Raw genomic sequence first — 60,948 nt, forward strand, 5'->3', positions numbered from 1 at the left:
AGTTGTATAATTTACAAAGGTTTGTAATAGTGAAGATTATTCTATTTTAGTCTCTTAGTACAAGACAGATGTTATATAAAATTTATATTTTATACAGCCTTAGTCTAGTTGGATTTTACAGTACAATTTGAACTTACTCATCTCCTATGTAAATATCTGGCCAAACTTCGTTAACATGAGCAAATTTTGCAGTGCCTTTCCAAAAGAGTCGCTCCAGTTCAAATGCCCCTGGAGTAACATAATCATCATCAGGATCCACTTTCACAGCTGCGTAGGCATTTTTCTTCTTCCAGGTCCCTGTACCTCCAGAGGACATGCTGTCACTGTAATGTTCCTGATGGAGCAAACTTCTCAAAGTATCACTGACCTGTGTGTTGGATACAACGAAGTGTTTAGAAATGTTAGAATGATAGACTGAAAATCTGATTTCTTGAAAGGGCCAGCTACCACCAAATGGCATTATTATTTAAAATTATTTCTGTAATTACAGTACTGATTGTAAAGAAGGTTTCTAATAGGATTACACAATTAGTGTATTTATCAATCTCAGGATAGACTTCCTCTGTGTAATAAGGTTAAGGAGAATACATTGAGCGGCATGGTGGCACAGTGGTTAGCACTGCTGCCTCACAGCGCCAGAGACCCGGGTTCAATTCCCGACTCAGGCGACTGACTGTGTGGAGTTTGCACGTTCTCCCCGTGTCTGCGTGGGTTTCCTCCGGGTGCTCCGGTTTCCTCCCACAGTCCAAAGATGTGCAGGTTAGGTGAATTGGCCATACTAAATTGCCCTTAGTGTTAGGTAATAAGGGGTAAATGTAGGGGTATGGGTGGGTTGCGCTTCGGCGGGTCGGTGTGGACTTGTTGGGCCGAAGGGCCTGTTTCCACACTGTAAGTAATCTAATCTAATCTAAAAAAAAATTGAATATTTCCTTATGTAAAGAACACAAGGAGAAACTGACCCTGCAATTCACATCCTGTATTTGTCTTCAAAAGGCTCTTGTTTACATCTTGTTAAACAATCTGTGAATCATTCTCATAATATTCCTTCAAGAAGCACAACAATGTTTAAGTAATATAAACAAGATATAATGTGTTACTCAAACTGTGTTTTATTCATTTAACTCCCTTTACTGTTGTATACACCTCAGAGTTCATTGAGATAGAGAACAAACCTGAAAGCTCTGCTCTCCAACACAAAGTGGGACCAGATGACCAAACTTTTGCCATTGGTCTACTTCAATTGGTCATGAAGACATGTGAGACAGAGTCCTACCGTGACTGCACTTCAAACCAAGCAGAAAAGGGTCAGAGAGTCATTCTTCCATTGATTGGCACTACAGCTGAACTGAGATCACACCACACAAACAGCTGATAGCATCAGCCTTTGCTCACTGTCCACTTTGAGCAGGAACTTGATGGTGTGATCTAGGTTTGCAATTTGCAGTACTGAGGGAGTGCTGAATTGTCAAAAGTACTGCCCTTTTATGTGACAGTGAATCAAAATCCTTTCAAGCTGACAATGAGAGACTCTGAGGCTTATTGATTATTTCAACATCCTTGCCTAAACTGACATCTGTAAACAGTTATCTCAGTGCTCCAGTGGGGTAATTGTGGTGATGTTTCTGTGCTTGCCAATGGAAGTACTTGATGGCTGTAAAGAGTTTTGGGATGTCCCATGTTTGCAATGTCTTTGTTTTGTTTCTTTCTATTCTTCCATTGGATCAGTGCCTCCAAACTAGCTTGCCTTTGCATGATAGGTTGACATGGATTTAAGAAAGGAACATCATAATTAACAAAGGTGTTTGAGTTTTTTGAGGATGTATCTAGCAGAACAGACAAGAGGGAACCAATGGATGTGGTATGCTTAGATTTTCAGAATGCTTTTGATAAAGTCTCACATAAAAAAGTTGGTCAAGAAAATACATGGGATTTGGAAGAATATCCTACCATGGATTGATAAATAGTAATGGACAGAAAAAAAGAGTAGGACTGAACAGGTCATTTTCCAGTGGCATGTTGTGCTGGGTCAAAGGTGAGAGGTTGTCTCATCCAAATTAATAAAGTTCCTGAAAGGATTGACAGCCTAGATGAAGGAAGGATGTTTCATCTGGCAGAAGGTTGGCATCAGAAAGGACACAGCGTCTCAGAATAAGGGACCATTTAGGACTGAGATGAAGAAGAATTTCTTCCGAGGATGGTGAATCTTTGGAGTTCTCGAATGGGCTGGTGAGCCTCAGTCATTGAATATGTTCAAGACCTGGGATCTCAACTGTTTACAGTTTATAATCAATTATTTTGATGAAGGACTTGAAAGTATGATTGCTAAATTTGCTGCTAATAGGTAAGGTAGGAAAGGAAGTTATGAAGAGGATGTGAGAAGGCTCTGATAAAGGAATATAGGAAGTTCAAGTGGAAACAGAATATTTAGAAAATAATCTAGCTTTTAAATCACAAACCATTTTTCAAAATTCAATATTCATCAGTCCTTTGCAGATTGTCACTTCCACTGAAATGTGACTAAAACTGAAAATCCACTTAAAGTTGAGCAATGCAAAGTCAAGCTAGTTGGAAGTACTGATCACCAAATGGAAGAATAGAAAGAAACAAAACAAAGTCCCTGGGACAGCCATTGAGTACTTCCAATGTACAGTCATTGAGGTTGGCAAGCATAGAAGCAACACCACAAACACCCCACTGGAGCGCTGAGATAACTGTTTACAGATGTCAGTTTAGGGAAGGATGTGGAGTAAACCATTATGCCTCAGACTCTCTCATTGTCAGCTGGAAAGGCATTTGGGATTTTGATTTACTGTCACATCTAAAAGGCAGTACTTTTGACAATTCAGCACTCCCTCAGTACTGCAACAAAGTACAAACCTAGATCACGCCATTAAGTTTTTACTCAAAGTGGACAGTGAGTCAAGGCTGATGCTGTTAGCTGTTTATGTGCTGTGATCTCAATTCAGCTAATCCTACCACTATTTTCTAACTATCTGTCATCAAATTTTGTGTTATAGATTCTAGCATTTTCCATGGGAGCTTGTTATGGGAAAAACATGGAGAAAGTGAAGCTTTTTCATTTTACAAAAGATCTAACTGAAGTTTTAAAATAAGGTGAGTTTCAAATTTCAAGCTCTATATTAAAAAGTTTTGTCTTGTCCCTTGACCACTCTTAAGTGACACTGTGTTCTTATTCTGTAACCCATGTCTACATAAAGCAATCAGCATTAATGAAATGTCACTTATGATTTTGAAACATTGAAGCACAATATTTGTTTAAAATTAAATATGAAAAGAATGCACTCAACAGATTTTAGCTAATAGCTAATGATGGCAATTTGATTTCGTTAAAATTTAAAACTGGACAAAATAAGATGAAGAATATGGTTTCAATGAAATATGTGTTAGAAAATAGGCAAAAATAATATCTGTCACAGTTACTTACAGATCGTACACAGTGAGATTAGGCAGACCTGAGGTAAGGCCGAAGACCAATATAGAATCAAAGTTCTTCTCTCCTTCTATCGCTTTCATCCTCTGTTCCTCGATCTCTCTCGCCTCTGTATATTTAGTTTGGGTGTTGCTAACTTTGACCTTCGCCTGAGCCTGGGCTCTAAGCCGAGGCAGGGTCACCATTGCACAGGTGGTTAGCCTATTTTTAACTGGAGCCTGAAATCCTAACCTTGGGCCCACATTCCAGCTCTGAATGCAGGCAGGAAGCCATAGGCTAATCATCCTAGACATGTAGAAGAGTGGTCAATGTGTAATGTAGCCTGAGGAATCACAGGAAATACATAGCGCAAAGGGTAGCCATTCAAACCCCATTCCCATGTTAGCTCTAAAGCCTCAGGGCTCCTCATCATGTGTGGGATGCACAGGTGTATGGCCCAGACTCCAATTCCTGGCACTGAGTGAGGCTCTATGTCCGTCTGATGCTGGCTCTGAATGTCCTAGGATTTTGACGGAACAAGGCCAGATGATATAGTGGGACTTGGGGACGATGGGGGAGTGGAGCCATCTTCTTCCAGGGGCTGTGGACCTAGCAGCCACTCTGAACCCCTGTGCAACTGCTTCTTTCTGAGAAGCAGTGGGTGACCTGCATGGGATCTCTCCGTCGTGTTCCCACAAATGCAACAGGACAGTGACTATGCAAGATCTCCACAATTCATTTCATCCCCACCCCCATGCTGGGATGAGTGCTGCAGCCCGGGCAGTAGGATTCAGGAAGGTAGCTGGCTTCTCCCAGGTGCCATCGACCATAAACAGGTGGCACTTAGAGGGCTAGGCCTTACTGCTGTGGGAATCCAGTAAGTAACAGCATTGTTAATGTACTGGTGCTTCCTGAAGGCGATGTGCCTATTATCCTGACAGCTGCCACAGGTCCTACATCCTGGAGCACTCCTGTGTACCTGATGCATTTGAGAATGAGGATGCCTTACAAGGCTGGTGACTGGATAGCAAGCATTACCCACTGTGACCAGGGCTCATGCTACCCCCTGACTGATAGAGAGCGCAGGTTAATGCTACCGAAGCCTCTACCAGGGCCATGGTGGAGTTGGACAGTAATGCTGCAGAAGATGTGATTGAATGGGTGCAGGGGCTGGGTTATAGTCAGGACAGTGTGCGCACATTGACTGCTGCATCTCCTACGTTGCCACAGTGATTACACTTCAAAAAAGTATGCCATTGGCTGCACAAAGCTCTGAGACTCTTTGGTCATAAAAGGTGCTACAGAAAGCAAGTTTTTGTTTCTTTATTAATTCTCCAAGACATCATAACAAGGATGACAGCCTTGGATGCAATAAACCACTAATTTCTAAACTCTTTATTTCATTCCATCATTGCACAGGAACTATGGTTGAATTCACAGAATCCCGACCATTGTTACTACATTTCCTTTTAGTACACAAGTGATAAAAACAGTGTTCTTTGGTGCCAATAAAGCTGTGTTAACCCATTAAACAACAGACAATCATCTCTCATGTATCCAAGAAGATGCTGAACTAAATTGAAAGCATAAAGTTCATAAAATCCCCATCTACTTTCAGTGTATTATTTTCCATTGAGATATTTTGTAAATGAAGCCTTGTCATGAGGTCACCACGTGTCAAGCATTCAAGGTCCAATCATCCTCTCCTTTCTTTCATTAGGGCTCTGTCAAGTTCTTGGAGTTGGGAGAGGAAACCATTGTTGGGCGAGATATTCCGATGAGCACTCACTGTTTTAATCGCGTCAGCCAGAGTCATCTTTTCACAGATCATTAAATACGCAAGGACTAGGGTGGCTGCTCGGCTGATTCCCATAGCACAATGGACAAACACTTTACCTGCAAAGGAGATAAATACTGGTAACAGCACAGAATGTCCCTAGTTTGCTGTATGTAGGAGTAACTGAGATTACCTATGACTTGAGATTGTTACACCACACTGTCATATAATGATCAATGTTTAGTGGATCCTACTGAAGACTCTCTTTCAATTATTTTTTATAGTGTTAATAGACAAAGGGAATCTGAATGGTACAATGATGCTGATCAGGGTTTGCATCAAGCCCACAATCTTTAATTTTCTCTGTGAATCCTGAATGATGTCAGCTTGTACTGTCTCAATCCAGTTGCAATTTATCATAGGCTCATGTCATTGTCTGGGCAATTAGGGATGGGCATTAAGGGCTAACCTAGTCAGAGATACCCACATCTCATGAACAGATTTAAAACAATACTATGACAGTGAATGGATTACCTCACTCACTGGTCACAGGAAGAGTTGGTCTTAAACATGAAAATGTTCCAGTGATGTAATAATGTATACTTTTAATTTGTGTTGTATTTGCTTTTAGGGTCAGTACACAAATGGAATGAATACAGTGTAGCTGGTCCCAACACCCTTTATCAGATAATGGGGAGGTGATGGTCTAGTGGTTTTATCATTAGAGTATTAATCCAGAGGCTCCTGCAATGTTCTGGGGACCCAGCTTTCTAACTCAGCGTCTCTCGTCAGTGAGTCCATTTTGGATGAAAAGAATGATACAATCATTCCTGAAGAAGGGCTCATGCCCGAAACGTCAATTTTCCTGCTCCTTGGATGCTGCCTGACCTGCTGCGCTTTTCCAGCAACACATTTTCAGCTCTGATCTCCAGCATCTGCAGTCCTCACTTTCTCCTGATACAATCACTCAGTCTACATTTGACAAGATTTCACATTCAAGGATAGATTAACAAATGAATAACCTTTCAGAGAGTCATAGTTACACAGCATGGAAACAGACCCTTCGGTCCAACTTGTCCATGCTGATCAGTTTTCCCAAATTAAACTAGTCCCCTTTGTCTGTGTTTGGCCCATTCCTTTCCATTCAGCCCTAAATGTTTCCTATTCATGTATCTGTCTAAATGTCTTTTCAATGTTGTGACTGTACCTTCATCTACACCTCCTCTGGCAGTTTGTTCCACACATGAACCACCCTCTGTGTGAAAATGTTGCCCCTCAAGTCCCTATTACATCTTTCTCCTCTCACCTTAAAAATATGCCCTCTTGATTTGAACTCCATCATCCTACGGAAAAGACCTTGACTATTCACCTTATAAGGTTACCCCTCAACCTCTTATGCTGCAGGAAAAACTGTCCCAGCCCCTCCAGCCTCTCCTTAAAACTCAAACCATGTAGTCTCTGTAATGGCCTTGTAAATCTTTTCTGCTCCCTTTCAAAAGTAATGGGGTACTTTCTGTAGCAGGGTGACCAAAACTGTACTCCAAAAATGGCCTCAATGTCCTGTACAGCTGTAACGTGACATCCTAACTCCTAGACTCAAGGCTCTGACCATTGAGGCAAGTGTTCCAAATGCCTTCTTCACCACTCTGTCCAGCTATGTACCTAAACCCCTAGATCTCTCTGTTGGACAACACTCCCCAAGGCCCTACCATTAATTGTGTAAGTCCTGCCTTGGTTTGTCGGATCAAAATGCAATACCTCACATTTATCTAAATTAAAAACCATCTGCCACTCCTCAGCCCATTGGCCAAACTGGTCAAGATCCCATTATACTCTGAGATAATCTTCTTCACTGTTCATGGTGCCACCAATTTTGGTGTCATCTGCAAGCTTACTAACCATGCTTCCTACATTCTCATCCCAATCACTATATAAATGACAAACAACAGTGGACCCAGCACCAATCTCTGCAGAACACCCCTGGTCACAGGACTCCAGTCCTAAAAAACAACCCTCTTCCACCACCCTCTGTCTCCTACAATCAAGCCAATGTATCCAGTTGGCTAGCTCTCCCTGGATCCTATGTGATCTAAGTTAAACTAGAATCGATGGGTATCGGGGCAAACTCTCCCACTGGTTGGTTGAAGAGCAGCAGGTCCTGACAAGCCAAACAGATTACCTCAGCAAATTAGATGTATAGGGACCATTGAACTGCCTTCCTGGTCTTTCCCTTACCTATAACATCATTGTGTGTGTGTGTGTGTGTCGGGGAGTATTTTGTAAAGGGATTAGAACTTTCATTAGTAGAGTAATATATCAATGATTCATAACCTGGAGCTAGAAACAATTCATTTGCAATAAATAGTAATTCTTGCTAAGTACTGGTCTGTGCTTCCTATCAACCTGGGTCTAACAGGCAGGTAAGTTGTGAAATTTTGCATACTTTTCTGAAGTCTAACTTCTATGACAATTCTGGGAATTGCTGGCCTCATTTTCTACCTGCTAACACAGTAAGCTGTACCAAATGAAGTTCGTCCTTTTCAGTGGTGCTACATATGCTAATATTCAAGATCTAATGAAGTACAACAGGGTTTTTTTAGATTAGAGTAGATTACTTACAGTGTGGAAACAGGCCCTTCGGCCCAACAAGTCCACACCGCCTCGTCGAAGCGCAACCCACCCATACCCCTACATTTACCCCTTACCTAACACTACGGCCAATTTAGCATGGCCAATTCACCTGACCTACACATCTTTGGACTGTGGGAGGAAACCGGAGCACCCAGAGGAAACCCACGCAGACACGGGGAGAACGTGCAAACTCCACACAGTCAGTCGCCCGAGGCGGGAATTGAACTCGGGTCTCTGGCGCTGTGAGGCAGCAGTGCTAACCACTGTGCTACCGTGCCGCCCAGACACTTATTGGAAAAGGATAACAAATATCATCCAATGGCCTTGGAAACCACACAAATAAACAGTTTAGTTAAAAGTTTCCAAAACATTGGTGCAAGTAGAGGCTATAAGTATAGACATGTATTTATCCAAATTTTTAAAGGAAATCCAACACAAAGGACATTCTGACAAAAGTTTGCCCATGGAGTGTTACGTGGATAATTGTTCTCTTTGGGACAATGTACATTTGACTGGTTGTTGACTATCTGGGCAGGACACCTGGGGTTTGCATTTCCCATTTGATATGGTCTTTAAAAGGACTCTGACACACAGACGATCTGTTTCAGATAAATGCAGCCTTTGTCTGAAGAAGGGTCACTGGACCCAAAATGTTAACTCTGATTTCTCTCCACAGATGCTGCCAGACCTGCTGAGTTTTTCCAGCAATTTCTATTTTTGACTGGGAACAATTGTCTGGATAAGTATTCCAGTGGGAGAAAGTGAGGACTGCAGATGCTGGAGATCAGAGCTGAAAAATGTGTTGCTGGAAAAGCGCAGCAGGTCAGGCAGCATCGAAGGAGCAGGAGAATCGACATTTCAAGCATAAGCCCTTCTTCAGGAATGAGGAGGTGTGCCAAGCAGGCTAAGAGAAAAGATGGGGAGGAGGGACTTGGGGAGATTTCTCCACCTTCCTCTTTTCCCCTCCCCCCACTTTTTCTCAGTCCCAATCTTCGGACTCAGCACCGCCTTCTTGACCTGCAATCTTCTTCCTGACCTCTCCGCCCCCAACCCCTCTCCGGCCTATCATCCTCACCTTAACCTCCTTCCACCTATTGCATTCCCAACGCCCCTCCCCCAAGTCCCTCCTCCCTACCTTTTAGCTTAGCCTGCTTGGCACACCTTCCTCATTCCTGAAGAAGGGCTTATGCTCAAAAAATCGATTCTCCTGCTCCTTTGATGCTGCCTGACCTGCTGCGCTTTTCCAGCAACACATTTTTTAGCTAAGTATTCCAGTGGGCTACATTCACAGCTGCACTAAAGAATCAGGACTTGTGTAACACACCACAAACACAGAGAGCTCTCAGTCTGCTCATACCCAGTAAAATTCCAACTTGGTTCCAGATATGAAAAGGACCACTTCTTCCAAGGGACCTAAAATATTCCCTCTTTTTTTATTTATCCCACTGCATTGGGGCATGGATAGGGTAAATAGGCAAACTCTTTTCCCTGGGGTCAGGGAGTCCAGAACTAGAGGGCATAGATTTAGGGTAAGAGGGGAAAGATATAAAAGAGACCTAAGGGGCAACTTTTTCACGCAGAGGGTGGTACGTGTATGGAATGAGCTGCCAGAGGATGTGGTGGAGGCTGGTACAATTGCAACATTTAAGAGGCATTTGGATAAGTATATGAATAGGAAGGGTTTGGAGGGATATGGGCCGGGTACTGGCAGGTGGGACTAGATTGGGTTGGGATATCTGGTCGGCATGGACAGGTTGGACCGAAGGGTCTGTTTCCATGCTGTACATCTCTATGACTCTATTTGGAAATATGATGAAATCTGTAAGGCAGCTAGGGAAGCAACCACTTGAAACGATAGACGTGACTTTATTTTCAAATTACCTTGGACATTCACTTACCACCAAGTGTGTTTAGTCCAGCTCTGATGAATTTAGCAGCTGGGTAAAAGAAAGGACTAAGATTGAAGTTTGGGTCATCAAATGCCTCTACTCCATAGTAATGTATTCTCATGTCCTTATAATATGTGGCTCCAGTGTTAATATTGTACTTCCCATCAGCAGCATTGAGGACATGTGTAATCCTCAGTCTCCTTAGGGTTCCCTTGTCTCGAGCAGTCCACCTGGAGAACATTAAATAATTATTTAAAGCTGGCTACAGCATCTGGTTATGGCAATGATGATTGGAAATTTCACTGCCCTCACATGCACACAGACATTAACCCAAAATTTGCTGAAACAGGCCACCTCACAGCTCATGTCTCAGTGCAGATCACCAGTTGAGTCTCCACTTCCAGCCCTGATACTGACAGAGGTCTCCGGTAGGGTCTTGATGTTCAGATTCTCATTGTTCATAGTCATGGAGAGCCAATACTAATCACTGCCACCACCCCACACATGCACTGAGAGAACAATGTACTTGCCTTGTCTTCTACTGATAAACTAGTCTACTTTACCACCTTTTTTTAGCAAAGGTCCACACCCATTTAAGGCAGCCCTGAATATTGGGTGAAAGTGAGGACTGCAATTGCTGGAGCTTAGAGTCAAGATTAGAGTGGTTCTGGAAAAGCACAGCAGGTCAGGCAACATCTGAGGAGCAGGAAAATCGATGATTCAGGCAGGAGCCCTTCATCAGGATGGGCTTTTCCAGCACCACTCTAACCTTAGCCCTGAATATTGCCTGAGCCAATACAGTGGTAGATGTGCTTTAAGCCCATAGTTTCTGTAGAACATGGTACCAACTCCATGCACCTGAGCTAAAATGAAGTTATAAAATGAAAATAATATAGAGTCATAGAGATGTACAGCATGGAAACAGACCCTTTGGTCCAACCCGTCCATGCCGACCAGATATCCCAACCCAATCTAGTCCCACCTGCCAGTACCCGGCCCATATGCCTCCAAACGCTTCCTATTCATATACCCATCCAAATGCCTCTTAAATGTTGCAATTGTACCAGCCTCCACCACTTCCTCTGGCAGCTCATTCCATATTCGTAACACTCACTGCGTAAAAATGTTGTCCCGTAGGTCTTTCTCCTCTCACCCTAAATCTATGCCCTCTAGTTCTAGACTCCCCGACCCCAGGGAAAAGAGTTTGCCTATTTACCCTATCCATGACCCTCATAATTTTGTAAACAACTATAAGGTCACCCCTCAGCCTCCGATGCTTCAGGGAAAACAGCCGCAGTCTGTTCAGCCTCTTCCTATAGCTCAAATCCTCCTGCAAGTATCCGTAACATTTCAATGAACATTTATACTATTCTGGAGGGTAGCTAGAGTGAACTGATTGCTTACTTGTCCACGACCACTAACCACGAGTTTCAGTTTTAACAGATGAAGGTTGTGTGGGTGCTTTAATAGATGAAGGTTGTGTGGGTGCTTTAACAGATGAAGGTTGTGTGGGTGCTTTAATAGATGAAGGTTGTGTGGGTGCTTTAACAGATGAAGGTTGTGTGGGTGCTTTAACAGATGAAGGTTGTGTGCGTACTTTAACAGATGAAGGTTGTGTGGGTGCTTTAATAGATGAAGGTTGTGTGGGTGCTTTAACAGATGAAGGTTGTGTGGGTACTTTAATAGATGAAGGTTGTGTGGGTACTTTAACAGATGAAGGTTGTGTGGGTACTTTAACAGATGAAGGTTGTGTGGGTGCTTTAATAGATGAAGGTTGTGTGGGTGCTTTAACAGATGAAGGTTGTGTGGGTACTTTAATAGATGAAGGTTGTGTGGGTACTTTAACAGATGAAGGTTGTGTGGGTACTTTAACAGATGAAGGTTGTGTGGGTACTTTAACAGATGAAGGTTGTGTGGGTACTTTAACAGATGAAGGTTGTGTGGGTGCTTTAATAGATGAAGGTTGTGTGGGTACTTTAATAGATGAAGGTTGTGTGGGTACTTTAACAGATGAAGGTTGTGTGGGTACTTTAACAGATGAAGGTTGTGTGGGTACTTTAATAGATGAAGGTTGTGTGGGTACTTTAATAGATGAAGGTTGTGTGGGTACTTTAACAGATGAAGGTTGTGTGGGTACTTTAACAGATGAAGGTTGTGTGGGTACTTTAATAGATGAAGGTTGTGTGGGTACTTTAATAGATGAAGGTTGTGTGGGTACTTTAACAGATGAAGGTTGTGTGGGTACTTTAATAGATGAAGGTTGTGTGGGTACTTTAATAGATGAAGGTTGTGTGGGTACTTTAACAGATGAAGGTTGTGTGGGTGCTTTAATAGATGAAGGTTGTGTGGGTACTTTAATAGATGAAGGTTGTGTGGGTACTTTAATAGATGAAGGTTGTGTGGGTACTTTAACAGATGAAGGTTGTGTGGGTGCTTTAACAGATGAAGGTTGTGTGGGTACTTTAATAGATGAAGGGTGTGTGGGTACTTTAATAGATGAAGGTTGTGTGGGTACTTTAACAGATGAAGGTTGTGTGGGTACTTTAACAGATGAAGGTTGTGTGGGTACTTTAATAGATGAAGGTTGTGTGGGTACTTTAACAGATGAAGGTTGTGTGGGTACTTTAATAGATGAAGGTTGTGTGGGTGCTTTAACAGATGTAGGTTGTGTGGGTACTTTAACAGATGAAGGTTGTGTGGGTGCTTTAATAGATGAAGGTTGTGTGGGTACTTTAATAGATGAAGGTTGTGTGGGTACTTTAACAGATGAAGGTTGTGTGGGTACTTTAACAGATGAAGGTTGTGTGGGTGCTTTAATAGATGAAGGTTGTGTGGGTGCTTTAACAGATGAAGGTTGTGTGGGTACTTTAACAGATGAAGGTTGTGTGGGTACTTTAATAGATGAAGGTTGTGTGGGTGCTTTAACAGATGAAGGTTGTGTGGGTACTTTAACAGATGAAGGTTGTGTGGGTGCTTTAATAGATGAAGGTTGTGTGGGTGCTTTAACAGATGAAGGTTGTGTGGGTACTTTAACAGATGAAGGTTGTGTGGGTGCTTTAATAGATGAAGGTTGTGTGGGTACATTAATAGATGAAGGTTGTGTGGGTGCTTTAATAGATGAAGGTTGTGTGGGTGCTTTAATAGATGAAGGTTGTGTGGGTACTTTAACAGATGAAGGTTGTGTGGGTGTTTTAACAGATGAAGGTTGTGTGGGTGCTTTAATAGATGAAGGTTTTGTGGGTGCTTTAACAGATGAAGGTTGTGTGGGTACTTTAACAGATGAAGGTTGTGTGGGTACTTTAATAGATGAAGGGTGTGTGGGTACTTTAACAGATGAAGGTTGTGTGGGTACTTTAATAGATGAAGGGTGTGTGGGTACTTTAATAGATGAAGGTTGTGTGGGTACTTTAACAGATGAAGGTTGTGTGGGTACTTTAACAGATGAAGGTTGTGTGGGTGCTTTAATAGATGAAGGTTGTGTGGGTACTTTAACAGATGAAGGTTGTGTGGGTGCTTTAACAGATGAAGGTTGTGTGGGTACTTTAACAGATGAAGGTTGTGTGGGTACTTTAATAGATGAAGGTTGTGTGGGTACTTTAACAGATGAAGGTTGTGTGGGTACTTTAATAGATGAAGGTTGTGTGGGTACTTTAACAGATGAAGGTTGTGTGGGTGCTTTAACAGATGAAGGTTGTGTGGGTACTTTAATAGATGAAGGTTGTGTGGGTACTTTAATAGATGAAGGTTGTGTGGGTGCTTTAATAGATGAAGGTTGTGTGGGTACTTTAATAAATGAAGGTTGTGTGGGTGCTTTAATAAATGAAGGTTGTGTGGGTACTTTAACAGATGAAGGTTGTGTGGGTACTTTAATAAATGAAGGTTGTGTGGGTGCTTTAATAGATGAAGGTTGTGTGGGTACTTTAATAAATGAAGGTTGTGTGGGTGCTTTAATAGATGAAGGTTGTGTGGGTGCTTTAATAGATGAAGGTTGTGTGGGTACTTTAATAGATGAAGGTTGTGTGGGTACTTTAACAGATGAAGGTTGTGTGGGTACTTTAATAGATGAAGGTTGTGTGGGTACTTTAATAGATGAAGGTTGTGTGGGTGCTTTAATAGATGAAGGTTGTGTGGGTACTTTAATAGATGAAGGTTGTGTGGGTGCTTTAATAGATGAAGGTTGTGTGGGTGCTTTAATAGTTGAAGGTTGTGTGGGTGCTTTAATAGTTGAAGGTTGTGTGGGTGCTTTAATAGATGAAGGTTGTGTGGGTGCTTTAATAGATGAAGGTTGTGTGGGTGCTTTAATAGTTGAAGGTTGTGTGGGTGCTTTAATAGTTGAAGGTTGTGTGGGTACTTTAACAGATGAAGGTTGTGTGGGTACTTTAACAGATGAAGGGTGTGTGGGTACTTTAACAGATGAAGGTTGTGTGGGTGCTTTAATAGATGAAGGTTGTGTGGGTACTTTAACAGATGAAGGTTGTGTGGGTACTTTAACAGATGAAGGTTGTGTGGGTGCTTTAACAGATGAAGGTTGTGTGGGTACTTTAATAGATGAAGGTTGTGTGGGTACTTTAACAGATGAAGGTTGTGTGGGTGCTTTAATAGATGAAGGTTGTGTGGGTACTTTAATAGATGAAGGTTGTGTGGGTACTTTAACAGATGAAGGTTGTGTGGGTACTTTAACAGATGAAGGTTGTGTGGGTACTTTAATAGATGAAGGTTGTGTGGGTGCTTTAATAGATGAAGGTTGTGTGGGTACTTTAATAGATGAAGGTTGTGTGGGTACTTTAACAGATGAAGGTTGTGTGGGTACTTTAACAGATGAAGGTTGTGTGGGTACTTTAATAGATGAAGGTTGTGTGGGTACTTTAACAGATGAAGGTTGTGTGGGTACTTTAACAGATGAAGGTTGTGTGGGTACTTTAACAGATGAAGGTTGTGTGGGTGCTTTAACAGATGAAGGTTGTGTGGGTACTTTAACAGATGAAGGTTGTGTGGGTACTTTAACAGATGAAGGTTGTGTGGGTACTTTAATAGATGAAGGTTGTGTGGGTACTTTAACAGATGAAGGTTGTGTGGGTACTTTAACAGATGAAGGTTGTGTGGGTACTTTAATAGATGAAGGTTGTGTGGGTACTTTAATAGATGAAGGTTGTGTGGGTGCTTTAATAGATGAAGGTTGTGTGGGTACTTTAACAGATGAAGGTTGTGTGGGTACTTTAACAGATGAAGGTTGTGTGGGTACTTTAATAGATGAAGGTTGTGTGGGTACTTTAATAGATGAAGGTTGTGTGGGTGCTTTAACAGATGAAGGGTGTGTGGGTGCTTTAACAGATGAAGGTTGTGTGGGTACTTTAATAGATGAAGGTTGTGTGGGTGCTTTAATAGATGAAGGTTGTGTGGGTACTTTAATAGATGAAGGTTGTGTGGGTGCTTTAACAGATGAAGGTTGTGTGGGTGCTTTAATAGATGAAGGTTGTGTGGGTACTTTAATAGATGAAGATTGTGTGGGTACTTTAATAGATGAAGGTTGTGTGGATGCTTTAATAGATGAAGGTTGTGTGGGTGCTTTAACAGATGAAGGGTGTGTGGGTACTTTAAATAGTCACCTAAAGTGTGGTGGAGAAAGGTCAATGTGTTCAAAAGGAAGTTAGACTGTTATTGAAAAGGAACTAAGTGCAGGGTTACAGAGCAAAGGAGAATGACACTAAGTGGGACATTCATTCAAATACAGCACAGTCACAGTGGACCAAATGGCCTCCTTGTGCCCTGTGATAATTCTGTGATTCTGTTAAAGCTAGTGAGAGCTTGATCATTACATTCAGCCTTAACCTGCCACTGGAGACAACAATGACATAAGGCCTCCAGCCTGGGAGGCAGGTTTCAACCCTCCTATATTGGGGCCCGGAGGAGCACAATGCTGACCCTACAGGGAATGACACCTGCCCCAGTCTCCTAACACCCCCAGCTCTCACCTTTCTGTCCGTAGTCCCTGCTATGCAGCAACTACCTACAATCACTGAGAGGCTTGGGCCCCCCCATTAACCCTTGTTGGTAATTTAATGTCAATGAGTCCAAATGGTTGAAATCATCAGACTGTCTGTTGAATAAGAAATAAACTCACTGGAGCCTATTCCCACTGGCTTACTGCTCTTTTTTAAAACCCACCCTCCATTTTACAATGCAACAAAGGCTGTTAGTTGAGTAATTTTTTTCAGGCAGTGTTCTTACGCATCTCCCAGGTGTAGGTTTGGCCAAACATGATTCACATGGCCACTTCCTCCTGGTTTGGTCCACAGAAGCCGGTTGAGCTCTGATATAGTCGGAGGCTCATACTCCTCCTTCCTCCGTGTTAAACCAGACCGTGATACAAGTGTGTCCATTTCTGAAACGCAAGGTTTATTATGATTATTCTTTTTAGAAGTTGTACATATGTGTTGCTATCAACTCTTCTTTTCACTGTTTTTAAAGCATAATGATTGTATTCAGGCTAGAAACTGATTGAGTCAGTTGAGTCAGTTTGAGAGAACTCGTATTTTTAACTTACTATAATTTGTTTTAAATTTGCTGTGCAAATTCTGCGACAGATGTGTCACTGCAGAATCAGACTCTCAGTTTTCTTATTGATGCATCCCCTTGATTAAGGCTAAATAGTCAGGGTGTTAAATATTTTGGGCTAAAGTTTTGGGAGTCCTTTGCTGACAGTCTGTGGATATTTACCATTCATCCTTTGGATATCCCACACTGTGTGAACATTGTAAAACCCAGGGATATAAGGGGCTGGATTTTAAAATCTCAAAATCTGCTGGTGAGTTTGAAGGCATGAGTGGGAAGTGGCTTACTAAATGCAGCATATGGCCTGCCCAAAAGTAGAAATCGCTGGAGAAACTCATCAGGTCTGGCCGCATTTGTGGAGAGAAAAATTAGAGTTAATATTTCGAGTTCAGTGATTCTTCTTCAGAACTGGGTCTGCTCACTCTGACATCTTCCCTTTTACTGAGGGGTGGAGGCACTGAGATCCTCCCTGGAGCTTAAGAGACCCTGAAGTCGAAAATTACTGGCCTTGAGCCAACTTCCTCTATTATTTTATCTGCCTAGTGGGATAGCCTGACAGATTTTACTGGTTGAAAGAAGAACAGGGAGTAGGGCCTTCCTCTGGTAGGTTGTCTGCTTCCATTGAAGTCAAACTCCCCACCCCCAACGCCCAGTGTTTCTTATCTATTAGCTTCAGTGTAACTTCCATAACGTCCACCTCGTTGGGATCTGGCTGTAATCCTAGCAGTGACCACCGTACTGTTAGGGCACTACCAACTATGGCAAAGGTAATTCCTATTCCACTGCGTGCTAGTGTTGTGTGACCAGAGTAACACTCATCCTGGTTTTGAATTGACTTTGTTAATTAGCAAGCAGTAATTAGTAAAACATTTTATTTGCCCTTTTCTAAGTTCACAATTGTGCACCAATTCTGCTTTATCAATTCTCCGACCCTATCAGGTCTGGCTTCTGTCATAAGACAGAACATAAAGACAAGAGTTAGCCATTGAGCTGGTTTTGCCACTTCCTAATATAAACAGCTGACCTACACCTAATCTCTATTCCCACATCTTTGTTTCGTAACCTTTGATTCCTGTATCTAACATATATCCACCAATCTTGGTCTTGGAAATTCAGTTCACTCAGCATCCTTCCTCGCCTTTTGGGGGACAGAGTTCCAGATTTCCATTGCTTTTTGTATCAAAAATACTTTTCCTAATATCAGTCCACAGTGACCTTGATTTTATTTTGAGATCGTGTCATCTTAGTCTGTGGCAGGAGCTATAGTTGTGCTGTACCCAACTGGTCGGTGGCTCAAGTATTAGCACTGCTGCCTCACAGCACCAGGGATCTGGGTTCAATTCCACCCTCAGGCGACAGTGTGGAGTTTGCACATTCTCCCTGTATCTGTGTGGGTTTCCTCCAGGTGCTCTGTTTTCCTCCCACAGTCCAAAGATGTGCAGGCTAGCAGAATTGGCCATGCTAAATTGCCCATAGTGTCCAGGGGTGTGAAGGTGGGGTGGATCAGCTGTGATAAATGCAGGGTTATGGAGATAGGATCAGGAGCTGAGTCTGGGTGGAATGCTCTTCAGACAGTCGGTGTGGACTCAATGGGCCGAATGGCCTGTTTCCACACTGTAGGGATTCTAAGATTCTACCCTAAAACGCTCTCACCACACAGAGGCTTCTCTCTCCACTGGAGCAAGTCTTGACCCAAAGGATTTTTCACATCTTTTAATACCTTACTGCCTTATTTATATGGACAATGATCCAGCTTCTGACATAGTATTTGATTCATGCAGGCCAGCAGAAAAGTCTGCATCAAGTTCCTTTATTTCAGCCTGAGCTCTATTTCTTTCATGTTTTTCCTCTTTCTCAGTCATTCACACCCACAAATGGAAAAAAGAGACAAGCTGGGATACAAGGTATTCCATCATGTCTGCCATTGTTGCCCTACTATTGGGTAGCAGTAATGGTAATTAAAGCATAATGAGGTCAAATCCATTTGTCTTGACCTTTCACTACCTTGAAGATCAATGAGGACATGAACCTATAGCCTTATGTTTAGATCCTTTGTGTGAACAAGGTTCCCCAGTTCTTAATGAACTAAACTATCAATATCAGATTATTTAGTTCATGCAACGTTTGTTATTAAAGTACATTCATTATTGTGGAAACCGTTGAACAGAACTTTAACAAGAAAAATCAAAGAACTGCAGATGTTGGAAGTCAGAAACAAAAACAAAAATTGTTGGAAAAACTCAGCAGGTCAGCAGTTTTAACATTTCGGCTCCAGGTCCTGAAGAAGGGTCACTGGACCCGAAACATTAACTCAGCTTTCTCTCCACAGATGTGGCCAGACCTGCTGGGTTTTTGTTTTTGAACAGACATTTAATGTTGTTTGGCGGCATGGTGGCTCAGTGGTTAGCACTGCTGCCTCACAGCACCAGGATCCCAGGTTTGATTCCAGCCTCGGGTGACCGTGTGGAGTTTGCACGTTCTCCCCGTGTCTGCGTGGGTTTCCTCCGGGTCCTCCGGTTTCCTCCCACAGTCAGGTCAGGTGAATTGGCCATGCTAAATTGCCCATAGTGTTAGGTGCATTAGTCAGGGGGAAATAGGACTGGGTGGTTTACTCTTCAGAGGGTCGGTGTGGACTTGTTGGACCGAAGGGTCTGTTTCCACACTGTAGGGAATCTAATCTTGTTCTCCCAGAAGCATCTCTTGCTGGATATGGTACCCTAATAGTTGAGGAGAAAGTGAGGTCTGCAGATGCTGGAGATCAAAGTTGAAACTTTATTGCTGGAACAGCACAGCAGGTCAGGCAGCATCCAGGGAACAGGAGATTCGACGTTTCGGGCACAGGCCCTTCTTCAGGAATGAGCAGAGAGTGTTCAGCAGGAGAAGATAAAAGGTAGGGAGGAGGGACTTGGAGGAGGGGAGTTGGAAATGTGATAGGTGGAAAGAGGTCAAGGTGAGGGTGATAGGTCGGAGTAGGGTGGAGGCGGAGAGGTCAAGAAGAAGACTGCAGGTCAGGAAGGCGGTGCCGGGCTGGAAGGATCCGGCTGAGACAAGGTGGGGGGAGGGGGGATGAAGAAACTGGTGAAGTCCAAGTTCATCCCCTGCGGTTGGAGAGTTCCCAGTCGGAAGATAAGACGCTCCTCCTCCGACCGTCGGGTTGTTGTGGTTTGGCGGTGGATGAGTCCAATGACCTGCATATCCTCGGTGGAGTGGGAGGGGGAGTTGAAATGCTGTGCCACAGGTTGGTTGGGTTGGTTCGTCCGGGTGGCCCAGAGGTGCTCCCTGAATCGCTCCGCAAGTAGGCGGCCTGTCTCCCCAATATAGAGGAGGCCACACCGGCTGCAGCGGATGCAGTAGATGATGTGGGTGGAGGTGCAGGTGAATCTGTGGCGGATATGGAAGTTTCCCCTGGGGCCTTGGAGAGAAGTGAGGGGGGAGGTGTGGGCGCAAGTGTTGCACCTCCTGCGGTTGCAAGGGAAGGTGCCGGGAGTGGTGGTTGGGTCGGTGGGGGGTGTGGATCTGACAAGGGAGTCGCGGAGGGAGTGGTCTCTACGGAAAGCTGATAGGGGAGGGGAGGGAAATATATCCTTGGTGCTGGGGTCTGTTTGGAGGTGGCGGAAGTGACGGCGGATGATGCGCTGTACATGGAGATTGGTGGGGTGGTAGGTGAGGACCAGTGGGGTTCTGTCCTGGTGGCGGTTGGAGGGGCGGGGCTCAAGGGCGGAGGAGCGGGAAGTGGAGGAGATGCGGTGGAGGGCACCGTCGACCACGTCGGGGGGGAAATTGCGGTCCTTGAAGAAGGAGGCCATCTGATTCACCTGCACCTCCACCCACATCATCTACTGCATCCGCTGCAGCCGGTGTGGCCTCCTCTATATTGGGGAGACAGGCCGCCTACTTGCGGAGCGATTCAGGGAGCACCTCTGGGCCACCCGGACGAACCAACCCAACCAACCTGTGGCACAGCATTTCAACTCCCCCTCCCACTCCACCGAGGATATGCAGGTCATTGGACTCATCCACCGCCAAACCACAACAACCCGACGGTCGGAGGAGGAGCGTCTTATCTTCCGACTGGGAACCCTCCAACCGCAGGGGATGAACTTGGACTTCACCAGTTTCTTCATCCCCCCTCCCCCCACCTTGTCTCAGCCGGATCCTTCCAGCCCGGCACCGCCTTCCTGACCTGCAGTCTTCTTCTTGACCTCTCCGCCTCCACCCTACTCCGACCTATCACCCTCACCTTGACCTCTTTCCACCTATCACATTTCCAACTCCCCTCCTCCAAGTCCCTCCTCCCTACCTTTTATCTTCTCCTGCTGAACACTCTCTGCTCATTCCTGAAGAAGGGCCTGTGCCCGAAACGTCGAATCTCCTGTTCCCTGGATGCTGCCTGACCTGCTGTGCTGTTCCAGCAATAAAGTTTCAACCCTAATAGTTGAGTTGCTCTGTCTGCAAATATGAATCCTCTTGATGGAACACCTTCATTGAAAGCTGGGCAGGTACTTGTCAGAACAGAACATCTAGGAGAAAGTGAGGACTGCAGATGCTGGAGATCAGAGCCTGAAGAAGGGCTTATGCCCGAAACATCAATTCTCCTGCTCCTTTGGTGCTGCCTGACCGCTGCGCTTTTCCAGCAACACATTTTTAAGAACAGAACATCTACCCATCATCAGAGAAGACCAAGAGTGTAACTTCAGAGATGCATCCTCAAACTACATTGCAAAATTTCTTAACTACAACTGGCTTCTATTTACTGCGTGTTCAACTTTTCAAGCCAATACATGTAACTGTAGTCAGTTGCAGCAATCCCCATCCTTACTTTATTCCACACGTATAAAATAAACCCACCACTAGGAATCAATGCTCATTTTTCCAGGCCTTTCCATTGAGTAAAGTTTGAGCAATATTAAAATGTATCAAAGGAGAATTTGTGGAAACCTTACCAGTTATCTGTCTATTAATAAAGTTTACCAAACTGACTACTTGATTATATCAGTCATTTTCTTTAAACTCTATCATTAAACAGCTAATAAAATTACTGAAATATTGGAGTTACTTTCTTCTCTGCCTGCAGATATGTTCTGTGTTTATTTGGTTGAATATGCAGACATTAACTTTTATATTACTTCTTGTCCAGTGAACTATCATCCGTTGATGGCCCAATTATGTCTAGACGTCCACGAGATAGAAATTTGTATTCTAATGCCTTGTGATAGCCCATCATTACATTAAACCATGCACCACTCAGCGTTTACTAACTTACTTTCTTTTTTTTGTAGTGCCACACGTTAACTGCCAGATTTGACCATTTAGCAACAATGACTGTCTATCAAAAGATAATTTAACTCATTGCCTGTTAAGAGCAATAACAAGGAGCAGCCTTTGGCCAAACTTGGAAAAGATGAACTGTACTTAGATTCCTAGCTGCAGACTATCAAACGTTTGTTCGAGTAAATATAACTGTCAGCTTCTGAACCATTCCTCTGAGCCAACAAAAACTGTTAAGCTGATATGAGCATTGTCTCTCTCCCCATTATGCAGTTTGTGGAACTTACCGTCTTAAATTCTTACTGTGAATTTGTTTCACGGCTCTTCCTTCCTGTCCCTACTCCATTCCCCAGTTACTAAGCGATGCTCTGTGCCCTTCTCCCCTATCAGCAAAACATATGACTCGGTGTCTGTGTGCAATGTCACCTCCTAAACCGCGCAACTTCTCAGATTGCTGCCAGATGTCAGCCTGGGTTACTGCCAGAAAGGGTGGCCAATGGCTGATTACCCCAGGCTGGCAAGTACTGGGGAGATTTAACAATTCCCTCCCATTGCATTTCTTCAAAGTTCCATTATGTTAGAAGATGGGGAGAAAAAAAGTGTTAGAAAAACTTTCTTCATGGATCACACAGAGGCAGAAGAGATACCTCATTTTCATAATAAAGGCACAACAAACAACTGACAGAATGATATTCTTTATTCTGTTATGTTGTGAGTTACAAACAATTTTTCAGTCTTAAATATTATGGAAGAGTTAGAATTAGAGAAAGTATTGTGATGTAAAATCACAAACTATTCTTCAGACAGATTTTCTTAATAAACAATATGTCCATTCACTTGGATTAATGGTAGCTGCTATCCAAATAGTGCAATTATTCCCTCATTTCTGACCCTTTCTTTAATATTGTGGTGTCACTACACACAGAATAATTGACAATAAATTGGATTTCAATTTTGATTGTTTAAAAAAAACACAACCATCTCTTAACCCTTTGCCCCAAATGGATATTACGGGGTGGTTCTGAAGTCCAGTAGTGAAGAAGAAACAATCAGACAAGTTACTGCAGTCAATTGTCACTTTGAATTGAAGAAAGCCTGAAATCAGGATCCAAATGTTGTCTAGTTAGTTGTAGAGCTGTGTATCATTTCCTGGTGGACTCTGTCCGGTGTCAGGGAATAAGAAATAAGAGCTGCTAGCATTGTGGATCAATGCATATTTCAAAAGGAAAGTTTTGCAAAGATGTTGCCAGGGTTGGAGGATTTGAGCTATGGGAGAGGTTGAATAGGCTGAGGCTGTTTTCCCTGGACCATGGGATGCTGAGGGGTGACTTTATAGAGGTTTATAAAATCATGAAGGGCATGGATAGGATAAATAGACAAAGTCTTTTCCCTGGGGTGGGGGAGTCCAGAACTGGAGGGCATAGGTTTAGGATGAGAGGGGAAAGATAAAAAAGAGACCTACGGGGCAACATTTTCAAGCAGTGGGTGGTGTGTGTGTGGAATGAGCTGCCAGAGGAAGTGGTGGGGGATAGTACAATTGCAACATTTAAAAGAAGTTTGGAGGGGTATATGAATAGGAAGGGTTAAGATGGATATGGGCCTGGTGCTGGCAAGTGGGACAAGATTGGGTTGGGATATCTGGCCGGCATGGACAAGTTGGACCGAAGGATCTGTTTCTGTGCTGTACATCTCTATGACTCAATGATAGGTCAGAGGGACCATATGATCTCTTTATTGTAGGCAACCTCATTCACAGTGCAAAGGAATGCAAATAATATTGTTGGAGTAAGCTATTGCATTACTTCAGTCTGTAAACTGCCTGAAAGGATTGAAGTATCCCTCCACTGATAAGAAACATTTCAAACTTTGACCAAGACGCAGCAACTGATTGACCCTCAGCAAAATGTGGCATCTTTGGTCAGCTGTAGTTTCTTCTCTTCATTTAGCTTTATATCCAATTTGCGTAATTGTTCCAGAAATCCCCAGTTGGGTGAAACAGGCCTGTATAAAATGAGTCGGTTTACTGCATCGAGCAGTGAGCGGTTGTGATAAATCATAAGGTAGGCCAGTACCAGGGAGGCTGATCTGCTCATCCCAAGAATGCAATGCACCAGGAGTTTTGCTGTGGAGAAAAAGAGAACAGTTGAGTGTTTGGATCGTGAGTGACAGCCAGTCACATAGTTGTTGCATTCTAAATTCCAAATGTGGAAAAAGAGGACTCCCCAGTGACTGTGTGAATAAGAGACTGGAACTGAGCTAGAGTCAATTGTTAAGGTCCAACTCATGCAGCGTTGGTTAAGGTGGTCAAGATGTTAATGTTTTCCCATATTACACCAGGGCTTTAGAAGGGAAAGATCGGTGGGGGTTCTTAACCTCAGTTACTATCCAAAGTCTCATAGTAGCAGATTGATATGTGTTGACATGATGTGGGAACTAGGTTTTGGCTGAAGTAGATCAACCTCCTAGTGGGTCAATCCACTAGGATTGGACCTTCCCGTGAACCAAACATCCAATGAGTGGCTGAAGGTACAGAAAACTGTTGACATCAGGGGGCAATGCCTTCGTGCCAGAAAACTGAGGAAAAGAGAGAGACTAAACATTCTATCGAAATGACATCGTGAATTTCCTATTATTCACTTTTTATCAAATAGTTTTGTTCAAAACAGATGACATCACCATTGAATTATCTTCAGGGAATTAGAATCATAGAATTTTACAGTATCAGAGGAGGCCATTTGACCCATCATGTCTGTACTGACTCCTGAAAGAGCTAGCAAGCTAGTCCCATTCTCCAGCCCTCTAAGTACATCACTTTCGAATACATTACCAGCTCTTTTTATGAAACCTTCTTTGGAGTCTGCTTCCATCATTCTCTCAGGCAGCACATTCCAAATCCTAACAAATCTGAGTAAAGACGTTTCTCCTCATCTCACTCCAAACTCTCTTGCTAACAAACTTGAAATTGTGACCCCCTACTTAACTGACATACCAGCTTGTGGAAACAGAATATCCTTCTTTACCCTGTCAAAATTGCTCATAATTTTGAGCACCTCACTAATGTCACCTCTTACTCCAAGGAAAGTAAGTCCAATTTCTCTAATCTGTCCTTGCATTTAAAATTCCTCATTCCTGTATCATTCTTGTGAATCTCCTTTGCATTCTCTCCAAGGCTTAAGTATCCTTCCTTTTTGTTTATATATATATTTATTGAAAAAAACATTTTGTTTACAAAAAAACACAAACCGAAAGAAAAAAAGCAAAACAAAGTTATAAAAGTACAAAAGTACAGAAAAGTAGGAATAATATCGCACTATTATGTTATATTACAATAATGTTAACGATAAACTGCCTACTACTCTCCAGATTGTAGTCGACTCTTATTTACTTAACTTAATCCAAACTAGCACAAACTCAAATTAAATAAGATAACATTAAATTAAATTACAATACAACAGAATTAAATTACACTACGCTGTACTATATTACATTACTCCACTCACCGCACTTCCATATGGCTCCCGTCTCTGCGGGCAACAGTGATTATATCCGTACTTACTAGGCCTCCCCCCCTCCACCTCCTCCTCAGGGTCCCAGCATTTTTCCTGAAAGTTTGAGTTATTAGCTAGAGTAATTAAAATGCCTATGACTCGATCTACATTAACTCATTAAAAATCACACTACACCAGGTTATTGTCCAACAGGTTTATTTGGGAGTACATGCTTTCGGAGCGCTGCTCCTTCATCAGGTAGCTAGTGAGGCAGGATCATAGGACACGGAATTTATAGCAAAAGATCAAAGTGTTATACAACTGATGCCATGTATTGAACAAACTTAGATTGCTGTTAAATCTCTCATAACTTAGAATGGGTTGCAGATTTCGATTCATTAATATGTAAATCTCAGAACTTCTTTCAAGTCACATTCCCAAGATAACTTAAGGTTTTATTTAAAATAAGGTGACATCTCAGTTCAGACAATGCATTAAAGGTGTGAGGTTATAGTCTGTGTGTATTCCAACCTTGATTCAGACTGGTTCTATTTCCAAAGTAAGATTTTATAACATGTCACATGGACTGACTGCCGACAGATCATATGCTTTTTGATTGTGTGAATTTGCATTTGCAGATTTGTATTTGCAGATACATTCTATCTTGTTTAAAAAGCACACGCTCTGTCGGCAGTCAGTTTACAGGGATACCAAAATCTGGCTTTTTATTTGTCTTTGGCCTTTATTGATTATGAAATCTTGATCCCAATAAGAAAGAAATAAGCAACAGCCACATTAGGGTGGCCTCTTGTGGCACAGTGGTAGTGTCCATAACTCTGATGTAGAAAATCTCAGTTTCAATCCCAGCAGCACCTGACATGTTACTTTATGTCTGAGTGGGGTTGCTTAAAAAATTAATAATTGACTTAGGCAGCTGCTGGTGGGCTGTGGTTAGTAGTTGTAACATATTTGATTGTTTTAATTAGTTAATTTGGTGGTGAGTCTGCAAAAAAAATGATGTGGAAATTCCAGTAGAGAGTGTGTCTGGTGCAGATGCCAGTTAATACAAAATGCTGTGCACTTTGGCCTCTCAATTTTTTCTATATGTGTTTCTGGTCAGCTTAATTTATTTGTGCGCAGGCGATAACTTTGTAAGTGGCCTGTGTGGAAATTTGCAGGCTGAATGGTCACACAACACAGTGCGGAGCACTGACGCTAAGCTAAGAATTCTGTGAATATTTTTGTAATGTTTATTCTTTCACGTGTCACTGGCAAACTGTCGCCTGTCTGTGATTGCCCTTGAACTGAGCAGCTTACTAGGCTTAATCAGAGGTTATTTAACAGTCAAGCACTGTGGGTCTGTAGTCATGTGTAGGCCAGATCAAGTTAGGTTGACCGATTTCCTTCTCTAAAGAACATTAGTGCACCACATAGGCCTTTGCAACAGTCAGCAATAATTTCATGGTCAGCAACCATTAAGAGTTGCTGTTAATTTCAGATTTATTACTTGAATTTAAATCCCAGCAACTGCCATGTCCTCAAAGCATTAGTCTGTGTCTCTGGATTACTAAAACAGTGACAATACAACTGCCATTATCTGCCTTACATTAAAGTATCATTCATTAATAATTATCCATGTTGCGCTTCCAACCTAATTACTGTCGGTTTAGTGAACAATTTGTGGTTTTAATCTTTAGCATGTGTGGGTACTGTCTATGTGCACAAGAATGAAGCTTACAATACCTTGTGCTTCTGCTGGACCCTAGAATTAATTCACTGCATGAAGGGTGATTACTGACCTCACTAAATGTTGTCATGTTTCAATCCATTGCTGTAGCTGATTGTGAATAGATGTACAATTTTGTTAAGGAAGAGGCTGAAGGGTTATCTGGCTCGGTAGGAAGGTGGATTCGGGGTTTACAATCAGGTCAGACAACCTTACTGAATGGTAGAGCAGGCTCAAGGGGCTGAATTGCCTACTCTAGCTCCACCTGATGAAGGAGCGGCACTCCGAAAGCTAGTGTTTCCAATTAAACCTGTTGGACTATAACCTAGTGTTGTGTGATTTTTAATTGTAACTGAACATTTCACCTTTTCTTGGTCCCACCCCTTTGAAATCAGAAGCTTTGGATGCAGACACAGGGTCTCCCTGTCACTCTATGCTCATCCCTGATTTGCCAATGGAATGCACCATGTGACTGTCCCTTTTCAGCAGAGTAATGTGGTGACTAATACGATGAAAGGGTCAACATCTTATAAAATCCTCCTCGTCTACTCTAATTGAGTATTTCCATACAATGACATTGTCCAGTTAGCACATTCAAATATAATGAATGCTAAAACATGCCTTACCATTCGGAGTGTTCAGTGTTTGATGTATCTGTTCAGCTGCAGTGTAGAAATATGCACTCAGATCAAATTCTGGGGAATCATCAGCTGCTATACCATAGTAATTTATTTTCTTGCCGTAGAAGATTTGATCTCCCACACTGCCCCATTTGGAATGTGCAGCATTTAACACATGAGTGATCCCCATCTTCCTTAATTGTTTCTTGTCATGGGCTATCACCCTATAATGAGAACAGAATGATCATGTAAGACAACAGTGTGATGTTGCACTATTTACTGTAAAGATTAGGAGAGCCTGTGGCACAATCTCTATTGTGCATTGAGTTAGTCAATAGCTCAGTCAGTGATACGTCTGCAGGGCTCCATACTTGGTAGCTTGATATATTATGGAATATACCATTGGTTTGGACCTATACGTCAGGAGGTAAATTGAGAAGTTTGCAGGCAATACAATATTGACTGTGTGGTTGATAATGAAGAAACAAGAATTAGACTGCAGGAAAATATCAATAGACAGTGGCAAATAGAGTTCAATCCAAGCTAACAAGGTAAAGGAACACCCAAAAGCATACTGATGAAGTGTAGAAAAACAGAGAAATCATCGACTAATGGTCCACAGATCCTCAAAGGTGACTAGATCAGAAGATAAAGTATTTTTATTTATTCATTTGTGCAGTGTGGGTATCACTGCTGGCCAGCATTTATTGCCTATCCCTAATTGCCCTTGAGAAGATGGTGTTATGCTGCCTCCTTGAATTGCTGCAGTCCACCTGCTGTGGGTTGAACTACAATTCCATTAGGGAGGATTTTGACCCAACGACAGTAAGCAATGGCGATATATTTCCAAGCCAGGATGGTGAGTGGCTTCAAGTGGAAATTGAAAATGGTGGGTTCCCTTGTATATGCTGCCCTTGTCCTTCCAGATGGAACGGTTGTGGATTTGGAAGGTGCTGTCCAAGGATCTTCAGTGAATTTCTGCAGTGTATCTTGTAGATAGCATACCTTGCTATCAACTGAACATTGGTTGTGGAGGGAGCGGATGCTTGCGGATGTAATGCCAATCAAATGGGCTGTTTTGCCCTGGATAGTGTAAAGCTTTGTGAGTGTTCTTGGAGCTGCATTCATCCAGGCAAGTGGGATATTTACCCTTACTAGCTTCATTAGCTGGAGTATAAGAGCTTGGAATTTAATAGCATACAAGGGTTAGGCCACACCCAGACTACAGCATGAATTTCTGGTCACCATTCGATGGAAAGCTGTGTTTGCAGCAGAGAGACAGAACAAAAGAAGTGTATGAGGGCGTTGCCTGGACATGAGAACTTTAGTGAGGAGGAACATTGGATAGACTGAGGTCTAAGTGTCTCACTTTCTGTATGAGCTACTGGTTGTTCAATGAGTTACTGAAGAATTGCCTGCTTGTTGATCTTCCAGGTATGGAGGGTCAAAAATGGAGTAAACATGTCATATTTTTAGCATCAAATGTATATGTTTATGTTCCAAATTGTTGGTAATTCAGCAAATGGAAGCACCTGTTTGAATTTCAACTGAGTGACCACAAGAGTGACACAGAGGCAAGTCCAGTCATGGCTGAGAGTATCTCACTGTTGAAGCAATTATGATGAATATATTGGGAGTTATTCTCTCATCTCACCTCAGACAGTGACCTCTAATCTGACTGAATGATTGGTCAAGCTCCCCAGGCAGCATGGGCACCTCCTGTTCCTATGTTTCTGATACACAATTGAGGATTCAAGTACTTGCATTCATAGATTTAGCGAACACCATGGGAGAGCTGTGATGGTTCTCATCTATTGAGTTGAATAGAATTTATTGTCATGTGTATTGAGGCACAGTGAAAAGTTTTGTCTTGTGACCAATACAGGCAGATCACAGAGTTAAGTAGCATAGATAGTAAATAATAGGTAACAGCGACAAAAGCAAAAACATAGGTACAGACGAATATTAAGAGTTTGTGAGTCCATTCTGTATTCAAACAACAGTAGGGTAGAAACTGTTTCTGTAGGATAGAACCGTGTAGGCCACTTGATAGATCATTACTTAAGAGTGCCTTATTATTCCACAATGAATAAGACATTAATCAAAAACCTCACTGTCCTCACGCGAAGCAGGCCACTGTGTAAGCACCCTCCCTTCAGGTTCCTATTAATTATTGGAAAAAAAAGTAAAAACATATTTTCCTCTCCTTTTAGCACAGATCACGCATTTTGGAAATACTGGACGCACAATTATATAAATTTGAGAAGTTATTTCTAGGACAGACTGCAGTCATAGGATCCCTACAGTGTGGGAGCAGGCCATTCAGTCCACACTGCCCCTCCAAAGAGCATCCCAGCTAATCCCCATGAGCCCATATTTTCCATGGCTAATCCAGCTAGCCTACACATTCCTAAACACTATGGGCAATTTAGCACAGCCGTTCCACCTATCCTGCACATCTTTGGACTGTGGGAGAAAACCAGAGCACCCAAGGGAAACCTACACAGACACGGGGAGAACGTGCAAACTCCTCTCAGGCAGTTGCTTGAGGCTGGAGTTGAACCTGGGTCCCTGGCACTATGAGGCAGCAGAGCTAACCACTGAACCACCAGGCCACCCTTGTATGACCTATGGGAGATTTAGAAGTTTTTCTTAATTTGTTTTGTTTTAAGCCTAGACAGAGCTACCACCAATTGTTTCCTCCACAGTAATAAACCAAGTTTAATTTGTGCCAATTTTCAGTGCCAATTAATATATTTAAAAACATAAATCTGTAGTGAGTTACTCATCCTAAGTGGTGTTTGCTATAAGTGTACTATCTCTGTGACATGTGTGAGTACTTACAAATCCCCAATGTAGAGGTTAGGCCACACTTCGTCGATATGGTTTAGCTGGGCTTTGCTGCTCTCCAGGGTCATCTCCAGTTCTGTAACAGAAGGTGATTTTGGATCATGGATTGTGTTGTCAGTGGAAGGATCAGGACCATCTCCCGATAGAGATTCTGTTGCTGACATGGGGACAGTTTCTCTGGAAGTATTGCTTTTGAAGTCTCACCAGCCCTTCCCAATATTCTCTGTTGAAATGATTCTGACTGCAAATGAAACAGTGTTGATCTCCCTCTGACAATTGCAAACAGCTGTGATTCCCTTCTCCATTTCATGCCATTTTATATGTGTATATATATATATATATATATATAAAATAACAACAGACTCCATTTTATGCAGAACAGCTTTTAAATTTAGCTTTTAAACACAGCGCATAATACAGGAGACATAAATTCAGTTCATTATTGTATAATTTAGAACTGGTGGGATGATGTTAACTGCATGCTGTATGACTGTGAAAGTTTGCGTGTTGCAGTAATAGTGACACTGCCTCTGAGGCAAGGAGGCCTTGGTTCAAATCCCATCTGCTCCAAAGGTGTGTAATCATATCTCAGAAACTATCCGCAACTGATCATCCTGAATAGGACCAGCCCCAATAGAGGATGCAGCTTTCACCTGTTTCTTCCTAACTCAACACAAATATTTTGCCCATTTACATCCATGATTCTTCTGATGCTTTAAGTCACTTTCGGATTTTCCAGTTTGTGGGCTCCAGCTGCCTCCTCTTCAGTATGGATGTGCAATCCCTTTGCACGTCCATTCCCCATCAGGATGATTTCCGGGGACTTTGCTTATTCCTGGGAAAATGGCCTGAACCAGCCCCATTCTCCCCCAACCTCCTCCACTGGCCGAGCCCATCCTCACTTTGAACAACTTCCCCTTTAACTCCTTCCACTTTCTTCAGGTCAGAAGTGTGATCATGGGTACCCACATGGGCCCCAGTTATACCTGTCTCTTTGTGGGGTACGTGGAACATTCTTTGTTCCAGTCCTACTCTGGCCCCCACTCACTGCTCTTTCACCAATATTTCGATTACATAATTGGCGCTGCTTCCCTCAGTTTGAATCATAGAGCTGTACAGCATGGAAACAGACCCTCTGGTCCAACTCATCCATGCCGTCCAGATATCCTAAATTAATCTAGTCCCATTTGCCAGCATTTGGTCCATATCCCTCTAAACCCTTCCAATCATATACACATCCAGATGCCTTTTAAATGTTGTAACTGTACCAGCCTCTATTGCTTCCTCTGACAGCTCATTCCATACACGCACCACCTTCTGCGTGAAAACGCTTCCAATTTCCACCCTGCTCTCACCTTCACCTGATCTATCTCTGACTCTTCCCTTCCTCCACATCTCTCTTTGCATTTCCGGGGGTTAGGCTGGCCATCAATATACAATACAAATGCGCCAACTCCTACAGTTACCTAGACTGCACATCCTCACTCCTTACATCCTTGACTTTTATATCTTTGACATGCTGTCGATGGGTATTGATTTCCAAACATCGCAAATTCCATTGTATACTCTCCAGTTTTTGAGCATCCATGTCTATACTTACTTTAACAGTCTTCAGTTGTAGTTTGCTGGATTCTCCTACTTACCAGCACCTCTCAACCTGACTACAGTCTCTGCTTTGTCGTTCAGCTTTCATCCAGTATTGGATAGGCAGAAATTTCTTGCAATTAAAAGTTGGGAAAACCAAAATATTTGGGTGACGTTTCATCCTCCCTAGAGGTGATGGGGATGCTGAGGGATTGAGTGTGGAGGGGTGGTGGGTGGTTGATGATTGAGAAAGGAAAATAATTGGGCAGGATGGCATTGGTGAGATTCTTGCCCCCTCAGCACTTAGGTTCTGGGCAAAATGGTTCATTGGAGGGTGTGTGAAGTGGAAGTGCCAGTGATCTCATGACATTGTCAACTGCATTCTGTCCTGCGAGTAAAGCCAGTGTGTGTATGTGTGTGTGTGTTTGCAACATAATCCACATTGCATTGTGTTCCTTGACACTGTGTGGATGAGAACATGAGGCAAAATACAAGATATCAGGTATATCTGTGATTGAATATGGGTGTACCTTGATTGACAGGGGATACCTGCAATCTTTTAATTAATTATTATTACTTATCATTTACATTTTAAGGTTTTATATTAAATGATTTGCTTTGATGTAATAGGTCTACTCTTCTCACGAATAGAAAAAGCCTTTTTCAAAATTAGAATGTATTTAATTTGCTATTTTAAAACAAAACCCACATTTAAAGTAGTTTATAGGTTTTGTTTATGGATTGAATATATTTATGGGCTTTAAGCTATTGCTTCTGCTTTCTATCTGTCTTAGAGGCAGAAAGGAAATGTTTCTCTCGACTGGGTTTTTTGTCTGCCTCGGTGTATGCGTTTGTCTTTGATAAGGTACAGAAATGAAAGGTAACCTCAGTGTGATGTACAGTGGAGAGATTCTGTAGTTAAAAGCAGACTTCACGTGAAGGCTAGGCTGCAGGAGACTGAATCATGGTGGCAGAGGGGTTGGTTTGCATGTCATTGTTTATGAAGGGAAAAAGTAATTTGAGTCAAAGCTTTTCTCTTTGAGTTGTGAAGTGCCAGCTGCCCAGAGCAGTGCCAGTAATTAGACAAACTGGCAGTGGTGCTTTAGGAAATGTTGTCTTTCGTTATGTATTTAATATATAATGCGCATTTTAATGAAACCCGATTGGAGTGAGATACGGAGATTTCAGATTCTAGACAGAAGGTACACCTATGGGAATAAATTATCTTGCTTCAGCAGAAAATGAGTATGCCACAGTTAATAAACATTTTCTTGAGTTGTGTGAAATTAAAGTCCAGTGCCTCACAGATGTATCTTGAGAAACTTGAAGGAAATCTCGATGAGGACCTGAAACTCTGGAGTTGCCTTGAATCTTGAACCAACAACTAACAACAGCATTGAGCAATACACAGGTCGGAGACAAGGAGAAAGTTCTCTCAGAAAGTTGTTAGTGTTTGTGATCTCTGACCTCAGCCAGCAGTGAAAACTTGGTCATTGAATGTGTCCAAAGTCAAGTTAGATTGATATTTGATCTACAAGGGAATCAAGGCTTATAAGAAGCAAGCAGGAAAGTGGAGTTAAGACCACATCAGATCAGCCATGCTTTTATTGAATGAGGGACCAGGCTCAAGAGGTTAATTGACCTACTCCCCACCCTCTGGGAGAGATGTGGGTGAAGTGGTCATGTTGCTGGGTTAGTCGTTTAGCGGTTCAAAGTTAATGCTCTACGGATATGGATTCAACTCCTGACATGGCAGGCTTTAGTTTGATTAATAAATCTGGAATATAAAACCTGTCTTAGTAATGATGGCACAACAATTATTATTGATTGTTGTAAAAACCGATACAGTTCATTAACGTAAAACAAAAAGCTCAGCACGTCTGGCAGCATCTGTGAAGAGAAATCAAAGTTAATGTTTTGGATTCTGACCCTCCCTCAGAACTGATGGGAGGTAATCTGACCCATCTCCCACACTTCTGTCCTCACCCCCTCTTTTCCCTCTGGCAACAGTGATAGGGTTCCCCTTGTCCTTACCTACCATCCCACCAGCATCTACATCCAGAAGATCATCAGCTGCCATTTGTACAACCTCCTGCAAGATACCACTACCAGACACATATTCCCCACTCTCCCTTGTCTGTCTTCCACAGGAACCGTTCCTTCCAGGACACCCTGGACCACTCTTCCTTCACTCCCAACATCCCGCCACCTCCCCTCCCCACAGCCCCAGGCACCTTCCCCTGCAACCGCTGAAGGTGTAACAGCTGCCCATTTACCTCCTCCCTCCTCAGTATCAAAGAGTCTGAACATTCCTTCCATGTGAAGCAACACTTTACCTGCATGTCCTACTTTCTAGTCGACCGAATTCTCTGCTCACAGTGTGGGGAAATGACGTGTAGGCTGGGTGAGCGCTTCACAGAGCATCTACATTCTGCTTGCAAAGACCCTGAGCTTCCAGTTGCCTGCCACTTTAACACACCACTCTGATCCCTGGTCAACATCTGTGTCTCAGGCTTTCTGCAGTGCTCCAGCAAAGCTCAGTGCAAGCTGGAAAAACACCACATCTGGACACAATATTGAGTTCAACAATTTTAGGGCCTGAACTTCTCCATGTCCTAGCCCCCATCCCCACACATCATGCCTTGTTATCATATAGTCTGCCAATACACACTATCTATTGTTAGCCACTAACAGTCTCCATTAACAGCTGTTCACTCTCCCAGCTAGATCATTATTGACTCCTTTGTCTGTCCAACTATTCCTCTCTCACTTTGGGCTCAATCTCTACCAATCATTCAGTCCTTATCCCCTCCCCCATCCTATCTTTTGCATGTAAACCAACATTATCCTAGTTCTGAGGAAAAGTCACCGGACAAAATGTTAACTTTGATTTCTCTGCACAGATGCTGCCAGACCCGCTGAGCTTTTCCAGCAACTTCTGTTCTTGTTTCTGATTTTCAGCATCCACAGTTCTTTAGATTTTTATTTAGTTCACTAATCTGGCATCCTTACCTGGTCTAGAAGGGCTTATGCCCGAAACGCCTGACCTGCTGCGCTTTTCCAGCAACACATTTTCAGCTCTGATCTCCAGCATCTGCAGACCTCACTTTCTCCTCAAAGATCTAGCCTATGTGTGGGCAACATAGTTAAGTATTAAACTGCCTCCATATATGGTCTAGCAAGCCACTCAGCTATTAGGAAAGGGCACATAATGCTGGTCTTGCCTATGACATTCACATTTCTTGGAAGAATAAAGGAAAATTCTTTATTCTCAATCTCTGCTCTGCTAGATAGTGGTAGAGGAATTGCTGATGTGTGTTGATGTTAGATTATCTGTACAGCCACCTTAACAATACTTCAACAGGAACTGAGTTTGTCTTTGATGGCAATGGCTTAGTTGGAATGGCTGTCTCCACTTCAAAATACATCAATGGAGGAAGTATCATGCTTTTGCTCAGGGCATTTCAATGTGTTTTCAAACTCTTTAATTTTTGTTTTTAGTCATGTTCGTTGAAGAATAAATGTGCACCAAAACTCCACACTACTCTTTAGTGGAATGAGTGCCACAGGATCTTATGAATCCACCCAAGGACTTGTTTCATGTCTCAACTGAAGACAAAGCAGCACTCCCTCACTTCTACAGTGGAATGTCAGTTTATATTTTATGCTCATTTCTCTGAAATGGAACCTGAACCCACAACCTTTTGAGGCAAAGGAGAAAGAACAATCATTGGACCACAACCTTTCCAGGATTTCTACTGATGTCTGTGCAACAAAAAATGGTCTTACACACGCTATTGATGGTGATCTATTTTGATTTCTACTGACCAAGAGAGACGTCTTTCAGACAGAAACGGAGTTATCTTTTCAAGTCCAATATGACACTGGAACTGGAAGGAAACTCAAACCAGACTCAAAATGTTAACTCTGTTTTTCTCTCCACAGATGCTGCCACATGTACTGAATTTCTCCAGCATATTTTGATTTTATTTCAGATTTTCAGTATTTACATATTTAACTTTTATTATAAGATGTCTTCAAGATGTTCTGCTATTTTTAGGAAACAGTGAAATCCCTGAATAACTACAATTTTTTTCATTTTTTCAGCCTTGATCAGGCTCAGGAATTAATGTACTACATAGATGGTTAATTATTTTAATGGCTACTCCTGTGTTTGGATTGGAGGACCTTCTGACTTTTTTGTATTTTTCTTGTTTATTTGTTGAGGGGATAAGGACATCACAAGCTAGGCCAGTACTTATCACCTCTTCCTCGTTGCCTCAAGGATAGTTAAGTCAAACAGATTCCTGAGGGTCCAGACTTTCATGTACACCAGGGAAAAAGTGAGGACTGCAGATGCTGGAGATCAGAGCTGAAAATGTGTTGCTGGAAAAGCGCAGCAGGTCAGGCAGCATCCAAGGAGCAGGAGAATCGACGTTTCGGGCATAAGCCCTTCTTCAGGAATCCTGAAGAAGGGCTTATGCCCGAAACATCAATTCTCCTGCTCCTTGGATGCTGCCTGACCTGCTGCGCTTTTCCAGCAACACATTTTCAGTTCATGTACACCAGACCAAGTAAAGATGATTTCCTTCCCGAAGGAACACAAATGAACCAGATGGGCTTTTACAACAATTGACAAAATTACATTGTTAATATTACACTAGCTTTTTTGTGATAGTAAATGGGACTGTCGATACTGCACTTCTGCTCTGACAGCTCTCCACTGAAAACAAAGTACTGACTTCTGAAGTATTGGTAAGATAGAAGCATAGAAATTAAGAGCAGGAGCAAGCCATTCAGCCCGCTGAGACTGCTCCACCATTCAACATGGTCATGACTGACCCCCGACCTCAATGTGTGATATTCCTGCTCTCTTCCCATTTCCATTGACACTTTGTAGAAGGCTCAAGGGGTGGAATTGCCCACCCTTGCTCCTACTCCTTAGTTCTTATATTCTTAGCCTCTAGAAATCTATTCATTTATTTATTTAATATATTCAGTGACTTGATCTCCACACACCAACACATATAACCATCACAATTTGAAACTGTCTAACTTCAACCATGCTTGTGTTTTAAGGGAAATTTGTGCAATACATTGCAATAGTCCAGTATTCATTACAGGCATCATGTTTTCAAGGATTCCTTTGTGCTCTCTCTAGTTAATGATGTGTTAATTTTCTGTGTTTCTTTTTTCACCTCCCCACTCTCTCGATGTATCAGGAAGTGCAATATTTACTAAGCCATGGTTCCATTCATTAAGTTCCCTTCCTTGTGATTGGACACTTGGAAAAGGTTATTTCAATCATGTGTTCACTCCCTTAGTTCTTTCGCTTTCCTGAATTGGTTGGGAGCTGATGCAACTTTTTCCCAGTCAGATCACAGTTCGATGTTGTATTCATAACCCTTGGTTTAGGAAGCAAACATTCTGCCACATTGCTATCTTTGACAGCCATATTGGCAAACTGGTAGAATTTCCCTCCCTCAGTTACTCAGTGCTGGTGCATGGCAAACCTCTAGGTTTGCTATTCTTCATGTATGATGGCCACAAGGAAGTGTCTGTTTTTTTTAAATTCATTGACAAGATGTAGGTGTCATTGGCTTAGCGAGAATTTACTGTCCATCCATAGTTGCTCTTCAGAAGGTGGTGGTGAGTTGCCTGTTTGAACCGTTTCAGTCCATTTGTTGAAGGTACAGTCATATGCTATTAGGAAGGCAGTCCAGGATTTTGACCCAGTAACGCTGATGGAATTTGATAGTCAGGATGGTGTGGAGAGGAATTTGCAGGTGTTGGAGTTGCCATGTATCTGCTGTCCTTGTCCCTTTGGATGGTAGTGGTTGAGAGTTTGGAAGGTGCTGTCTTAAGAACTTCTGTAATTTCTACAATGCACATTATATATGGTACACACCACTGCTATTGAGCGTCGGTGGTGGAGGGAGTGGATGTTACTGGATGTGTGTGAGGGGCAGGGAGGGTATTAAAGCTTGGATTGGGGATGATTATGTTTGCAGGATGGGATAGTAATGAGATTCTAGCCAGTACACATCAGCCGACCTTTGTTAATAAGGGCCGTTCTATCCCTTCTGGAGCACCTATAGTGGCAGAACCATTTGAATTGAATTGAATTTAATTTAATTTATTGTCATGTGTACTGAGGCACAGCAAGAAGCTTTGTCTTGCGAGCAATACAGGCAAATCACATAGTTAAGTAGCATAGATAAGCAAATAATAAGTAAACAGTGGCAAGAACAAAAACACAGGTACAGGTGAATGTTAAGAGTTTGTGAGTACATTCAGTATTCTAACAACAGTAGGGTAGAAACTGTTACGAAACCGGCTGGTGCATGTGTTCAGGCTTCTGTACTTTCTCCCTGATTAGATTAGAATTGATTAGATTAGATTAGATTCCCTACAGTGCGGAAACAGGCCATTTGGCCCAACCAGTCCACACCGACCCTCTGAAGAGTTACCCACCCAGACCCATTTCCCTCTGTCAAATGTACTTAGCACTGTTGTTGTGGTTCTGTTCGCCGAGCAACGAGCACCCGAGCTACAAATCTTCGCACAAACTTTGTACTTAGCACTATAAGCAATTTAGCAAGGCCAATTTACCTGACCTGCACATCTTTGGACTGCGGGAGGAAACCAGAGCACCCGGAGGAAACGCACACAGACACAGGGAGAATGTGCAAACTCCAATGGTAGAGGTTGTAGAAAAACATTGCCAGGATAGGATGGATCTTTGAGAATGCTGGTGGCCTTTCCTTGACAGCGGGCCTGGTAGATGGATTCTATAGATGGGAGGTTGGCCTTTGCGATTATCCGGGCCGAGTTCACCACTCTCTGTAACCGTCTCATCTTGAGTGGTACAGTTGCCATAGGTAGTGATACATTCAGACAGAATGCTCTCGATGACGCTTTAATAAAAGTTGGCAAGTGTATTTGCCATCATGCCAAATTTCCTCAGGTGCTTGAAGAAGAAGAGACATTGTTGGGCCTTTGTAGCCAGTGTGTTCACATGAAGAGTCCAAGAAAGCTTGTGAATAACCACTCCCAGGAGCTTGACACTCTCCACTCATTTCACCTCTGTGCTGTTAATGTGTAGGGAGGGCATGAGTAACATCCCGCCGAAAGTCAATATGAGTTCCTTGGTTTTGCCGGCTTTGAGAACTAGGTTGTTCTCTGTGCACCTCTTCCACCTCCTGTCTGTAGTCTGTTTCATCACCATCGGAGATTCAACCGACTATGGTGGTGTCATCAGCGAACTTGTAAATGACATTAGTCTGGTATTTGGTGACCCAGTCATGGATGCACAGTGAGTACAGTAGAGGGCTAAGTATGCACCCTGGGGGGCTCCAGTGTTGAGTGTTAGTGAGGATGAAATATTGTCCCCAATCTTCCCTGATTGTGGCCTGTGGGTCAGGAAACTGAGGATCCAGTTTCAGAGAGTGAGGCTTAGTCCAAGATCTCTAAGTTTAGTCATCAGTCTCGATGGGATAATAGTGTTGAAGGTGGAACTGTAGTCAGCCTTCAACATGGCTGTTCTTGGTGTCAAGATGTTCTAGGGAAAGATGAAGGGCAAGTCATATGGCATCTGACGTGGATCAGTTGGTCTGGTCCATTTAAAAATTGACAGAAAACAAAACCCAAATAAAAGAGGATCAGGGCTCAGCTGTGGCCTAAAATGGTAATAGTGTCCCAGCTCCTTGGAGGGCAAACGGCCCATCCAGGCTCCCCCCCCCCACTTCTTTTTCTCAGAATGGGCTTCAAAGCAATGAATCACTTTGGAAGTCCAGTCACTATCACATATATAGACAAACACGCCAATGAATTTGCACCCAAAGATCCCGACAAACAGCTATGAGATACATGGGCTATGTCGTTAGGTGAGGGATAAATGTGTATCTGCAGTCCTTGTTTTTACCGAGGGATAAATGTTGCCCATCAGTGAAACTCCTCTGCCCTTTTTGATAGGGCCACAAGATCTTTATTTTCAACTGAAAATTAAATGTTTAATTAATTACAGGGAAGGAAAAAGCACATCCCATATTGCAGCACTCCATCAGTACTGCAATAGGTGAAGTGCTTGAGTCTTTAAGATGAATGTTGCGCCAACAAACTTTCAAGTCAACCCTCAAAGACATTAGGTCATTTAGATCATTAGGTCAATGTCTGAGCCTTAAAAAAAGGTCTTAATTAAAACAAATGGTTTGAATCACAAGGTGACAACAAACCATTGCGAAATTGAGCCACTGGATTAAACACATAAAACATTCACCAAGTAACCTAGCTTCACTACTATGAATGGCAATATCCCAAATAGAATGTGACAGTCCATATGATAAGTTGAATATTTATTTATCTTTTTTGAAAAGCAATAGAAAATCGCTGATTACATTCAAATAGAATATTAAAGAATCAGTTTATGATGGGGGCCTGTATAACTACAAGGTCTTGGATATGATAATGCTGCAAAATTGATGTTGACACAGGCCATTTTGTGTTGTGTTGCTCAGGTAGTGATGAAATAAAAAGCAGAAACATTTACAAATCAGGTACAAGTTCATTTTGACTGAGATAAGAATCTAATTGTAGTATCTTTGCCGATAATGTGGTGTGAATTCAAACTCTTCTAGCTGCTGGTGCACAAATCAGGGTTATAATAGTGAGCGTGAACCATACTCTACAAAGATATTGATAAATATTATCATTATCAAAAAAGCCACATTTCGGTTTCAATTGATGGAAAAAACTCAAACAATTCTTGCTTGCTGTAATTTTATGTCGAACCTCCGTAACTGCTTTAAAAAACCTCGATTGGGAAATATCCGTCGTCGAGAAGTCACTGTTTTCACTGCATCGAGCAGAGAAAGGTGATGATAAATCATTAGGTAGGCCAGCACTAAGGAGGCTGACCTGCTGTATCCAAATGCACAGTGGACAAAGATCTTCCCTGAGGATGAGAAAGCAACAAAACACTGTTTTAACTGACTGGACATAATGCATTATTTTGCACATTGTAACATCTTTTGTCATTTGTAACACTGTGCGTACAATCTTGAAAATGACGGAACAAAACCACTTGGTAATTAGACATTGATGTAGGCAAGCCACGGGCACTATTAACCAATCTCAACAGATGGAATATGTCTCATGATTTTCATTTGGTTTCGTTACATAAGTGACAATGTTTAAATTACAGAGTCAAAATGTGTGGTGCTGGAAAAGCACAGCTGGTCAGGCAGCATCCGAGGAGCAGGAGAGTCAACGCTTCGAGCGTACGCTCTTCATCAGGAAGAGCTTATGCTCAAAATGTCGACTCTCCTGCTCCTCGAATGCTGCCTGACTGGCTGTGCATTTCCAGCACCACACCTTTTGACTGTGATCTTCAGCATCTGCAATCCTCACTCTCTCCAATGTTTAAAATACAGAAGATCAACTTGCAGTTATATGGCTCGAAATTGAATACTTCCTGTAGATTGACCCATTAAATTCAGGCAGTATGTGCCCAGTGAACTGCTTTATAAATGGAACAGACTGGGTGAATATAACTAGTGGACACAGTTTTTTTAAACCTGTTTGTAGGATGTGGATATTGCTGGCTGGGGTAGCAATTATTGCCCGTCCCTAATTGCCAAGAGGACAGTTAAGAGTCAACCACATTGCTGTGGGTCAGGAATCACACATAGGCCAGACCAGGTAAGGATGGTATATTTCCATTCCCTAAAAAGTAATAGGGAACCAGATGAGTTTTTACCAACCAACTGACTCTGGTTATGTGATTGCCATTGGGCTAGTTTTAAAAAAAAATACAGATCATTTCATTCAACTCAAATATCTGCTGTGACTGAGCCCACCTCCCCAGGACATTAGTTTAGGATTCTGGATTATATGTCCAGCAACATTACCGTGACACCAGCTCCTCCCTAAATTACCAGCTCACACTTGAAACAGCAAAGTGGCAGTTAACTTTGCTTTCCTTCCTCCAGCTCCAGGACTCGCCCATGAGGAATGGCCATATGGACAACATATCAGGAGCAGCTGCCACTTGTGAAACTATGCCCGGTCAGAGGAGGGAAAGAATGGAGTTGGGGAAAGATTAACACAGAAGTGGATCAGGATCTGAAGCAAAAACAGAAATTGCTGGAAAACCTCAGCAGAGGGTTTTCCCCTGACAGATACAGTGAGACCGACTGAGTTTTTCTTGCAACTTCTGTTTTTGTTTCAGATTTCCAACAACCTATAGCTCTTAGTTTATTTATATTGGATCAGGATCTAGTCTGTGAAATTCTGTGAATGTTGCTTTAGTACTCCCCCTGCTGACCATTGGTTGATTAACAATCACATTTCAATTACCGTACTTCGAACCAGTAATGATCAATATATGTTTTAAAAAGTCTGGTCCTGAAAATCATGATTATTCTGACATATAAGTATGATAGGATAGCTGTATGTAGGCCAGGATCTGCATGTCAAATCCTACAGAATATTGAGTGATTCTTCCACAACAATCCCAAAGTAGAGTCAAATCTTCTGGGTGGTCTTGTGGGTTGGGACTCCCTTTGTTGGGAATTCCACAGACTCAGCACTTTATGGATTCACTGTAACTGAGAAACGTTGAGGTTGTTGTGGGATACTGGGAGAATGTCTGTTCTCTTTTTTCAATTTGAGCCATGTGATCTTTCATTCCCGAACAGGCAGGTGAACCTTAATTTAATATATTTCCTAAAAAAGTCCCCTCTGAAATTGCCATTCATGTTGTTAATTTTGACAGACAATGGTTTAATTTTTTGGGGCTTTTTCATCTTCCTTGGTGGATAGAACTTCACTTCCATCCTGCACTGCCATCTGCCCTTTGTTGATCCTGTTGTGCACTGTTTTCTTGTTCAGAATGAGACTATGTTCAAGTCTCACAATTTCACTAGGAGAGGTCGGCTACTTTGTGCCTTACGACAAGAGTAGTCAAACATTTTAAAACAAAACCTGAATCTTCCTTTAAATACATAACAACTAATTGCTGACCCTTCCTGAAAGCCATTAGATTTGATTGTTGTTAATCATACCTTCAACTGCAGGAGTCAGGTTTGTTTTGGGATCTAATTTACTGGCTACTAAAATCAGTTTGATGCTGTGGTCTTTCGGTGTGGAACTTTCTAGACAGAATAAATATTTTATTCCCTTTATTAATACCGTTTTCTTTTTGGAGCTGTGATACCTACCGAATAGATAATAGTGCAGCGAGATTGACACATCCCAAAACCTTTGTAAATGCTGTAGCTTAACAATGTGTAATGCCTACACACACAATCTTAAATGTCACAGCTTCACCGTTTGCATCGCTGCACTAAAATTCACAACAAGCTCATTCTACAGAGAGTAAGGTTTAATCCCATGAATAAAACACAAACTTGACTTTTTAACTTTGTACGTAGAATTATGCAGCTTTGATTAATTAGTCGTGAGTGTATTACTTGATCTTTTGTGAAGTTTATACATTTCTTTCTGTTCATTGAATCAAAACAGATTCTGTTGAGATTAACAAAGCTCCTGTTAAAATTAAAATACATTTGTTAATATTAGCTTTTGTAGCTTGAAATAAACTCCAAAAAAACTAAATAGCTGGTGGAATCTTGTTGAGATGTTCAGGGTTTTGCATGCCAGCTGGAGACTCACACTGTCTCTATTTGGGAAGGTTCACCAAACCACAGACAATTAAGCAGTGGAAGGCACCCCCTTGGGGGTGAAAGTCTTACCTACTGAGGGTCACCAGTTAGTCAGGGACTGGCAGCTCTTTTGAAATACTGGGGTCGGGGGGGGGGGGGGGGGGGCGGGGGGTTGGGGGGTGGCAGGGTTTGTGGTATGGAGCTCACAAGCAAAAGGGTTCAGATGGATCTGCTGCAATGTCAAAATGTATCCAGGCCTGCAGGAGAGAGAGAGAAACCAAGGCAGCTGTTTTAGTAAATAAAGTTTATTCACTGCTCAGTCTTATCTATTTCTTAAATTACCCTCAGGGAACAGGGTGGTGTGTTGAAGTGGCAGGTAACTGGAAGCTCAGGGTCATTTTTGCAGACAGAACATAGATGTTCTGTGAAGTGGTCACCCAGTTGACACTTAGATTCCCCAATGTAGAGGAGATCACATTGTGAGCAGCAAATGCAGTAGACTAGATTATGAGAAATGCAGGTAAAGCGCTGCTTCACCTGGAAGGTATATTTGGGCCCGTGGGCATGGAGGAGAGGAAAAGTAAATGGGCAGGTTTTACACTGTCAGTGATTGCAGGGGGAGGTGCCATGGGGCTGTGGAGAGTGTTGGGAGTGAAGGAAGAGTGGACCAAGGTGCCCTGGAGGGAATGGTCTCTGCAGAAGGTGGACAAGATAGGATAGGAGAATATGTGTCTGGTGGTGGTATCTTGCTGGAGATAGTGGAAATGGTGGCTAATGATCTTCTGATGTGGATGCTGTTGGGATGGTAGATAAGGACAAGGGGAAGGAGAAAGTGAGGTCTGCAGATGCTGGAGATCAGAGATGGAAATGTGTTGCTGGAAAAGCGCATCAGGTCAGGCAGCATCTAGGGAACAGGAGAATCGACGTTTCGGGCATTAGCCCTTCTTCAGGAATGGACAAGGGGAACCCTAGTGCTGTTGCAGGAAGGACGAAAAGGGGTGAGGCCAGGAGATCAGTCAGACCTGGTTGAGGGCCCTGTCAACAACGGTGCTAGGGAACCCTCAGTTGAGGAAGAAAGTGGGCATTTCAGAGGTTCCCTTGTTGAAGGTGGCCTCATTGGAACATATGCAACGGAGACGGAGGAACTAGGAGAATAGAGTCTATACAGGAAGCAGGGTGTGAGAATGTATAGTTTTGGTAACTGTGGGACTCAGTGGGTTTATGGTGGATATTAATGGCCAGTCTATGCCCAGAAATAGAAATAGAGATGACGAGGAAGGGAAGGGAGAAGTCAGAGATAGAACCAGGTGAAAGTGAGGGTGAGGTGGAAATTGGAAGCGAAATTGATGAACCTTTCCAATTCTGGATAAGAGAGGGAAGCTGCACCAATGGTATCGTCAATATATCGGAGAAAGAGTTGTGGGTGGGGGCTGGGATAGGACTAGAACAAATAATGTTCCATGTAGCCCACAAAGAGACAGGCATAACTAGGGTACCCACGGCCAACCCTCTGCCCTGAAGAAAATGAGAAGAGATAAAAGAAAACTTGTTGAGGATGAGGATGAACTCAGCCAGGAGGAAGAGGGTAGTGGTAGGCTGGGACAGTTTAGGCCTTTGTTCCAGGAAGAATTGGAGAGCCTTTAGACCATTTTGATGGGGATGGATGTGTAAAGGGATTGCACATCTATTGTTAAAAGGAGGTGGCTGCAGCCTGCAAACTGGAAATTCTTAAACTGGCGTAAAGAATCAGTGGAATCGCAGGTGTAAATGGGCAGGGACTGGATCAGAGGAGAAAAGACCATGTCAAGGTAGGAAGAGATAAGTTCGGTGGGGCAGGGGCAGGCAGAAATAATGGGTCTACTGGGGCAGTCCTGTTTGTGGATTTTCGGAAGGAGGTAGAAGCGAGCAGTATGGAGATTACCAGATGAAATGGACTTCCATCTGATCCATCTCTGACTCCTCCTTTCCAATACTCCAGATGTGGTCTGATCAGGGCATTATTGAGCCTCAGAAGGACATCTCTGCTTTTATATTCAAGTCCTGTCAAAATAAATGTCATCATTGCATTTGCCTTCCTAACTATTGACTCAATCTGCAAGTTTACTTTGAGAGAATCCTGGACTAGAACCTCCTAAGTCCCTTTGCATTTCAGACCTCTGAATTTTCTCCCCATTTAGAAAATAGTCAATGCTTCTATTCTTCCTACCAAAGTGCATGACCTCACTCTTTTCTACATTGTATTCCATCTGCCACTTCTTTGCCTGCTCTCCTAACCCGTCCAAATACTTCTGCAGCCTCCCCACCTTCTCAATGCTAACTGGCCCTCTACCTATCTTTGTATCATCTGCAAACTTAGCCAGAATGGTCTCTGGTTCCTTCATCTAGATTGTTAATGTATAAAGTGAAAAGATGTGGTCCCAACACTGATTTTGCAGAACATCACATGTCATCAGCTGCCATCCTGAGAAGGACCTTTTTTATCCCCACTCTCTGCTTTCTGCCAGACAGCCAAACTTCTATCCATGCTAGCACCTTATCTCTGACACCATGGGTCCTAATCTTACTCAGTAGCCTCATGTGCAGCATCTTGTCAAAGGCCTTCTTGAAGTCCAGGTAGGTGACATCCATTGGCTCCCCTTGGTCTAACCTGCTTGTTACTTCCTCAAAGAATCCCAGCAGTTTTGTCAGGCATGATCTCCCCTTGATGAAACCATGCTGACTTTGCCCTATTTTACCATACACTTCCAAGTATTTGGAAATCTCATCCTTCACAATAGATTCCAGGATCTTACCCACAACCGGGGTTAGGCTAATCAGTCTGTAATTTTCCATTTTTGCATTACTCCCCTTTTAACCGGGGTGTTACGTTAGTGATTTTCCAGTCCTCTGGGACCCTCCCTGATTCTAGGGATTCCTGAACGATCACCACTAATGCCTCCACTATCTCTTCAGCTAACTCTCTTAGAACTCTGGGGTGTAGTCCATCTGGTCCAGATGACTTATCCACCTTCAGGCCGTTCAGCTTTTCTCGCACCTTCTCCTTGGTGATGGCCACCATACTCAGCTCTGTCCCCTCACTCTTGAATTTTTGGGATATTGCTCATATCTTCCACCGTGATGACTGATGTAGAGTAATTATTCAATTCCTCAGCCATTTCCTTGCTCCCCACTACCAGCTCTCCAGCGTCAATTTCCAGCAGTCTTCCTTTATATTACTGGCTAGCTTACCTTCATATTTCATTTTCTCTCTCCTTATTTCATTTTTTGTTGCCCTCTATTGGTCTTTGTAAGCTTCCCAATGCCTTTCACCATATTATATGTTTTCTCTTTTGCTTTTATGCTATGACTTTTATGACTTCCCTAGTCAGCCATGGTTGCCTCATCCCTCCCTGTGCCATGCTTCATTTTCCTCAGGATGAAACTCTGCTGTGTCTCCTGAATTACTCCCAGAAACTCCTGCCATTGCTGTTCCACTGTCTTTCCTGCTAGACTCCTCTCCCAGTCAATTCTACCCAGCTCCTCCCTCATGCCTCTGTAGTTGCATTTATTCAGCTGTAATACCATTACCTCTGATTCTCCCTCTCAAATTGCAGAGTAAATTCAATCATATTATGATCACTGCCTCCTCAGAGTTCCTTCACCTTAAGTTTCATTATCAAGTCTGCTTCATTGTACATCACTAAATCCAGTATTGCCTGTTTCCTAGTGGACTCCACTACAAGTTGCTCCAAAAAGTATATCGTAGACATTCCATAAATTCCTTTTCTTGCAATCCACTACCAATGTGATTTTCCCAGTTCACCTGAATATTGAAATCTCCCATTATCACTGTAACTGTCTTTCCAATACATGATCTCTATCTCTATTTGTGGGCGGCACGGTGGCATAGTGGTTAGCACTGCTGCCTCACAGCGCCTGAGACCCGGGTTCAATTCCCGCCTCAGGCGACTGACTGTGTGGAGTTTGCACGTTCTCCCCGTGTCTGCGTGGGTTTCCTCCGGGTGCTCCGGTTTCCTCCCACAGTCCAAAGATGTGCAGGGTCAGGTGAATTGGCCATACTAAATTGCCCGTAGTGTTAGGTAAGGGGTAAATGTAGGGGTATGGGTGGGTTTCGCTTCGGCGGGTCGGTGTGGACTTGTTGGGCCGAAGGGCCTGTTTCCACACTGTAATCTAATCTAATCTCCTGGTGTATTTTGTGCATAACTCCTGACTACTATTTGGAGGCCTGTACATAACTCCAACTATGGTTTTTTTTTACCTTTGCGATTCCTCAATTCTATCCATACAGATTCTACACCATCTGACCCAACTTTGTTTCTTGACACTTGACACACTGTGCCTGTACTGATAAAGTGGTTTACTCCAGCGATGTGACAAGGAATCATCAATCCTTTTAGTCATTTCAGGACGTTGCTCTTCTCAAACTTGAAGTAAGTAAAATTCTCAAATTTGTTTACCTTACTTCAGTCTTTGGTCTTAAAAGAATCTTGGTAACATTTTTTCCAATCATTCCACCTGACCATACCCCTGCAATTCCTGAGGCTCAGTTGTCTGTTTAGTTCTCCAGCTGCTGTTTCTTGTTAGAACTGTCAGAGTTATCTCCATCCTTGTTTCTTTTATTTATCATTTTCCTTTTGCATTGATGTTGCCTGCCTGTATCTGGATTATCTTTCAGTTCCATTACCATTGGATTGTTTGTTCTTTCTGTTGTTGCTGAATTCCCTTTGTGAGACATGAAGAACACTGGGAATTAATGTTTTCCTGGGAATCTTTTTAAGGCTTCTGACATCTGCCCTGAAAGTGCGTTTCTTTCTAGAAATCTAACTTCAGCTATTCCTAAGTCTATCAATGTTTGATGTCTTAGCACAGTCCAACAATTTAAAGGAAAACACTTAGTTGTTAATCTCTAAATAGAGTTTTCCAATCTTGAATATAGTCGATTATAAATTAATCTAAATTAATCAACGTCTGACCATGCATTTAACAGATCATCTTGCACATAGATTTAGTCCTTAAATGTGAATAGATTATCTAAACCTTCCTCAGTGTCCAATTCTTGAGCCCCGAGCTCTGAGAATACTTTACACCTGATCCTAGTAGGAAATGATGGTGGCAAGGCCAGACCTCATTTGTTTCTTTTATAAGAATATAACCCATGCAAATTTATCCACTTCATTTTCCACTGATCCTAAGGTTCATCTTCACATACTGGGCAAGTGTATCCCATCATTTTACATTTGGTTTCAGCCATTCTTCTTAAAAGAAACTCCAATTATGATACTCTGTCTGAAAAGAACTCTTAGTTTCCAATCTTCTTCTTTCGTTAATTATCCCCTGCTGCCAAATGTCCAAATGGACCCAGGCCAGTTGGTGAGACAGTTATCAAGACACTTTGCTTTGTGGATAGAGCTTACTAACTACTCACTCTTACAGCTCCTTCCAATCCCATCAGTTCCTCCTTCAGTTGACCCAGTCAATTAATCAGTTAACCCCAATCAGCTGTTTAAATATTTGCTTATATTAACAAAGGGAATGGTCACCTTGTGTCTTTCACTGTGTCTCACACCTGCACACGCACACAACATAGGTGCTGGTGAAAAAAATAAGCACTACCGCAGTTAGGTGGTAGTGTGGGGGTAAAAAAACAAAAAAAACCCCAAAGGAAATGGAGCTCTCTGCAGGTGCCCCCCAACCTAATGACACTAAGTGCCTTTGATTGATGACCACTGCATCGCACCAAGGAGGTGACACATTGTTTCACGGCAACTAGATTAATACCTCTGGCAGCCCTTAAATGGTCATTCATTGTCCACCTATGGGTGATGGCATGAGAAGAATGTCTATGGGTGGCTTATTCAGCTCACGATTGAGAGAAGAAATGTTTTCAACCAAGGACACTATGCCTGGTTGGTGTTAACCTTGTTTGGTTTACACATTATTTTTGAGTGAGATACACAAAAGAGGCTATGAGCAAATTTCATTCCTGGTGCCATCTGAACGAAACTTTGAGAGTTGGTTACTGCAAAATCAATGTCAATTGTTTTTACTTTGTTCAAAGACGGCCCGAATTTCTAAGCTCCTGAGAATGACATAACTGCAGTAAAAGCTTTGACATTCAAATATATTTCATGAATATTAAGAAGAATTAATCAAAGAGGGTTTTTTCACAATAGAATTAACTCATCAACAATTGGGACAATCCACTTTCTCAGTGCAACTCCACCATTACAGAAATACACTGTTGTATGGATGTTCTTTTTGGGTAATTATCCCATCTGTGTTTGTGTTTTACACATGGACTACCTCGTCTTAAACTAACATTTGAGTATTGAGTTTACTTGCTTGTGGTTACATCGAAGCCACATTTTACATTGCCAATTAGTTACAAGCCTCGAACTTCAACAGCCAAGAAACATGTTGTGAATTAGTCTTTTCTTTAGCATTAATAGTGAGTGATATTAAGGCAGTTTTGGGGTAGAAATGAATTCTGCTTTGTAGTAAATCCAGCTATATATTTTCTGTTGTACTGAACTGCTGTATGGTTTGTGAAAAATAACTATATTGACAGGGCCTGCTGTAATAATACTCTGCTGTTTGTATCGTAACTCGTACCAAGTCCCATCTACCCATCATATCCACATTGCTTTCTGACCTCATTTTTAAAATTCTTATCCTTGGTTTCAAATCCCTCCTTTGCCTCAGCTTTGCCTACCTCTGTAATCTCCTCGAGCCCTTCCCCAAACTCACCTCTGGGATATCTGCAATCCTCTAATTCTGGTCTCCTGCAGGCCAATTTCCTTCATTCCATCATTGATGGCCACATTCCTAGCTACCTCATGCTGCCCAAACTTATTCTCTAAACCTCTTCTTTGAGATGTTCCTTATCCTCACCTCTTTAATCAAGTTGTTGTGTGCCTGTCCTAATATCTTGTGACATGGGAATGGTTGTGAAGGATGGATTTTAGCTTTCAGGAGTTTGATTTAAGTACAGGTAGTCTGTAAATTGGCGGTCTCATTTTACGCTCGAAGAAACAACTCCATTGCCTTTTGTTTCAATTAATTCTAACTTTCAAGATTTGCCACTTTTGTGCCACAGGTCTGACTAGATCATTTATGATATAGAAAACTAGTTAAACTTGAAAGGTTCCTGAACATCCTAACATAGACTTCCTGAAGAGATTCCTAAATATCTATCATGGTGGCCCAACTGGATAGGCAGTGGTATAGTGGCAGTGTCTATCCTAATAGTCCAGAATCGCAGGCTGATGTTCTGGGGACATGGGTGTGAGTCTCACCGTGGCAAATGGTGAAATCTTAAATCAATTAAAATCTGAAATAAAGAGCGAGGTTAATAGTGACCATGTGACCATGATCGAATATTGGATAAGCTCATCTGGTTCATGGATGTCCTTTAGGGAAGGAAACCTGCCAACCTTACCTGGGCTATTCTAGATGTGACTCCAGACCCACAGCAATGTGCCCTCTGGACTATTGAGGATGGGCAGAAAATTCTGGCTTAACCAATGATATCCACATCCAGTGAGCAAATGAACAAGAAATTTTCCTGTACTCACCCAAGTTGGTAAAGCAAAATGTGGAACTCCTGATATAAATTTGGCAGCGATTGATTTAAAGAAGTAAGTATTTCAGGTATGAGGATAAAACCTTGGACTTTGGATAGTTCAGTTAATCAACTAGTTTTAAAATAGTGATGGAAAAGGATAGACCAGATTTAAAAGTTGAAGTTCTAAATTGGAGGAAGGCTAATTTTGGTGGTATTAGGCAAGAACTTTTGAAAGCTGATTGAGCAGATGTTCACAGGTAAAGGAACGGCTGGATAATGGGAAGCCTCCAAAAATGAGATAACGTGAATCCAGAGAAAGTATATTCCTGTCAAGATGAAAGGGAAAGCTGGTACGTATCGGGAATGCTGGATGACTAAAGAAATTGAGGGTTTGGTTAAGAAAAAGAAGAAAACATATATCAGGTACAGACAGGAGAGATCGAGTGAATCCTTAGAAGAGTATAAAGGCAGTAGGAGTATACTTAAGAGGGAAATCAGGAGGGCAAAAAGGGGATGCGAGATAGCTTTGGCAAATAGGGTTAAGGAGAATCCAAAAGGTTTTTACAAATACATTAAGGACAAAAGGGTAACTAGGGAGAGAATAGGACACCTCAAAGATCAGCAAGATGGCCTTTGTGTGGAGCCACAGAAAATGGGGGCGATACTAAATGAGTATTTTGCATCAATGTTTACTGTGGAGAAGGACATGGAAGATATAGAATGGAGGGAAATAGATAGTGACATCTTGAAAATGTCCATATTACAGAGAAGGAGGTGCTAGATGTCTTGAAATGCATTAAAGTGAATAGGTCCCCAGGACTTGATCAGGTGTGACCTAGAACTCTGTGGGAAGCTAGAGGAGTGATTGTAGGACCTCTTGCCTCTATTATCGAAAGTCACAGGTGAGGTGCCAGAAGACTGGAGGTTGGCTAACATGGTGCCACTATTTAAGAAAGGTGGTAAGGACAAGTCAGGGAACTATAGACCAGCGAGCCTGATGTTGGTGGTGGGCAAGTTGTTGGATGGAATCCTGAGGGAAAGGATATGCACGTTTTGGAAAGGCAAGGACTGATTAGGGATAGTCAACATGGCTTTGTGTTTGGGAAATCATGTCCAAAAAATCTTGATCAAGTTTTTTGAGAAAGTAACAAAGAGGATTGATGAGGACAGAGCGCTAGATATGTTCTATATGGACTTCAGTAAGGCATTCGACAAGGTTCCTTAAGGGAGACCGATTAGCCAGGTTAGATCTTACAGAAGACAGGGAGAACTAGCCATTTGGATACAGAGCTGGCTCAAAGATAGAAGACAGAAGGTGCTGGTGGAGGGTTGTTTTTCAGACTGGAGACCTGTGACCAGTGGAGTGCCACAAGGATCAGTGCTGGGTCTACTACTTTTCGTCATTGATGTAAATGATTTGGATGTGAGCATAAGAGGTATAGTTAGTAAGTTTGCAGATAACACCAAAGTTGGAGGTGGAGTAGACAGGGAAGAAGGTTACCTCAGATTACAATGGGATCTTGATCAGATGGACCAATGGGCTGAGGAGTGGCAGATGGAGTTTAATTTATATAAATGCGAGGTGTGAGGCATTTTGGGAAAGCAAATCTTAGCAGGACTTATACACTTAATGGTAAGGTCCTGGGAAGTGTTGCTGAACAAAGAGACCTTGAAGTGCAGGTTCATAGCTTCTTGAAAGTGGAATCGCAGGTAGATAGGATAGTGAAGAAGGCGTTTGGTATGCTTTCCTTTATTGGTCAGAGTATTGAGTACAGGAGTTGCGAGTTCATGTTGCAGCTCTACAGGACACTGGTTAGGCCACTTTTGGAATATTGCTTGCAATTCTGGTCTCCTTCCTATCGGAAGGATGTTGTGAAACTTGAAAGGGTTCAGAGAAGATTTACATGGATATTGCCAGGGTTGGAGTATTTGAGCTATAGGGAAAGGTTGAATAGGCTGGGGCTGTTTTCCCAGGAGCATTGGAGGCTGAGAGGTGACCTTATAGAGGTTTATAAAATCATAAGGGGCACGGATAGAGTAAATAGACAAGTCTTTTCCCTGGTGTGGGGGAGTCCAGAACTAGAGGGCATAGGTTTAGGGTGAGAGGGGAAAGATATAAAAGAGACCTAAGATGCAACCTTTTCAAGCAGAGGGTGGTACGTTTATGGAATGAGCTACCAGAGGAAGTGGTGGAGGTTAATACAACTGCAATACTTAAGAGGCATTTGGATTGGTTAATGCATAGGAAGGGTTTGGAGGGATATGGGCTGGGTGCTGGCAACTGGGACTAGATTAGGCTGGGATATCTGGTCAGCATGGACGAGTTGGACTGAAGGGTCTGTTTCCATGCTGTACATCTCTATGAACTCTAGATTAGAGTGGTGCTGGAAAAGCACAGCAGTTCAGGCAGCATCCGAGGAGCAGCAAAATTGACGTTTCGGGCAAAAGCCCTTCATCAGGATTCCTGATGAAGGCCTTTTGCCTGAAATGTCGATTTGCTGCTCCTTAGATGCTGCCTGAACTGCTGTGCTTTTCCAGCACTATTCTAATCCAGAATCTGGTTTCCAGCATCTGCAGTCATTGTTTTTACCTTATCTCTATGAATTCTATGACTCGAGTAACTTAATTGGCTGAATTACTGAAGAACATTATCCACAGCATCTCTTTTATCTTTGTAATGTAATTCAGAATTAAGACAGCTTTTAGGACTATTTGACATGTGAGAATGGTCTCTTACCTCCCAATATATCCAGTGCCTTGTGTATATAGTCACTTGCAGAATAGAAATAGGCAGCAATGTCAAAATTTGGTACGTCACGAGCAGCTATACCATAATAATCCATACTGGTACCATAGAAATCTTGGCATCCACTGGACGCAACCTGTTTGTGTGCAGTGTTTAACACATGAGTGATACCCAACTTCCAAAGGCGAAATCTGTCATGAGCTATTGTCCTAATGAAGCAAGAGATATTAGAAAATACTTCAAGAATGCACAAACATGTTTACAATGTTATTAGAGTATCCTTTCCTGTACAGTCAGTGAAGAATTATACTTGTCAAGGTGAGGGAAGCCACTTATGAAAATGGTTCAGTTTTCCCAATTTTGACACAATAGTGTCAGCATCAAACAGGCAGGTATGGTATTTCCAAAAATAATATTCCTTTTACTCTCACTAGACCACAATACAAAATATTCTTTTGTGTACCTCAGGATTTTTCTAAGGATGAAGTGGAGATTTACCAGAATGACTTTACAGTGAGAGGTTTTAGCTTGAATGGAGGTTAGATTAGAGAAGGTGAGATTGTGGTGCACAAGAGATTGACAAGTTCTTTGACAATGGTGTCCAGAGATGATTACAGGCTTAGATAAGGAAGACCATTCCTGCAATGGTGATGCAAGGACAATGGGTTACAGGTTAAATGTTTTGTGTGGGGAGGGAGGTAAGGAAAAACTCTTTTTACTCAGTCAGTGTAATAGCCTGGAACTTGCGATCCATGAGCAGAGATGACAAATGATTATAAAAGGAAGTTGGATGGGCTCTTGAAGGGAATACACCTCCAGGGAATTCGCTACAGGGATGGAATGAGGAATGGAACCTACTGGATTGTTGTATGGAAAGCTTGCATAGACTAGATGGTCCCAATGGTATCTTTCTGTGCTGCAATAACTGTATATTTCTGTATCATCATTTTTGCAGACTCTTTGAAGGAATGTCAACTGGTTTTAAAGTCTCCACATCCAAAAGGGAACCATTTTAAAAGTGTCAAGCTATCAACACATCAATCTGGTTTGAATCAATTCAAGTCTTGGAGCTAAAACAACTGTCCTAGTTTGTTCTCATGCCCAATATATGATTCAAAGTGTTTAGTGTAATGTTTCAGCTCTCTATAACCCATGGTACTGCTACTTTGTTGAAACATAAGTTTGCAGGTTGTGGTTCATTGGTTAAGCAGCAAACCAGACACTTCCCATCTGTCGTTGTATTTATTGTTACTTTCGTAGCCTGTGTTCCCTTACTCTTTTTGACATACATTAATTCTAACAACATGCTAGTAATTACTTGAGGAACCTCGGGGAATCATTAATCAACTTATCTCTCAGACTCCTGGTTAAGAAAAAAAAAAATCCTGAAACATAACTCCATTGAAGCACACAGATAACGTTGAAAGTTATACAAAAATGTTTGGTCACATCCTCACCTCATCTTTTTTCTTCCTTCATCCTACCAGCTTCAGCTGATCTTCTGTTTCTGTAGGTGGGGTGAAAGGGTGTTTAACTTGCCCTGCTAGTGGGAAGGGATTTGCTGGGTAGGTAAAATGGGAAGGTTTCACTCCTTGTTCCATTCTTGCCATCTCTGATTTTGAATGCATTGATTGAACCAGCAGCTGAGGTACTCTGCAGACCATGTGATGTTAAAATGTTGGCAGGAAAATGATTGCCTTGTAACTGGGGCCCCCTATGGATAGCCACTCTGGCTATCACATTAAGCTGAACAGAAACGGATCTTAAAATCTTTTAGGATCAAATTACAGCAGATGCTGGAATCTGTACTGAAACCAAAAAAATGCTGGAAATCACAATGGGTCAGGCAGCATCCATGGAGAGAGAGCAAGCTAACATTTTGAGTCTGGATGACATCAGTGATAGGCAGGTTGTAGGAGGGAATCCTGAGGGAAATGATTTACATGTATTTGGAAAGGCAAGAACTGATTAAGGAAAGGCAACATGGCTTTGTGTATGGAAAATTGTGTCTCATGAGCTTGATTGAGTATTTTCAAGAAGTAGCAAAGAGGATTGATGAGGGCAGAGAGGTGGATGTGATCTATATGGACTTCAGTAAGGCATTCGACAAGGTTCCTCATGGTAGACTGGTTAGCAGAGTTAGATCACATGAAATATAGGGAGAACTAGCTATTTGAACACAGAATTGGCTTGGAGTTGGAAGACAGAGGGTGGTGGTGGAGGGTTGCTCTGCAAAGTGGAGGCTATGACCAGCGGTGTGTCACAAGAATTGGTGCTGGGTCCATTGCTTTTTGTCATTTATAGAAATGATTTGGATGTGAATATAGGAGGCATGGTTAGTAAGTTTGCAGATAACACCAAAATTGGAGGTGTAGTGGATAGCAAAGAAGGTTACCTCAAAGTACAATGGGATCTTGATCAGATGGGCTGAAGAGTGGCAGATGGAGTTTAATTCAAGTAAATGTGAGGTGCTGCATTTTAGAAAGGCAAATCAGGGCAGACTTACACACTTAATGGTAAGGTGCTGGATGTTGCTGAACAAAGAGACCTTGGAGTGCAGGTTCATAGTTCTTTGAAAACGGAATCACAGGTAGATAGGATAGTGAAGAAGGGGTTTGGTATGCTTGTATTTATTGGTCAGTGCATTGAGTATAGGAGTTGGGATGTCATATTATGGCATACAGGACATTGGGTAGGCCACTTTTGGAATACTAGAACATAGAACATAGAACAGTACAGCACAGTACAGGCCCTTCGGTCATTGATGTTGTGCCGACCTTTTATCCTACTCTAAGATCAAACTAACCTAGATACTCTTCAATTTACTATCATCTATGTGCCTTTCCAGGAATCACTTAACTGTCCCTAATATAGCTGTCTCTACTACCACCGCTGGCAATGCATTCCACGCACCTACCACTCTCTGTGTAAAGAACTGACCTCTGACATCTCCCTAAACCTTCCTCCAATTACCTTAAAATTATGCCTCATTGTGATGATCATTTCCCCTCAGGAAAAAAGTCTCTGACTATTCATTCTGTCTAAGCCTTTCATCATATTGTACACCTCAATCAAGTCATCTCTCATCCTTCTTCACTCCAATGAGTAAAGCCTTAGCTCCCTCAACGTTTCTTCATAAGAAATGCCCTCCAGTCCATAACCCCACGACTCTTTAACTCAATCCCACTGCTAATGAAAGCCAACACACTACATGCCTTCTTAACAACCCTATCAACGTGGGTGGCAACTTTGGGGATTCTATGGACATGGACCCCAAGATCTCTCAGTTACTCCACACAGCAAGTGCCTTTAACCCTGTATTTAGCATTCAAATTCGACCTTCCGAAATGAATCATTTCACACTTTTCCAGGTGAACTCCATTAGCCACTTATCAGCCCAGTTCTACATCCTACAACCTACAACAGCCCTCCACACTATCCACCACTCAACCAACCTTCATGTTATCAGCAAACTTACTAAACCACCTTTTCACTTCCTCATCCAAGTCATTTATAAAAATCACAGACATCAGAGGTCCCAGAACAGACTCCTGTAGAAAACCATGGTCACTGAGCTCCAGGCTGAATACTTTCCATCCACTACCACCCTTTGTCTTCTATGGGCCAGACAACTCTGTTTCCAGACAGCCAGCTTTGCCTGTATCCTGTGCCTCCTTACTTTCTGAATGAGTGTACCAGGGAACATTATCAAACTAGGAGAAAGTGACGACTGCAAATGCTGGAGATCAGAGTTGAGAGTGTGGTGCTGGAAAAGCACAGCAGGTCAGGCAGCATCCGAGGAGGGGAGAGTTGACATTTCGGGCATTCCTGATGAAGGGCTTATGCCCGAAACGTTGATTCTCCTGCTCCTTGGATGCTGCCTGACCTGCTGTGCTTTTCCAGCACCACACTCTCAATTCGGAACCTTATTAAACGCCTTGCTACAATCCATGTACACCACATTCACTTCTCTACCTTCATTAATGTGTTATGTCACATCCTCAAATCATTCAACAATGCTTGTGAGGCATGACCTGCTCTTCACAAAGCCATGCTGATTATCTCTAATCAAACTATGGTTTTCCAACTAATTATAAATCCTCTCTTTCAGAATCCTCTCCAATAATTTGCCCAACACAGATGTAAGACTGACTATTCTATAATTCCCAGGATTATCCCTATGCCTTTCTTTATGGAATAACATTTGCCACCTTCCAACATCTGGCCTACTCCAGTGAACAGTGGGGATGCAAAGATCATTGCCAAAGGTGCAGCAAACTCTTCCATGACTTCCTCTGCAAACCTTGGGTATATCCCATCTGTCTCAGGGGACTTATCTATCCTTAGGTTTTTCAAATTTTTTAGCACATCCTCTTTTTTATCATCAACCTGTCTGAGCGTAACAGCCTGTTTCTTCTGTCCTCACAAATGAAAAGGTCCCTCTCAGTAGTGAGTACTGAAGCAATGTATTCATTGAGGACCTTCCCTATCTCCTCTGACGTCAAGCACAAATTCCCTCCACTATACCTGATTGGCCCTATTCCCACTCTGGCCATCCTCTTGTTCCTTACATAAGTACAGAATGCCTTAGGATTTTTCTTAATCCTACCCACTAAAGCTTTTCATGCCCCTTCTAGCTCTCCTAAGTACATTTTTCGGTTCCTTCCAGGCTACTATGTAATCCTCTAGACCCCTGTCTGATCCTTGCCTCCTCAAACTTAAATAAGCTTCATTCTTCCCCTTGTCACCCAATATTCCTTCACCAGACCACCCCTTCCTTGCCTCAGTTCGACAAATCTATCCAGCACCGTCAGCCAGCACTCCCTAAATAACCTCTACATTTCTGTCATGCATTTTCCTGGGTGCATTTTCTGCATGCAATTCTTGTCTATCTGTTATAGGAAGGATGTTATGAAACTTGAAAGGGTTCAGAAAAGATTTACAAGCATGTTGCCAGGATTAGAGGATTTGAGCTATGGAAGAGACTGAATAGGCTGGGGCTTTTTTCCCTGGAGCATCGAAGGCTGAGAGGTGGCCTTATAGAAGTTTATAAAATCATGAGGAGGATGGACAGGGTAAATAGAAAAGGTCTTTTCCCCATTATGGGGAATCTAAAACTAGAGGGTATAGGTTTAAATTGAGAGGGCAAAGATTTAAAAGGAATCTAAGAGGCAACATTTTCATGCAGAGGGTGGAGCATGTATGGAATGAGCTGACAGAGGAAGTGGTAGAGGCTGGTACAATTACAGTTAAATGGCACCTGGATGGGTGTAATGAAGTTGAAGGTATGTACTGTACCTTTAAGAGAACGTAAACACTTTTCTCAACTGAGAGGTTACAAGCGCCTGCGTGATATGACTAGATGGCAGTCACAGAATGTATTGGAAAATTGAAAATATGTAACATTTGTCTGTGAAATGGATACTTGAGTTAGTTGCTGTTTTGACAACAATTCAAATTTAACCAATCAGTTTAAATTTTGCCCTAGGATACTCAAACCCAATCAAATTTGAATGTATTGTTTTGTCAACATTGAACCAATGAGACGATCTGACATTAGGGATATAAAAATGCAGGCATTTTGAAAACTGGAGACTGAGCAACTGCCATCGAGAGAGACCCATGAATTTAGGGAACACTCTCTATCAAAGGCACGTTTTCGTATGAAACATATTCGCAGTAAAATGAAAGCAGATGACCCAGGGAGATCTTCAGCCGGAAGAAGAAAGACACCGCAGACAATAGCTGCTGTGTGATTTTGAAATTAAATTGATGTGATTTTAGTAAATCTCTTTTTGGAACAGTGTTGGAGCAGATAATAAGCAGTTAAGAGAAAGGGCATCTTAAAGTTGTGAATAGTTGTTGTTTAATGTTCACTTTGAGGGTTAAAGAATAAATTGATGTTATTTTCTTTAAATAGTAGAATTTAGGAGTTCTCTGTCACTCATATTTTAACAGATTATGAGACAAGGTGAGCTTTTCTGGGTGTTTGGTTTAAGTAACAGAGGGGTTCTCCTCCATGTCGTAACAATGGGTATACGAAGAGGAAGGCTTTAGAGGGATATGGGCCTAATGCTGGGAAATGGAACGAGATTAATTCAGGATATCTGGTTGCATGGATAAGTTGGACCAAAGGGTCTGTTTCCATGCTGGAATGACTTTTCATCAGAGCTGATGTGAAGTGATGAAGTGTTAAAATCTTTTGTTTGCATTCCGTTTTAGCCCGCAATACTTGTACTAAAAGTTCATAAAAAGCTTGTGTGAGGATTGGACAATTGACTACAAGATTACGTCAGCCCCACAGTGAGAACTCAGAAACCTCAAGAGAACTTAAATGACACCCCCCTCCCCCAGAATACAACCAAACAGCTTAATGAAAGACTTGTCAAGCTGGAGTGATTTTAACTTCTTTCTCCTGCCCACCTCACATATTTTTGTAGAATCAATGCTACTGACCTTGCCATCAGTAGTTCTGCTGTTTGAAGGAGTACTTACATATCTCCTATGTATAGGTTAGGCCAGACCTCGTCAATACGACTGAGTGGAACCCTGTTCTGACGTAAGATTTCCTCCAGCTCCATGACTGTGGGCGTGTTGGCATTTGGGCTGGAATTTATAGAAAAATTGGGATTGCCACTGGATTGAGTTGCCTCCTTTGACATTACGATATCAGATTGAATAGTTACCTCTGTGGTTCTGAACGACTACTCCCGGTTGACTGTGTGGAGTCACTCCTGCCAAGTTTTTGGACCACCTCCAGATGGTGTGATGTGTATGAGCAGGTGCACATACCAATTCCGCTGAGCAATGATATATTTTAATTCAGTAGCTCAACCGATCTTACAGGTACCAAAGTAAAACACCGCTGAGAAGACAATGAAAGTCAAATTGAAGTCTACAATTTTCAACAAGAAGCTTGTATTTCCCTTATTATAAAACATTGGTGCAAAGTACTCTCAGAGCTAGGGAAAGGAACTGCATTCTGGTGGCATGTTTGGAGGCAGGGATTTAATCAGCTTCCCTGTGAGTTCCCACTTCCATCAAAATGAAATTTGCATCAGGAAAGCCTGTCATCGGAATTCCCAATGACTGCCAAATGGGACCGTTAAGTCAACAATTAATGAGCACTGTAAGGGCCTTATCGCTATACTGCTGCTGGT

General features: G+C 42.3%; 4 protein-coding genes across 5 annotated transcripts in view; all 4 read right to left on the bottom strand.

Annotated features, from left to right (window-relative positions):
• LOC122541847 (dual specificity phosphatase 29-like) overlaps positions 1-3,532 on the bottom strand; it is an 8,670-nt gene extending 5,138 nt beyond the window's left edge. Inside the window, exons 1-2 of one of the 2 annotated variants that reach the window (XM_043678899.2) lie at positions 3,446-3,532; positions 138-367 (exon numbers count right to left, since the gene is read on the bottom strand). In XM_043678899.2, the coding sequence (XP_043534834.2) occupies positions 138-316 (179 nt within the window). In that variant the 5' untranslated portion in view covers positions 317-367; positions 3,446-3,532. The remainder of the gene's footprint in view (positions 1-137; positions 368-3,445) is intronic. The other variant, XM_043678900.2, reaches the window with a different exon arrangement.
• Positions 3,533-4,738: 1,206 nt separating this feature from the next.
• On the bottom strand, positions 4,739-21,960 carry dusp13a (dual specificity phosphatase 13a). The gene is made up of 4 exons (XM_043678906.2): positions 21,835-21,960; positions 15,956-16,109; positions 9,737-9,957; positions 4,739-5,326 (listed from the first exon to the last, which is right to left on the bottom strand). Exons 2-4 carry the CDS (start codon positions 16,105-16,107, stop codon positions 5,127-5,129), a joined length of 573 nt encoding a protein of 190 aa, XP_043534841.2. The 5' UTR covers positions 16,108-16,109; positions 21,835-21,960; the 3' UTR covers positions 4,739-5,126.
• A 269-nt stretch (positions 21,961-22,229) lies between these two features.
• On the bottom strand, positions 22,230-30,429 carry LOC122541848 (dual specificity protein phosphatase 13A-like). The gene is made up of 3 exons (XM_043678903.2): positions 30,226-30,429; positions 27,388-27,605; positions 22,230-23,669 (listed from the first exon to the last, which is right to left on the bottom strand). Exons 1-3 carry the CDS (start codon positions 30,393-30,395, stop codon positions 23,443-23,445), a joined length of 615 nt encoding a protein of 204 aa, XP_043534838.1. The 5' UTR covers positions 30,396-30,429; the 3' UTR covers positions 22,230-23,442.
• Positions 30,430-38,326: 7,897 nt separating this feature from the next.
• On the bottom strand, positions 38,327-60,495 carry LOC122541849 (dual specificity protein phosphatase 13A-like). Its single transcript, XM_043678904.2, has 3 exons — positions 60,284-60,495; positions 53,780-53,997; positions 38,327-40,768 (listed from the first exon to the last, which is right to left on the bottom strand). The coding sequence occupies exons 1-3, from the start codon at positions 60,448-60,450 to the stop codon at positions 40,569-40,571; spliced, it is 585 nt and encodes a 194-aa protein (XP_043534839.2). The 5' UTR covers positions 60,451-60,495; the 3' UTR covers positions 38,327-40,568.
• Between the last annotated feature and the right edge of the window lie 453 nt (positions 60,496-60,948).

The sequence above is a fragment of the Chiloscyllium plagiosum genome, unplaced genomic scaffold (assembly GCF_037043375.1).
Source record: "Chiloscyllium plagiosum isolate Xiang-an unplaced genomic scaffold, Cpla_swu_hap1 HiC_scaffold_43, whole genome shotgun sequence".
NCBI lineage: Eukaryota > Metazoa > Chordata > Chondrichthyes > Orectolobiformes > Hemiscylliidae > Chiloscyllium > Chiloscyllium plagiosum.

Bases quoted from the DNA above. Each gene is read 5' to 3' on its own strand.
- dusp13a (XM_043678906.2), bottom strand. From the start codon at position 16,107: ATGGACACACTTGTATCACGGTCTGGTTTAACACGGAGGAAGGAGGAG. The intron at 9,958-15,955 runs GTAAGAACACTG...AATGTTCTCCAG, and splicing joins AACCTACACCTGGGAGATGC to GTGGACTGCTCGAGACAAGG. The intron at 5,327-9,736 runs GTAAGTGAATGT...TCTCCTTTGCAG, and splicing joins TGGACTAAACACACTTGGTG to GTAAAGTGTTTGTCCATTGT.
- LOC122541848 (XM_043678903.2), bottom strand. From the start codon at position 30,395: ATGTCAGCAACAGAATCTCTATCGGGAGATGGTCCTGATCCTTCCACT. The intron at 27,606-30,225 runs GTAAGTACTCAC...TTCTCATTATAG, and splicing joins AACCTCTACATTGGGGATTT to GGTGATAGCCCATGACAAGA. The intron at 23,670-27,387 runs GTAAGGCATGTT...TTTTCTCCACAG, and splicing joins AACACTGAACACTCCGAATG to CAAAACTCCTGGTGCATTGC.
- LOC122541849 (XM_043678904.2), bottom strand. From the start codon at position 60,450: ATGTCAAAGGAGGCAACTCAATCCAGTGGCAATCCCAATTTTTCTATA. The intron at 53,998-60,283 runs GTAAGTACTCCT...TTGCTTCATTAG, and splicing joins AACCTATACATAGGAGATAT to GACAATAGCTCATGACAGAT. The intron at 40,769-53,779 runs GTAAGAGACCAT...TCTCATCCTCAG, and splicing joins GGCACTGGATATATTGGGAG to GGAAGATCTTTGTCCACTGT.